The 71,861-nt window shown below is 44.2% G+C and overlaps 2 protein-coding genes and 1 pseudogene across 2 annotated transcripts; all 3 read right to left on the bottom strand.

Annotated features, from left to right (window-relative positions):
• Nucleotides 1-14,999: 14,999 nt before the first annotated feature.
• On the bottom strand, nucleotides 15,000-27,973 carry LOC125113703 (carbonyl reductase [NADPH] 1-like). Its single transcript, XM_047756540.1, has 5 exons — nucleotides 27,654-27,973; nucleotides 26,675-26,782; nucleotides 25,660-25,666; nucleotides 21,534-21,550; nucleotides 15,000-15,316 (listed from the first exon to the last, which is right to left on the bottom strand). Exons 1-5 carry the CDS (start codon nucleotides 27,940-27,942, stop codon nucleotides 15,000-15,002), a joined length of 738 nt encoding a protein of 245 aa, XP_047612496.1. The 5' UTR covers nucleotides 27,943-27,973.
• Nucleotides 27,974-32,856: 4,883 nt separating this feature from the next.
• Nucleotides 32,857-54,949, bottom strand: LOC125111488 (carbonyl reductase [NADPH] 1-like; annotated as a pseudogene).
• A 2,648-nt stretch (nucleotides 54,950-57,597) lies between these two features.
• LOC125135757 (carbonyl reductase [NADPH] 1) lies at nucleotides 57,598-62,458 on the bottom strand. The gene is made up of 3 exons (XM_047796153.1): nucleotides 61,904-62,458; nucleotides 61,220-61,327; nucleotides 57,598-58,292 (listed from the first exon to the last, which is right to left on the bottom strand). The coding sequence occupies exons 1-3, from the start codon at nucleotides 62,190-62,192 to the stop codon at nucleotides 57,820-57,822; spliced, it is 870 nt and encodes a 289-aa protein (XP_047652109.1). The 5' UTR covers nucleotides 62,193-62,458; the 3' UTR covers nucleotides 57,598-57,819.
• Nucleotides 62,459-71,861: the final 9,403 nt, after the last annotated feature.

The raw sequence follows: 71,861 nt of genomic DNA, 5'->3' as shown, positions 1-71,861 counted from the left end.
CTGGAGGCTTAAAGTCTAAGAGCAAGGTGTTGATAGGGCCGTGGTATCTCTGAAGGCTCCAGGGAAGGGTCCCTCCTTGCCTCTTCCTAGCCTTTGGTGGTTGTTAGCAATTCCTGGCATTCCTTTAGCTTGTAGAAACATCACTCCTCTAATATGTCACTCTGTTGTTACATGGCATTCTTTTTTTCCCCACTTTTTAGGGCCACACCTGGAGCATGTGGAAGTTCCCAGGCTTGGGGTTGAATTGGAATTGCAGTTGCTGGCTTACACCACAGCCTCAGCGACGCTGGATCCTTAACCCACCTAGAGAGGCCAGGGATCGAACTTGGGTCCTCCTGGATAGTCGGGTTTGTTACTGCTGAGCCACGAAGGGAACTCCTCCATGGCATTCTTCGCTGTGAAGACATGTGCTCCTTGTCTTAACAGGGCCTTCTTATAACGACATCAGTCCTTCTGTGGCCCACGTTAATCCAATATGACCTCATGTTAACTGGATTAGCTTGATTAACTGGATCTGCAAAGACCCTGTTTCTAAATAAGATCGCATTCATCAGTTTGGAGTAGACATGAATTTTGGGGGAACGCTATTTAACTCGATATCCACATCAATCATAAGTTTGCACAGTTGTCCTTTATGTTTAGATAAATATTTCCATGTGAACTTAAAGGTACAGCAGGGAACAGTATGCTCATTTTTGTATTATGTTTGAGCATCTTAATTTTCTCTCTCTTTTTTTTCTGTAGCTAATACAGGATGGTTATTTTTGCCATTTCTATTTTGCTTGCAGTATTTGCAAGTGCTCTTACCTAGGTAGGACCCTCCCCATTTATGGATTCCAGCAATTATTTCGATGAGAGATACATCATTGTTTCACTTGGAGAATCGTAAGTTAATTAATTAATTAATTAATTAATTTTCCTGCACCCGCAGCAGGAGGACGTTCTGGGGACAGGGACTCAAGCCACTGCTGTGACAAGGCCAAATCCTTAACCCGCTATGCCACAAGAGAACGCCTTAAATCTATTCTGAGTGTTAGTCTGGGTTTGATTTCTTTCCCTGTAGAAATATTCTGCTCCGTGCTATAGTTAAGGAAGTTGTTTTCCATTCTAACTTGCCTTTGCAAATCCAATCTCCTATTAAGTTTTTAATCCACTGACGAATGACAAAACAGGTTTATAGTGAAATTGGCTCCAGGGTCTATGCAAGCAATGTAAAATAATCTGCCTCTGAATTGCCCAACTGTTTCATCTTTGTCTTGTTTACAAAACTGAATAAAAGTCCAAGAAGTCATTACAGGAAGTACTTTTTTGTTTTTGTTTTTTTCTTTTTAGGGCTGCACCTGCATCATGGAAGTTTCCAGGCTAGGGGTTGAGTTGGAGCTACAGCTGCTGTCCTACACCACAGACACAGCAACTCGGGATCACAGGGAGTACTTCTGATTTGACCCCTAAAATAGTGTGCCTGATTGTGACAGCCCATACACATGTTGGCCGTCCCATGGAACTCAGGGTCCATGAGGTTCTCTGTGGGATGATGCTAGTGAATCTTCCTTCCATTTCTCCTCTTATATCCTTCCCTTCCTTCCTTCCTTCCTATTTACATGCTAAGATTTTGATGGTCCCTCCTTCAGACTAGACTTACGGACTTCTTGTGGTTTTTGCTTTCGCGTTCTTGAATCTTTCTTTCTTTCTTTCTTTCTTCTTTTTTCTCATTAAGGTCTTTCTTTTCCTTCTTTCCTTCTTCCGTATCATCTTTCTTCCTTTTTCTTTCCTTCTTTCCTTCTTTCCTTCTTTCTTTCCTTCTTTCTTTCTTTCCTTTTTAGGGCTGCACCCTCGGCATATGAACGTTCTTGGGCTAGGGGTTCAAATCGGAGCTGCAGCTGCCAGCCTATGCCGCAGCCACAGCAACTCTGGATCTGAGCCTTGTATGAGACCTACACTGGAGCTCGCAGCAATGCCAGATCGTTAACCCACTGAGCTAGGTCAGGGATTGAACCCTCATCCTCATGGTAACTAGTTGGGTTTGTTACCACTGAGCCAATGTGGCAGCTCCCTAATGAGTCTTTTCTATCCAAGACTTAGCATCTGGGGAGCCCATCAATGTGTAACCTGGTTGATATAGGCCTGGCAGTCCAGGATTATCAGTTCACAAGGGTATTCTCAGTAAAATTTTAGGAGATATATTGATGGCTCTGAATTCTGACCCAAACCATGGTTTGAATTCTATTTTAAGGTTTCTAGTTGTCTGACTCCAAGGGATGATTCAGGTAGACCAGATGGACTGGAAGGGAGTCAGAGCCAGGTAGAGGGCAGATGCCAGAGAAGGCATGCAGGAAGGAAGAAGGGGTAGATCTTTACACAGGTGTTTGCTCGCAACCAACCTAAAGGATATACATTTTAAAGTTTTTCACCTTCTCATTAGCTTTGGCTAAGCTATATTTTAAGTGTGCAGTTTTGAATCTGAATTTCTTTTTGAAGTTTCCTCACACCAATAACAAGTATTGACCAAGAAAATTAGGAGGTTTACTTTGTTTCTGTTTTTAAGTATTCCTTGGATGGTCACTTTTTGTCATATGAAAAATTCCCCCACACCAAGACATGGAAACAACCTAAATGTCCATCAAAAGATGAAAAGATTGGAGTTCCCATCGTGGCACAGTGGTTAACGAATCCGAGTGGGAACCATGAGGTTGCGGGTTCGGTCCCTGCGCTTGCTCAGTGGGTTGATGATCCGGCGTTGCCGTGAGGTGTGGTGTAGGTTGCAGACGAGGCTCGGATCCCGCGTTGCTGTGGCTCTGGTGTAGGCCAGTGGCTACAGCTCCGATTGGACCCCTAGCCTGGGAACCTCCACATGCCGCGGGAGCGGCCCAAGAGATAGCAAAAAGACAAAAAAAAAAGATGAAAAGATTGAGTGTGGTACATATATACAATGGAATACTACTCAGCCATAAAAAAGAATGAAATGATGCCATTTGCAACAACATGGATGCAACTAGAGATTATTATTCTAAGTGAAGTCAGAAAGAGAAAGACAAATACCATGTGATGTCCCTTATATGTGGAATCTAAAATATGGAACAAATTAACCTATATATAAAACAGAAAGAGACTCAGATACATAGAGAACAGACTTGTGGTTGCCAAGGGGGCAGGGGAGGGAGTGGGATGGACTGGGAGTTTGGGGTTAGTAGATGCAAACTGCTACATTTAGAGTGGATAAACAATGAGGTTCTACTGCATAACATAGCTAACTATATCCAATCTCTTGCAATAGAACTGGAAGATAATATGAGAAAAAGAATGTATATATATATCTATGCATGACTGGGTCACATTGCTCTACAGCAGAAAGTGGCACAATATTGTAAATCAACTGTACTTTAATATAAATAAATTTAAAAAATTCCCCCAGGAGTTCCCTTGTGGCACAGTGGGTTAAGGATCCAGTGTTGTCACTGCAGTGGTTTGGTTGCTGCTGTGATGCAGGTTTGAACCCTGGCCCTAGAACTTCTGCATGCCTCAGGTGAAGCAAAAAAAAAAAAATTCCTCCAATGTGGCTATTGCAAACCTTATCCCTGGTGGAATTATGACATATAAAGGGATAATATCAGGTGTTAGGATTAAGTGAGAATACAAGTAAGAAGCCAGACTTCTGCCAAGAAGAGTTGTAGATTTGCTAGCAGGTATTATCCAGCAGTCAGGAGGAAGTACTACTTCTGTATCTCAGATCTTGGGCCCCTCAACATGAACTCAAACCATTTCTAGTCATTGAAATGAAAAATCCATGGCCTTTAAATATGGAGTGTGGTGAGAAAAGGTCTCCTCTAGAATCGACTTCTTACACAAAGACCAGACTAAATAAAGCTCTTATAAAATTTTGATGGGTCATCTAAGGCAAAGATGTCTAAGAAAGGAAGCCAGACTCACCAGGCCTTAAACTCCTTTATCCTCAAGGTCAGTTTAGAGGGAAACTTATTGGAGCTATGTACGCCTCCTACCCTAAGAGCTTCTTTTAGACAGAAAATATTTATGATGGATAGGCAAAAAAGACAGTGCAAAACAAATGCTTTGTCAGACTTCCAACAAGGAATGTAAATGAAAGTTTAGTGATTGGATTTTATTTATTTTTATTTTTTAAAATTATTTTTATTTTTTCTATTATAGTTGGTTAACAGTATTCTGTTAATTTTCTACTGTACAGCTAACTGACCCAGTCACACATATGTATACATTCTTTTTCTCACATTATCCTCCATCATGCTCCATCACAAATGACTAGATACAGTTCCCCATGCTATACAGCAGGATCTCATTGCTTATCCATTACAAATGCAATAGTTTGCAAGTGACTGGATTTTAAATAATCTCAAGTAGGGAGCTCAACAGAGATTCTCATATTAAGTGAAATAAGTCAGAAAGAGAAAGACAAATACCTTATGACTTATAACACTTACATGTGGAATCTAAAATATGGCACAAATGGGAGTTCCCAATGGGAGGCAGTGGTTAATGAATCCGACCAGGAACCATGAAGTTGTGGGTTCAATCCCTGGCCTTGCTCAGTGGGTCAAGGATCTGGCCTTGCTGTGAGCTGTGCTGTAGGTCACAGACACGGCTCAGATCCTGCATTGCTGTGGCTGTGGTGTAGGCCAGCGGCTACAGCTCCGATTAGACCCCTAGCCTGGGAACCTCCATATGCTGCTGGAAGTGGCCCTAGAAAAGGCAGAAAGACAAATAACAACAACAACAACAAAGACAAAACAAAAAAAAAAACAAAAACGTAAAGTGGCACAAATGATCTTATCTACAAGACAGAAACAGATCATGGACAGGGAGAGGAGGCTTGCGGTTGCCTGAAGGACGAGGAGGTGGGATGGTCGGGGAGTTCGGGGTTGGTAGATGCAAACTATTACATTTGAGTGGATAAGCACTGAGGTCCTGCTGTGTAGCACAGGGAGGTATATCCAGTCTATTGTTAAAGAACATGATGGAGGATAATATGAGAAGAAGAATGTTGTATATGTATGACTGGGTCACTTTGCTGTGCAGCAGCAATTGGCACAACCTTGTAAATCAACTATATTCTAATAAAAAGGAAGAAAGGAAAGGAAGGAGAGCCCAGATGTAATGGTGAAGACTTAGTGACCGTGACAGCTGAAGACTTCAGATCAGCATGGGCAACGGGCCTTAGGTTGTATATTGTTACTGATGTGGAGTCTTGGGCCAACCCCCATCAGGCGATTTTGGTTGGATATCACTGGGAAGTCCACATCTGTTCAAGCTCCCCATAAAGCCACCATAAAAATCTTTGTGATTAAAAAAACCCCACAATCTAAGCTTGCTAGAAACTTGCCAGGCAAGGGTGCCATTGAGCCGATGAATCCAATCAAATTGTCTCCCCAGATAGTTTGAACACCTGGGTTCTATAAAGTGTTTTTTCATTTGTTTTTGTTTTGTTTTGTTTTATTTTGGTGAGGAGTGAGTCAAAGGGAGATTTGAGGCCAGGAACTGCAAAGCCTGGGATATGGGCAGAGATGGATAAGAATTTGTAAATGAGAGGAGTTGCTGAAATAGTCTGTGCTTATACAGTTTATCTGTAGTCTTTTCTCTTGATCACAAAACTAAGCAAGCTGTTGCTGAGGCCAGTGGGAAGGAGCTTGGGCTCCATTGGCTGAACTCAAGCAGAAGCCAGAGATTCTGACTTTTCTGGGTTTTCCAGAACAAATTACAGAACGATTTTATAAATCATTTCTGTTATATCACCATGTTGTCTGGATCTACCTCCAACCTCTTTGCCCTGAGTTAATATATTGCCACTAAAGCATGTCTTTTGTTAACTCAACATGCAGAGCACAGAACCTCTCTCCTTCCCATCAATTCTTTCTCCTTGATCTCTTCACAGCTGATTGACCTTGTTGAGGTCCTGCATTTCAGAAACAACACAGGTTACTGACGGGTAAGAGAGGTCAACTCACCTGTTTCTTGCAGCTGCTTCAAAGTTACCTGCTCCTGGACTGAGGTCCACGTGGTAGCCTCTCATATTTTATTTTATTATTTTATTTTTTGCTTTTTAGGGCTGCAGGTGTGGCATATGGAAGTTCCCTGGCTAGGGGTTGAATAGGAACTACAGCTGCCGGCCTACACCATAGCCACAGCAACGTGGGATCCGAGCTATGTCTGTGACGTACACCATAGCTCACTGCAGTGCTGGATCCTTAACCTGCTGAGAAAGGCCAGGGATCAAACCTGCATCCTCATGGATACTAGTTGGATTTGTTACCACTGAGCCACAGCGGGAACTCCAGCCTTTCCTCTCTTGAACTGCCTGGAGTCAGCTGTGTATTACACCATTGGATGGCATGTTCTGTCTGTAGGGAGATGTGGGAACTCCACACACAGACCAAGAGCACACACACAAGAGAAGACATAATTCCTTGTTGTTTCTGTTCCCTTGGCTGAAGGCAAGAAAATTCCTGAGCATGCACACAGGAATTTTTTCTCTAAGAGCAATATATCGGTACAGCCAGTAATCGTAGGGATAGCTGCCACAACAAACAAACAAACAAACAAACAACAAACAAACAAAAGATGCCAGAGGTGTTTACATCAGGACTGTTTGGAGGGTGATCTTCCAAAGTTTACACTGAGTCACAAATGTAGCCAAACTGTTTGCTAACTATGCGAGGCGTATGGGTGTCTTTCTTTCCCGGGATATCTATAACAAATGATCATAAACTGGGCAGCTTATAACAATGGAACTCTATTCTCTCAAAGTTCTGGAGGCCAGAAGTCAGAAATCAAGGTGCTTGCAGCACGGTGCTCCCTCTGAAATTCCCAGGGTAGAACCCTTCCTTGCCTCTTCTCTCGTCTAGTGGCTACAGGTGTTTCCTTTCCTTCCTTGATGTTGGGGCTGCATCACTCCAGTCAGTGCCCCTGAGGTCCTGATGCTTCCAGATCTTTCTCAAGACTGGTTCACCTTCATCTTATAAGGATACATGTGATGGCACTTAGACTCCACTCAGATAATTCAGGATCAGCTCCTTTGCTCAAAACCCTAGCTTAATCACATCTTTTGCAATATAAAGTTAATAGTTATTCTTTTGCCATATACACTAGTAAATTAATCAGGATTCTCCAAGACAACAAACCAGTTTTGTGTGTGAGGGTGTGTGCATGCATATAAGGAGAGGAAGTAGGGGAGAGGGAGAAGAGAGAGATTTCTAAGGAATTTTAAGGAGTTGACGGTCACAATTAAGGAGACCAGCAAGTACAAAATAAGCAGGGTAGGCCAGCAGGTTCAAGTGTCATCAGTAAGATAACAGAAGAGAAAGTCCCAGGCCCTCATTTCCCCACAGAAAACCAATTTGACTGAGGGCCAGAATCTGGTTTCAGTACTCCAGATGGGCACAAAACTGAGAGACACTGCAGTGAAACAAGTCAAGAGAGCCATCTCATTGACTCATGTCAGCCCTCCCCTAAGCCAGCTTAGCTCAGGGTCATGGGAGATTGCCATGGCTCTTGAATTGTCCCTTGGGAGACAGGACAGAGTGGAGTAGACTCACATGTCCTTGTCTTTCAGCGCACTGCTCAAGGGGCTGATTTCTTTGTCTCTTCATATGGAGGGCTGATGGAACTGAGAGAGTGGACACCTGGGTAAAGTTAAGGACAAAGGAAATGGGACAGGGGCTTGCTCGGACTGTGAGATGGAGAGAAGGTACAGAACCTGCAGCTTCTCCATAGGGAAGAAGGAAGAGGTGCAAACCATGCCTCCCATGTCCTGGCCACAGTGCAGCAGTCAGACACCAAAGGGAGAAGAGATTGCAGGCTCCTGGGGCTGGAGTTGGGGTGGGGGAGAAACGAGTAAGTCCTTTAATTTGGAATCTACACACACAAGTCCTGAGAAGACACATCCATAGGAAAAGTCTGAGAGGCTTCTTGGATATCTAACCAGACTGCTTGGTGAAGGTCTTTCCCTTTCAAAGTCAGTCTGCTAAGACAAGGAGAGGTGGCTATTTCTTCTAATATAGATACCAAGGCAAAGTTACAAACACACAAAGATTCAAGGAAACATGACCTAATTGAATGAGCAAAGTAAACCACCAATAGCTGATCTGAAAGAAATGATCTACAAATAGCCTGACCAAGAACTCAAAATAATCATATTAAAGTAGCTCGATGAATTATGAGAGAATATAGATGAACAACTAAATCAAATCGGTAGAACAATACACGAACAAAATGAGAAGTTCAATGAAGGGAGATACTATTATATATGAAGAAACAGAAATTCTGGAACTGAAGAGTACAAATGGTTTGAAAATTTTACTATGGGGACTTGAGCCGCACACTTGATCAAGCAGAAACTTTGATGTGCTCAGAGAAAGTCATATGAAATTATGCAGTGAGAGGAGCAAAAAGAAAAGAGTGAAGAGAGAAAAGGACTTATGGCACCCCCCAAGTAAATCAATATATGGTAATCCCCAAAGGAACTGTGAGAAAAAGAGACAGAAAGCTTATTTAAAGAAATAATGGCCCCAAACTTCCTAAATCTGGGGAGGAAATGGACAGAGTGATTCATGTAACCCAAAAAAACTCAAATAGGATGAACCCAGGGTGGAATGAATCTATGTGGAAAGCCATTGTAGTCATATTGTCAAATTAAAAGACAGATTTTTGAAAGTAGCAAGAGAAAAGCAACTTGCCTCATACAAGGGCGCCCCATAAGACTTGAACAGATTTCTTAGCAGAAACCTTCCAAGCCCGAGGTAATGGAATGAAATATTTTAAACCTTGAAAGGGAAAAAAAGCTACCTTTCAAGAACACTATGTCTGGAAAAACTGTTCTTTAAAACTGAGGGAAAGGGAGTTCTTGCTGTGGTGCAATGAGATAAGTGGCATCTCTGTAGAACCAGAGCGCTGGTTCAATTCCTGGCCCCACACAGTGGGTTAAAGGATCTGGCATTGCTACAGCTGTGGCTCAGATCTAATCTTGGTCTGGGAACCCCATATGCCATGGGGGGACCAAAAAAGAAAAAGAAAATGGAGAGGAGTTCTCTTGTGGCTCAGCAGGTTAAGGATCCAGTATTGTCACTGCAGGGGCTTGGGTCACTGCTGTGGCTCAGGTTTGATCCCTGACCCAGGAACTTCCACATGCCATGGGAGTGCCCCCCCCCCAAAAAAAAAAGAAAAGAAAAAAAAATGAAGGAGAGAAATAGACTCCAGGATACACAGAAGCTGAAGGAGTTCATTACCTCTAGACCTGCTTTATAAGAAATGTCAAAGGGAGAAACAAAAGGGAGAAACTAAAGGGAGAAACAAAGCACTGAAACAAAAGAATGCTAAACAGCAACATGAAAGTAAGAAATTACAGGGTAGAAGCAAGTATGTAGACAAATACATTATACTGGAGTCCTGGAGTGGTGGTGTAGAAATAACAGTTCTGGTCTAAGAATTAAAAACACTAAAGAATTAAGAATACCTATAAGAAAAACTGGTTAATGGTTACATGATATAAAAAGATGTGAATTGTAGGAGTCCCTGTTGTGGTGCAGTGGAAACAAATCTGACTAGGGTCCATGAGGATGTGGGTTCGATACCTGGCCTTGCTCAGTGGATGGGGGATGCGGCGTTTGCCGTGAGCTGTGCTGTAGGTCACAGATGCGGCTCGGATCCCACCTTGCTGTGGCTGTGGCGTAGGCCGGCAGCTGTAGCTCCAATTCGACCCTTAGCCTGGGAATTTCCATATGTGGCGAGTGCGGCCCTAAAAAGCAATAAATAAATAAATATATTAATGCTGTCCCTGGACCTGGCTTTGCATCCCCAGCAGGAGATCCATGTTGTCACGGGACTGGAACAGAAGGTGCTGCACCGGTGTGGACTGAGACGTTTCCTCAGGCCAAGGAGCACTCTGTCATCCTCAGAGCGGTGGTTGGATACAGAATTAGGACAGGAAATGGAACTAGTTGTCTCAAACACGATGAGGTAAAGTATGAACATTGGCTTACACACATTTAGGAGCCTAAGCGCATACTCAACATACAGGGGGTTGGAAGAGTTCCCTCTGCTCCTCCTGGGCATCTGGGGAAGGCGGGGGAGGATGCTGGGGTGACTGTACTGTTTTCCCCACATCACTTCCACTTTCTTTTTTTCTACCTAATTCAGTAGTCCTGGCACCCGGGCTGCAACTATGGATAAGGAAGGCAGGAGAAAATCCCTATGCAAATAATTTAAGTCTAGATTTAACCTTTAGGTCAGAATTCCTGATGAAGGGGATCGTGCCTTCATCCCAAATCTGGAGTGAGGGCAAATGCAGGTGTGTTGACCTGTTAGTGGTGAAGAGAGCCCATGTGTTTTCAGCCTGGGGAACCCAATTATCTGAATGGGAGTGGATTAAAGAGAGGCCCTAGTTAGGCTAATAGAGAGCTGCGGGCAATCAGGATGAGCACAGTGGCCGAGCTTAACATCTTTTCAAAGGTAAGAACATTGTTGTTAGATGTTAATAATAGGATTTCCTCTCTTGGTGCAGCGGGTTGTGCATATGTCTGTAGGGGTGCAGGTTGCTGTGGAGGCAAGGATTAGACCCCCGCTGGGCACAGTGGGTTAAAGGATCCCGTGTTGCCCCAGCTAGGCCGGGGATTCAATTCCTGGCCAGGGAACTCCATAAGCCATAAAAAAAAAAATGTTAATAGCAAATGGTGAGCTGGAGGAATGGAAATAAGGGTAGGGCATAATTTTTCTTCTCCTTTTCCTTTGGTGAAAAATGACTGGTTGATGAAGAATTCAGTGTAGCGAAGTAGCAGCTGATTTCCATGCTGTAATTTAATTAAACAAATAGGTCATTAGACTGAGTGGCTCTAATACTCTTGTGTCCTATGGAAGCAAACCATAGCCTGAGCCCTTAAATGTCTCCAGGTGGTAAAATCGAAACCTAAGGAGCACCAGTCACCAACAACCACCTGGGCCAGAAGCAGCAGACAATCCAAAACCTCTTTATTTTGTTTCAACCTTTTCTCCATAATCACCTCTTTCTGAGAACCTATGTGTGAAACCATTCTCACGACTTCTGGTTTGGAGGTTCCGGATTCAAACAGGTTTTTTCCCTCAAGTAATTGTTAAAATTTTATATGCCTCAGTTTAGCCCTTAAAATACTAAATAGTTCTGCATAAATTGTTTTATACTTCAAAGAAAAGGCAGAAAAAGAAGTTGATTAAGGGGAGAATCAAATTAGCACAAAACATGAAAATGTAAGTAGTGGCTTTATAGGATGGATTGTCTACACCTTTAAAACTACCACTTCCCCAAGACGGCTCCTCCAAATATTAGGCATAGTTCACATTTCAGTTAAATAAATTTTGTACTAAATTTAGGTGCTTGACAATCCTTTTGGATGTAAGAGAGCCTTAGGAAAGCACCAGGGGCTGCTCTCTGTAAGGAAGGGCCTAAGCTTGTCCAACGATTGTTCAGCCCTTGGCCAGGGGAATTGGGAGGAAATGTTAAGCCCTTAGAACATCCTGCCTGAGAAGACTGGCCTTGCTCACTTGGTGTCTAGGGTCAGGCACCATAATCTATGTTAGCAGGTGACTATGCTGCGGCCTTGGGCTACCTGGTATGAGCTGGACCTTGGGAGGGTCTGGAGAGTCAGGTCATCCAAGAGGGCAGTGGGCCATGCCTATGTGACCCACCAGCACCAAGGCCATTGAAAACCAAGGCCAGGGTGAGCTTCCTGGTGGGCAAAGCTCCATGTGTGCTGTCTCTTGTTGATTCAGGGAGAAACATGTGCTTCCCCTAAGATGTGCTGGGTGAGGACATGTGGCAGCTCCATCCTGGTCTTTGCTAGACCCTGTGCCATGAGGCCTTGATCCCTTCTGACCTGAGCCAATCTCCACTTCCTAATTCACTGGCATTTGTACTTAACAGCTTTTTGGTGAGTTCTGTTTCTTTCTAGTGAATTCTTGAAACCGTGGGTGGTCTGGGGACCTCCGAACTTGTCATGACCAAGAAGTGTACAGTTGGCTTAGCATCTAGAAGCCAATACAGGTAATGCACTCTATTGGTAGGAGAAAAAGAAAAACCCAGGCGATTAGATGCAGTTATAAACTTCAGGGGGTCTAATGAATTGATGGTATTGTAGGCTCTGCAAATCTGAATCCAGTCACTGTGAGAGGGGGAGGAGGGGAGAGAAGGTCTGTAATAGAGTCCTAAGGGAAGCCACCGGGGATGGTCACAGAGCAAGTTACGGACCTCTTGGAGGAGATCTTTGAGAAGAAAGAGCCAGATGTATAAAGAGCAGCTGGACAGAGAGCACCATGACCTTGATAGGGTGAAGATACCTATGGCTACAGAGCACCTGTCCAGGTGGAGATAGAGTGTGTAGGCCAGTGAAACTGAGCAGGAAAGGGAGCTGGGCCTTCAGAGGAGGCCAGAGGCAGGCAGGGCTCGGATCTTGCCAGAAACGTTACAGCTTGGGCTTTGAACATACTCACCTTGGGTAGAGGTAGAAATTCTGTGCACACATCTCAGGTTCCCAATAAGTTTGTTTTCATAGTCACTTCCGATCTAATAGGAAATGGAGTGGGATCGGCTGCTTTTAGTGCAGAAGGAGAACAGAGTTAATATATACAAGCCTTATGTAAAAATCCATAAAATGATATTTTTCTTTCTCCTGTGTTTTCTAAACAATATCAGGGGTTAGTTAACAGTATCGTGCCAGTGTGATTATCTGGATTGATCATGCTCTACACTTTTGTATGATGGTACCATTAGAGCAGGCTAAGTGAAGGGAGCATGTATGGGATCTCTGTGTCCCATTCCTGCAATTTTCTTGTTTAATATAAGTTCAGAATTCTCTGCATGGCTTCAAAGGCCAATCAAAATCAAACTGTGAAAGTCTAGAGGAGCACCTAGTCTGATCAGAGCTATTGCAGGGCCTTCTGGCTGGAAAGGCTTGTCAGTCTGGAAGGACCTGCTCCCTGTGGCCACTAGTTTGCCCCCCTCTCTAGGCAGTGAGGTTTAGATCCCACATTGGAGGTTTAGGCAGTAGCCCTAAGCCACCCATGCTCGCCACCCTCACAAGGCTGTATCCTTTGAGCACTTATCCACTTATGCTGGAAGGTGATTCCCATGTGGTTGAGCAGCACGTCAAGCCCCACCCACCCTTGTACTCCTTGTGCAGGAAGTAGCATGGGGCCTTGAAGCTCTGCACGTGTTCAATGTCCAGCTGGGGGAAGTGCAGACCTAGGCCCTCGGCCTCAGCTGCTTCACCGCATCAGGGTCTCATGCTACACCCGTCTCAGTGAGGACAATTTGCCCTGAGCACTGCCTGCACCGGTCGCTCATGTTGGTGAAGCCAAGGCACTTGTTGGCACCTGTCACCAGTGCCGTGCGAGTGCTGGACGATGTGGCTGGGTTCAGGTCTTGCTGGGCCCTTTCCTGGATAGTGGCTCAGGCTGGGGGCCCCAGGTAATGGGCTGGCTGAGACGTGGACTCTGTCACAGTTGAGAACCCCAGATGTACCATATCTTAGGATCCAATGCTCTGATTCCTAAAGACTTCAGCCCTTCTCCTGCCCTCTTTCCAAGGAGGGGCCAAATGTTCTAGAATATCCCCAAAGGCTTCTTAGTGGATTTACCTCTTCCTTGGTGCTGCAACCTGAGCCATTCTTAGACACAACCGTCCTTGGATCCATCCTCTGAGATGCACAGTGCTTTCCTAGTGGACAAGAAAAACTGGTTATTCAAGAGCCACCAGGGGCTACGGATTCCTGGCAGACAAACAACAACAGCAATACAAGAATGACAACTCATTGGGAGGCCTCCCAAAGGAGAAAAGGGAGTGCAGATCAATTGGCTTGGGCTGGGCCCATCATCCCTTGAATAGGCTTTGCTACTTTTTCCTATGATGCAGTGAAATTACTCAGGGTACCTGCTTCTGGGGACACAGTCTTCTGAGGATATAGCTTCCCCTGATCTCCTAATAGAAACTCAGGACAGAGACTAGAGACAGTAGGGTTGTGATGAGGCTTTCAGAGTGGGCAGGTACCTGGCTCTGAGGGATTCAGTGCCCCCGCAAGGGAGGGAGATTTGTGAAGCTCTTAGGTGCTAAGCAAATGATTGGAATGTTTTCTTTGAAGGGGACCCACCCCTAGTTTTGCTGGAAGAGCTTAGTTTTTGATTTTTTTTCCTAGTAACAGTTAATAGGTGGGTTATCTAGTTATGTGTATTCTTCAGAATTTTAGATGAAATGATCTTTTGATTCAGTGTCCATTTCCAAGCTAGCAGTTGAGATGCTAAGGTGCCGATCTAGACACTGATGATCTTCTGTGGTGAGTTTGGGAGGATATTAACAGCATAGTTGAAGGACAACATTTGTAAAATAAAGTGACTTCAAATAAGGGCTCTCCCTTGCCTTCAGAGGCTGTCACTTTTCAGGTCCGCAAGCTTGAAAATCATACATGGAAAGTAACAAAGAAATAACCATGACAGTAGAGATGCTGGGAACTGTAAAGCTGAAAGATTTCCTGTCTGATCTGATCCATGATGGCCCTTGTCCCAAGTGATTCTGTCACTTCTCTTGACTTACATTATGCACTCAGATTTCTGAGTGGGTTCAGGATATGAATAGTGTGCACACATGGAACTTTGTAAAGAAGGATTTATTCATCTATTGATTTTTATTCATCATTTGGAATCCATTCCATTTTACCTCCCTGAGGTCACTGAGGAAATCACGACAGGCATCAAAAAATTCACATCTATCACCACGTGTGGACTTAATAGAGATAATTTGATTTTTGGGTGCTTTTTTTTTTTTTTGCATAGGGATTCCTTTGACACAGTAATTGGTGTTTTGGTTAAATCAGGACACGTAACATAAATTGACCTATGGGAAGCTCTGAGGGAGAACACCCCATTCTACAACTATTTTTGTCAGAAACAAACTGACCATGAAGCCCCTCAGCATCTGAGGGCAAAAGGGCTAAGTACATGGGAGTCTCTGCTCCTTATTCTGGGCTCTTGGGGGCTTTGGGTCCAGCCATGCCAGTTCTCACCCATGCTGGGCAGCAAGCATTCAGGAGGATCTTGTCCCCTCCTCTCTGCTCACCCAGTTTCCTGGCATAGATCTTGGACAGCAGGGTGACCCTGATTTTTGTCACTCCATAGATCAAATCACACCAGCCCTCCCTCCTGTGTATCCCATTCTTTGTGTCTTCCACAAACTTGTTCATGAGCCCCACCAGCTCCTGCTCTGTGATGGTCTCACTCTTGAACTTCTGCTGCAATTTGGGGCTGCAGTCATGAAGAACTCTGACACTCATAGCTGGAAACAGTCACCACTCTGCCTAAAGTACAACACAAATTGTTACATAGAGATGTGAGTGCCCGAAGAATGAATACCAAATTTGCTGGGATGTTGGATCCAAAATTTCCATTTGAGAATCTGTGACCAGTTTGCTAGAAATTGAATTAAGACTGCCTCTATTAGAGAAGGACATGAAACTGCCTTGGAACCTGTTCTAGCCATCATTTCCAGGATGATGTCAGAGAAAGAAATGCCCTAGTGTGCAGGGCAGCATCCAGATTTCCATATGAAAGTTAATTGGTGTATGGAAGAAAATGCTCAGAAAATAAGAGGAGTCCTCACTGCACTCAGGATAGTGGCCTCCTTTGGGACCACCTGAGGGTCTATGGTCCCTTGGTCAGTGCTCTAGAATAGGTCTCTGTTGACCAGCAAAGAGCCTGTGAGTTTATGACTGAGAGTTCCCAGGTGATCAGGCAGCATCAGGTTTGGAAGGTTCAGATGGAGGAAGGAAAAAATCAATCAGCTCAGGGGCTGAATTTTGTGAAGTTTTCTCTAGGTTTAGGATTTTCTCAGCTCAGGAATATTGACTCAAGTTCTGGTTATAAGATGACAGACAAGGTCAGTGTAAACTGACTATTTAAGAGATGCCCTCTAGTGGGATTAAGGTGGTGGCATAGTAGGAATGGGGCTCACCTTCTCTCATAAAAACAACAGAATTACAACCAAATCCTTAACAACATTCAACCATATGGACCGGAAACTTTGCAAAAGATATCCTACTCCAGAAGAGACCACATTAAGATAGTAGAAAGGGAGATTATGTGATATAAGCAACCCCATACAGACCAGGTGGGAATCCTACAGACTAGAAAATAACTGTATCACAGAGACTCACACACAGAGTGAGAGTTCTGAGCCCCACATCAGGTCCGCATGCCTGGGGATTTTGGATTGGGAGAAAGAGCCCCCAGAGCATCTGGCATTAAAGGCCAGTGGGGCTTGTGTGCAGCAACTACACAGGACTGGGGGAAACAGAGACCCCATTCTTGAAAGGCACACATGGGTTTTCATCTGCACTGGGTCCCAGTGAAGGGTGGAGACTCTGTGGAAGTCTGGGGCAGACCTGACTGCAGTTCTTGGAGGATCTCCTGGGAAAACAGGGGGTGATTGTGGCTTGTTGTGGGGGAAGGACATTGAAGGCAAGAGTCTCGGAAGTATTCATCAGTGTGTGTTCCTCTAGAGGTGGCCATTTTGGGAGAATCTGTCCCCACCCATCAGTGCTGAGAAGCCCCAGGCCAAACAATACTCCAGGTGGGATCACAGCTGCACCTATCAGTAAACAGGCTGCCTGTAGAGCCCCCAGGCACTCAGCAGCCTCTAATCTCATCCAGAGACAAAGTCCCACCCACCAGAGGATTAGGAATCAGCCCCACCTACCAGTGGGCAGGCACCAGTCCCTCCCATCAGGAAGCCTACAGCAAGCCCCTGTACCAACTTCAGCCATGAGGGGGGCAGACATCAGAAGTAAGAGAGGCTACAACTCTATTATCTGTAAAAAGATCACCTCACCAAAAATCTATAAAAATGAAAAGACAGAAAACTATAACTCTGGTGTGGGAGAAAGGAAAAAAACCCCAGAAAATCAGCTAAGTGGTCAGGAGAACCTCAGCCTCCAGGAAAAAGACTTTAGACTGTTGATGCTGAAGATGATGCAAGACATTGGAAATAAACTGGAGGCAAAGACTGATAATTTACAGCAAACATTGAGCAAAGAAATACAAGATTTAAAAATTAAGCAAGCAGAGATGCAAAATACAATAACTGAAATAAAAAATTCATTAGAAGCAGCTAATAGCAGAATACAGGAGGCAGAAGGGTGAATAAGTGAGGTGGAGGACAGACTAGTGGAAATCACTGAAGTGGAACAGAAAAGAGAAAAAAGATTGAAAAGAAATGAAGACAGTCTAAGAGAACTCTGGGAGAATGTTAAACACACCAACATCCATATTATAGTTGTGGAAGAAGGAGAAGAGAGAGAGAAAGGGACAGAAAAAATATTTGAAGAGATAATAGCTGAAAACTTCCCTAATATGGAAAATGAACTGCTCATTCAAATCCAGGAAGTGCAATGAGTACCATATAAAATAAACCCATGGAGGAACACCCTGAGACACATATTAATCAAACTAACCAAAATTAAAGACAAAGAGAAAATACTGAAAGCAGCTAGGAAAAAGTAACAACATACAAGGGAATCCTGATAAGATTATTGGCAGATTTTTCAGCAGAAACTCTGCAGGCCAGAAGAGAGTGGCATGATATGCTTAATGTGATGAAAGGAAAAAACCTCCAACCATGATTACTTTACCCAGCAAGGCTCTCATTCAGGTTTGAAGGAGAAATCAAAAGCTTCACAGATAAGCAAAAGCTAAGAGAATTTAGCAACACTAAACCAGCCTTACAACAAATACTAAAGGAACTTCTCTAGGCAGAAAAGAAAAGACAGCACCAGGAAACAAAAATTCCACAAATGACAAGGCTCACCAGGAAAGGTATCTATACAGTAAAGATATGAAATCATCCATGCACAATTATGCCACCAAAATCAGAAATCATGAGAAGAGGTGGGTACAAATGCAGGACACTGGAGATGTACTTGCAATTAAGAGAACAACAACTTAATCTCATATATATATATAGACTCTTACATCAAAACCTCAGAATAACTGCAAACCAAAAAATCTACAATTGATACACACACAATTAAGAAAAATCAACTTAAATACAACACTAAAGATTGTCATCAAGACATGATACTATACATAGAAAACCCTAAGGACTCAACCCCAAAACTACTTGAACTGATTCATAAATTCAGCAAAGTAGCAGGATATAAGATTAACATTCAGAAGTCATTTGCATTTCTGTATACCAGCAATGAACTATTAGAAAAGGAATACAAAAATACGATACCTTTTAAAGTTGCACCTCACAAAATCAAATACCTCAGAATACACCTGACCAAGGAGGTAAAGGACCTATATGCCGAGAAGTATAAAACTTTAATCAAAGAGATCAAAGAAGATGTAAAGAAATGGAAAGATATTCCATGTTCCTGGATTGGGAAAATCAATATTGTAAAAATGGCCATACTACCCAAAGCAATCTACAGATTCAATGCAATCCCTATCAAATGACCCAGGACATTTTTCACAGAACTAGAACAAACAATCCAAACATTTATATGGAACCACAAAAGACCCAGAATCGCCAAAGCAATCCTGAGAAACAAAAACCAAGCAGGAGGCATAACTTTCCCAGACTTAAAAAAATACTACAAAGCCACAGTCATCAAAACAGTGTGGTACTGGTATCAAAACAGACAGACAGACCAATGGAACAGAATAGAGAACCCGGAAATAAACCCTGACACCTATGGTCAATTAATCTTTGACAAGGGAGGCAAGAACATCAAATGGGAAAAAGAAAGTCTATTCAGCAAGCATTGCTGGGAAACCTGGACAGCTGCATGCAAAGCAATGAAACTAGAACACACCCTCACACCATGCACAAAAATAAACTCAAATGGCTGAAAGACTTAAATATACGACAGGACACCATCAAACTCCTAGAAGAAAACATAGGCAAAACACTCTCTGACATCAACATCATGAATATTTTCTCAGGTCAGTCTCCCAAAGCCATAGAAATTAGAGCAAAAATAAACCCATGGGACCTCATCCAACTGAAAAGCTTTTGCACAGCAAAGGAAACCCAAAAGAAAACAAAAAGACAACTTACAGAATGGGAGAAAACAGTTTCAAATGATGCAACTGACAAGGGCTTAATCTCTAGAGTATATAAACAACTTATACAACCCAACAGCAAAAAAACCAATCAATCAATGGAAAAATGGGCAAAAGACCTGAATAGACATTTCTCCAAAGAAGATATACAGATGGCCAACAAACACATGAAAAAATGCTCAACATCGTTGATAATAAGAGAAATGCAAATCAAAACTACCATGAGATACCACCTCACACCAGTCAGAATGGCCCTCATTAATAAATCCACAAATAACAAGTGCTGGAGGGGCTGTGGAGAAAAGGGAACCCTCCTGCACTGTTGGTGGGAATGTAAACTGGTACAGCCACTATGGAGAACAGTTTGGAGATACCTTAGAAATCTATACATAGAACTTCCATATGACCCCGTAATCCCACTTTTGGGCATCTATGTGGACAAAACTCTACTTAAAAGAGACACGTGCACCCGCATGTTCATTGCAGCACTATTCACAATAGTCAGGACATGGAAAAACCCAAATGTCCATCGACAGATGATTGGATTCGGAAGAGGTGGTATATATACACAATGGAATACTACTCAGCCATAAAAAAGAACCAAATAATGCCATTTGCAGCAACATGGATGGAACTAGAGAATCTCATACTGAGTGAAATGAGCCAGAAAGACAAAGACAAATACCATATGATATCACTTATAACTGGAATCTAATATGCAGCACAAATGAACATCTCCTTAGAAAAGAAAATCATGGACTTGGAGAAGAGACTTGTGGCTGCCTGATGGGAGGGGGAGGGAGTGGGAGGGATCGGGAGCTTGGGCTTATCAGACACAACTCAGAATAGATTTACAAGGAGATCCTGCTGAGTAGCATTGAGAACTTTGTCTAGATACTCATGTTGCAACAGAAGAAAGGGTGGGGGAAAAATGTGATTGTAATGTATACATGTAAGGATAACCTGACCCCCTTGCTGTACAGTGGGGAAAAAAAAAAGATTGTTATCAAACCAGAAGAGGAGAGAACAAGAGAAGAAGGGGGAAAAAAGGGCAAGAAAAACAAATCCAAAACAGTTAAAAATAGCAATAAGAACATACATATCAATAATTACCTTAAATGTGAATGGACTAAATGCCCCAACCAAAAGACATAGACTGGCTAATGGATACAAAAACAAAACCCATATATATGCTGTCTAAAAGAGACCCACTTCACTTCTAGGGACACATAAAAATTGAAAGGAGAGATTGGATGAAAACATTCCATACAAATGGGAATCAAAAGAAAGCTGGAGTAGCAATACTCATATTGACAAAATAGACCATAAAATAAAGAATATTATAAGATAAAGAAGGACATTACATAATGATCAAAGGATCAATCCAAGAAGAAGAAGATGTAACAGTTGTAAATATATATGCACCCAACATAGGATCACCTCAATATATAACACAACTGCAAACAACCTTAAAAAGAGAAATTGACAATAAGACAGTCATAGCAGGGGACTTTAACACCCCACTTACAGCAATGGATAGATCATCCAGATGGAAAATGAACAAGGAAACATAGGCCCTAAATGAAGGCATTAGACAAGATGGATGTAATAGAATTTATAGGACATTCCATCCAAAAGCAACAGAATACACACTCTTCTCAAGTGCCCATGGAACATTCTCTAGGACTGATCACATTCTAGGTCACAAGTCAAGCCTCAGTAACTTTAAGAAAATTGAAATCATATCAAGCATCTTTTCCGAACACTACTTTATATGACTGGAAATCAATAACAAGAAAAAAAATCTGCAAAAAACACAAACACTTGGAGACTAAACAATGTGCTACTAAACAACCAATTGATAACTAAAGAAATCAAAGAGGAAATTAAAAAAATACCTAGCAGCAAATGACAGCAAAGATATAACACTCCAAAACCTATGGGATGCAGCAAAAGCAGTTCTAAGAGGGAAGTTTATGGCAATACAAGCCTACCTCAGGACACAAGAAAAAGCTCAAATAAACAACCTAACTTTACATCTAAAGCAGTGAGAGAGAGAACAGACAAGATATAAAGTTAGTAGAAGGAAAGAAATCATAAAGATCAGAGCAGAAATCAATGAAATAGAAATGAGGAAAGCCATAGAAAAGATCAATGAAACTAAAATTTCGTTCTTTGAAAAGATCAACAAAATTTATAAACCCCAGCCAGACTCATCAAAAAAGAGAGAGGACCCAAATCGATAAAATTATAAAGGAAAAAGAAGTAACAACAGGCATCACAGAAATACAAAGGATCATAAGGGAATACTATATGCAACTACATGCCAATAAAACAGAAAACCTAGAAGAAATGGATGAATTCTTAGAAGAGTACAATCTACCAAGACTAAACCAAGATGAAATAGAAAAGATGAATGGACCCATCACAAGAACTGAAATTGACACTGTGATGAAAAAACTTCCAACAAACAAAAGTCCAGGACCAGATGGCTTCACAGGTGAATTCTATCAAACACTTAGAGAAGAGTTAACACCTGTCCTTCTGAAACTATTTCAAAAAAAAATTTCAGAGGAAGGGATACTCCCAAACTCATCCTATGAGGCCACCATCACCCTGATACCAAAACCAGACAAAGACAACACAAAAAAAGAAAACTACAGGCCGATTTCACTGATGCACATCAGTGCAAAAATCCTCAACAAAATACTAGCAAACCGCATCCAACAATACATTAAAAGGATTGTACATCATGATCAAGTGGGATTTATCCCAGGGATGCAAGGGTTCTTCAATATCCACAAATCCATCAGTGTGATACTCCACATTAACAAACTGAATAAAAACCATACGGTCCTCTCAATAGATGCAGAAAAAGCTTTTGACAAAATCCAACACCCATTTCTGATAAGAACCCTTCAGAAAGGGGGCATAGAGGGAACCCACCTCAACATAATAAAGGCCATATATGAACAAACCCAGAGCTAACATCATTCTCAATGGTGAAATGCTGAAAGAATTCCCACTGTGATCAGGAACGAGACAAGGATGTCCGCTCTCGCCACTGCTCTTCAACATAGTTTTGGAAGTCCTAGCCATGGCAATATCAGAGAAGTAAAAGAAATAAAAGGAATCCAAATTGGAAAGGAAGAAGTAAAACTATCGCTATTTGCAGATGACATGATACTATACCTAGAGAATCCTAAAGTTGCTACCAGAAAACTGTTAGAGCTCATCCATGAATTTGGCAAAGTCGCAGGATACAAAATTAATACACAGAAATCGATGGCATTTTGATATACTAACAAGGAAAGATCAGAAAGAGAAATTAGTGAAACAATCTCATTTACCATTTCATCAAAAAAAAAAAAATACCTAGGAGTAAACCTACCTAAAGAGACAAAAGACCTGTACTCTGAAAACTATAAGACACGGATGAAAGAAATCAAAGATGACACAAATAGATGGAAAGACATACCATGCTCTTGGATTGGAAGAATCAATATTGTCAAAATGACTATACCATCCAAGGCAATCTACAGGTTCAATGCAATCCCTATCAAATCACCAAGGACATTTTCCACAGAATGCGAACAAAATATTTTAAAGTGTGTTTAGAAGCACAAAAGACCCAGAATAGCCAAAGACATCCTGAGAAGGAAAAATGGAGCTGGAGGAATCAGGATCCCGGACTTCAGGCTATACTACAAAGCAGCTGTCATCAAAACCATGTGGTACTGGCACAAAGATAGAAATATAGATCACTGGAACAGGATAGAAAGCCTAGAATTAAACCCATGCACCTACACCCAACACATCTATGTCAAAGGAGGCAAGAATAGACAATGGAGAAAGGACAGCCCCTTGAATAAGCGGTCCTGGGAAAACTGGACAGCCACACGGAAAAGAATGAAATGAGAACACTCCCTAACACCATACACAAAAAGAAACTCACAATGGATGAAAGACCTAGATAGAAGGCCAGACACTATCAAACTCTTAGAGGAAACCAGAGGCCAAACACTCTCTGACATAAACCACAGCAACATCTTCTCAGATCCACCTCTTTGAATAATGACAATAAAAACAAAAATAAACAAATGGGACTTAATTAAACTTAAATGTTTCTGCACAGCAAAGGAAACCCTAAACAAAACGAAAAGACAACCCACAGAATGGGAGTAAATCTTTGCAAATGAATCAATGGACAAGTGATTAATCTCCAAAATTTATAAATACCTCCTATAGCTCCATACCAAAAAAAGAAATAACCCCTTCAAAAAATTCACAGAAGATCTAAACAGACAGATCTCCAAAGAAGACATACGGATGGCCAAGAAACACATGAAAAGATGTTCAACATCAGTCATTATTAGAGAAATGCAAATCAAAACCTCTTATGAGGTACCACCTTACACCAGCCAGAAGTGCCATCATCCAAAAGTCTACAAACAATAAGTGTTGGAGAGGGTGTGGAGAAAAAGAAACCCTTTTACACTTTTGGTAGGATTGTAAATTGGTGTAATCACTGTGGAAAACCGTATGGAGATTCCTCAGAAAACTCAAAATAGAACTACCCTTTGATCTAGCAATCCCACTCCTGGGCATCTACCCAGAGAAAACCATGACTCGCAAAGACACATGTACTCCGATGTTCATCGAAGCACCATTTACAATAGCCAAGACATGGAAACAACCTAAATGTCCATCAACAGAGGAGTGGATCAAGAAGAGGTGGTACATATACACAATGGAATGTTACTAGGCCATTAAAAGGAATGAAATACTGGCATGTTTAGCAACATGGATGGTCCTAGAAATTATCATGCTAAGTGAAATCAGACAGTGGGACACCAACATCATATGCTATCACTTACATGTGGAATCTAAAAAAAGGACATACTGAACTTCTTTGCAGAACAGATACTGACTCACAGACTTTGAAATACTTTTTTTTTCCAAATGAGACCAGATGTGGGATGGGGGATGAGCTGGGGGTTTTGAAAAAAAAAAATTGCAGAGTATGTACATTTCCCCCTCCATCCTGCCACGCCTGGCTTCTTTTGCTCCACATGGTATTTTTGAGATTTAGTTATATGGTTGCATGCCAATAGTTGATTTTTTTTATTGTTGAGTAGTATTCTATTGCATGAATATGCCACATCTTGTTGATCCATCATTCTTTTTTAGGATCTTTGGGATGTTTTCCACTTTTGGGTGTTACAAATAAAGCTTATTTGAATACTTTTGTACCAAAAAAAAAATATGCCCACTAAGCATGTCACTCTGAGAGTCAAAGGGACCTTAAGATGGAATGAGAGTAGGACATTTTAATTTCCATCAGAAGAACTATTTCCCAGGTGGGGAGGTTTCGATATTGTTGATGGGTTGTACTCAGGTGTGGTTATTTGTCATGGCTCTTTGGGTCCATGAGGGGAGTAGAAATGGTTGCCGTTTTAAGGCAGGGATGGGATTTTTGTTAATAAGACTAGCATCTTCTCAGGCACAAAGATAGAGAGTGTTTCATCTGCAAGCACGTCAGAAAGAGGGGAGATGGGTAGGAGACAGACTTGAGGCCACGTCCTGACACAAAGCTGGGAAGTGGGGCTGCAGGTGGGAGCCCTAAGAAGTTACATTGTGTCCTGCTGAGATGAGATACTGTCTCTGGACCTGGCTTTTCCACCCTGGCAGGAGAACCCCGGTCTAAGGCATCAAGGAAGATACTGACGTTGAGGGTCAAGTGTCCTGGGAGACTGAGTGACAGTCTCTTCTGGTTGTCATGCCGATGGAAAATGAGTGTTGATGACGAAAATTGGGGGGAGTTGAGCAGCAGCAACTTTCCATGTTGTAAATCGATTTAACAAGGAGGCCATTTGATTGAGTGGCTTTAGTCCCCTGGTGGGTTATGGTAGCAGTCCAGAATCCGAGCCTGTAAGTGCCTCATGGTGACATAATGAAACCTAAGGCCCACCAGGCACAAATAGCCACCAGGTGCCAGATGCTCCAGACATTCCATAATCTCCTTACTTTCTTTCAGTGTTCTCTCCACAATCATGTCTTCCTTACTCCCTGTGGGCAGAAACAGCCTCACCACTTCCGGATTGGTGCTTTTTGATTCAAATAGTAGATTTTTTCCTTAAAAAAGCTTTAAAATTTTATATGCTTTGTTTTATTGCTTAACATATACTGAACAGTTGAACAAAGGGTTGTATGCCAATAAAGGCACAGAACAGAAGTGGTTGATTAAAAGGAGAATACCATTAGTACCAACACATGAAAATGTAAGTGGTGGCTTGATAAGTCAGATCATCTGCCCTTCCAAAACTACCCTTCCCCCAAGCCGGCTCCTCTAAATACCAGGCCTATTTCCGATAATATTGCTCTATTCACTAAATAAGTTCTGTACTAAATTTAGTTGCTCCACGATCCTTTGGACATAAGAGAGCCTTAGGAAAGCACCAGGGGCTGCTCTCTGTAAGGAAGGGCCTAAGCTTGGCCAACGATTGTTCAGCTCTTCGCCAGAGAACCTGGGCGGACGTGCGAAACCCTTAGCACATCCTGCCTGAGAAGACTGGCTTTGCTCACTTGGTGTCTAGGGTCAGGCACCATACTCTATGTTAGCAGGTGACTATGCTGCGGCCTTGGGCTACCTGGTATGAACTGGACCTTGGGAGGGTCTGGAGAGTCAGGTCATCCAAGAGGGCAGTGGGCCATGCCTATATGACCCACCAGCACCAAGGCCACTGAACACCAAGGCCAGGGTGAGCTCCCAGGTGGGCAATGTTCCACGTGTGTGGTCTCCTATTGTTTCAGGGAGAAACACGTGCTTCCTCCAAGATGTGCTGGGTGAGGACATGTGGCAGCTCCATCCTGGTCTTTGCTAGACACTGTGCCATGAGACCTTGATCCCTGCTGACCTGAGCTAGTCTCCACTTCCTAATTCACTGGCATTTGTACTTAACAGCTTTTTGGTGAGTTCTGTTTCTTTCTAGTGAATTCTTGAAACTGTGGGTGGTCTAGGGACCCCCTGAACTTGTCAGGACCAAGAAGAGTACATTTAGCTCAGCTTCTACCAACCAATAAATAAATATATAATGTACCCTGTTGGTAGGAGACAAAAGAAAAACCCAGGTGAAGAGATGTAGAAAAAGCTTTAGGGGGAATGATGATTTGATGGTATGGTAGCTACCCAAACCTGAGTCAGCAAAAGCCAACCAGCAAAGCGAAACAGTGAACCAGATCACTGTGAGAGTGAGAGGTGGGGAGAGAAGGTCTGGAGCTGACTCCTAAGTAAACTCCACGTGTGAGTGGCACAGAGGAAGGTAAATGCCTTTCGTAGGAGCATTGTGACTGAAATAGAAGAGATGAAACAGCCAGAGGAATGAAGAGCAGCTGGACCTTGATAGTGTAAAGAGACCTATGGCCCCAGGACACCTGCCCAGGTGGAGACACAGCCTCGAGGCCAGTGACGCTGAGCAGGAGAGGGAGCTGGGCCTGCAGAGAAGGCCAGAGGCAGGCAAGGCTCAGATCTTGCGAGGAACACTAGAGCTTGGGATCCAATCAGACTCACCTTGAGGTTTTATTAGAGGCAGAAGCTCTGTGCACACATCTCGGGTTCCCAAGAAGTTGGTTTTCATAGTCAGTTCTGCCTGAATACGAAACAGTGTGGGATCCTCCACTTTTAGGGCAGAAAGAGAAAGGAGCTAATTAATAGTAGCCTTATGTAAAAATGCACATATCGATAGTTTCTGTACCCTGTATTCTGATGCATATTAAGTAACGTCTGGGGCTAGTTAACAGCATTGTGCCAGTGAGTGTTTCAGAAAGTGAACATGCTGTACAGTTTTGTGAGATGGTACCATTGTGGGAGAATAAGCGAAGGGAGCATGTATGGGATCTATGTGTCTCCTTCTTTGCAGTATTTTGTTTATTTCAAAGGAAGTTAATAATTAAGGAAATATATATATATATATATATATATATATATATATATATATATTATTTTTTGCTTTTTAGGGCCGTACATTTGGCATGTAGAGGTTCTCAGGCTAGGGGTGGACTTGGAGCTACAGCTGCTGACCTACAGCACAGCCACAGCAACGCAGGATCCGAGCCATGTCTGTGACCTACACCAGAGCTCATGGCAACACCAGATCCTTCACCCACTGAATGAAGCCAGGGACAGAAGCCACAACTTCATGGTTCCTAGTTGGATTTGTTTCTGCTCTGCCATGATGGAAACACCCAAGGGAACATAACTAAAAAAAAAAAAATCAAAAAACAAACAAACACCCAAAGCTCCACAGTTCAGAGTGATCCTGTGAAAACCTGGACTCAGTTCCTACCAATCTGATCAAAAGTATTGGAGGGGTGTTATGGCTGGGAAATTTTGTCAGTCTGGAGGAATTCTGCTCCTTGTGGACATCAGTCCATCCCCCTCTCCAGGGAACAGGTTCGAGGTCCCACGGTGGACATTCAGGCAGTAGCCCCGACCCAGCCAGGCTGGCCCCCCTCAGAAGGCTGTATCCTTTGAGCTCACATCCACTTACACTGGAAGGCGATGGCCGCGTTGTTGACCAGCACATCCAGCCCGCCATACTCCTTCCGCAGGAAGTCACACAAGGCACGGATGCTCTGCAGGTCTATGATGTCCAGCTGGTGGAAGCGTGGGCTCAGGCCCTCGGCTTGCAGTTGCTTCACGGCTGCCTGGCCTCGTGCCACATCCCTCGCTGTGAGTACCACGTCCCCAGAGAACTGCCGGCACAGGTCCCGCACGATGGCGAAGCCAATACCCTTGTTTGCCCCCGTCACCAGAGCCACTCGAGTGTTGGAAGACATGGCTAGTGTGGTGTGTGGGGGGCTCTGGTGTGGAGAGTGGAGGGTGGTGTGAGTCTAGGGCAGGAGGTGCAGGTTTTCAACAGGCAGGAATTGGTAACAGAGAGGCCAGTTAGGCAGGAGTTGGGATAGCGTGTCTGGCAGCAGGGCTGTGACTCCTAGGGGACTAATCCCTGCCTTCTTCCCTCCCTCCAAGGAGGGCCAAATGTTGGAGTAGGGTCCTAATAACTGAGACCTGAGTCCACCCCCTCCTTGGTTCTGCCTCCAGAGCCAAACCTGCAAAGCTCTGTCTTTTGATCTTACCTCTGAGTTGCACACGGATTGGAAGGGTGGAGATGGGTGGGTGAAGGGTCAGTAGGGGGCTAGGGATTCCTGGTGGTTGACCGGAAAAAATTTGGTGGGCAGATCTCCAAAAGGAGGAAAGGGAGTGCAGATTCATTGTCTTGGGCTGGGACCATCACTCCCTTGAGAATGGCAGGGATTGCTTTTCTTTAATGCAAAGATTGAAAACATTACTAAGGATGCTTGCTTCTGAGGAGAGAGTTTCTGGAGCTTCCTTAGGAGGAATTCAGGACTGTGAATGAGAGAAAATGGTCCAGTGATGCGACTTTGTGTGGGCAGGGTATACACTCTGTGGGATTCCCAGTGTTGCCCCAGGAGTGGGGGTGTTTGTGAAGCTCCTCCCGTGCCAAGCCCCTGATGAGAATGTTTATTTAATGTTTTCCTAAATCTTCGGGTTGCTGGAAGTACCTACCTTTTGGCTTGGTTTATTGCAGGTTAATACATGATATATTTAATTACATGTTATTTTTGTGGACTTGGATATGGAGTGCTTCTGTGAATGGAGGGGATGTGGTGAACAATTCCTGGGGCCCCGGGGAGGCGAGGCTTGGTGTTGGGCAGGAAAAAGCTTCATTTTGCTGCCCCGGGTGGTGTTGGCACCCTCGTACAGGGCCTTGTGACAGAGGGCACTTGGCACGTCCCCTGAGTTTTGAACACTGTCACTTATATCCTGACACGGATCTTCCCAGCAGTCCTATAACTGTGACCCCCACTTTACAATTGAGGGGATCCAGTAGACACAGCATTTGACCGAGGTCAGGCAGGAAGGTGGCACAGCCAGGACCCTTTGGTTCCAGATGCTTAAATAGCAGTTTGAGGGAATTCTACTCACCCGAATGTCCTCCACACTAGATTCAATCCGTATGAACAAGTGAGCTGCTTTAGCATTTCAGAGTCTGCATGAGTGGACGTGTATAAAGAACTGTTTACTCATTAGCGATGTTGCAGGCTTCCTGAGCCTTTGGTCTTGTACAAACAACACACCCTTCCTGCATAGACTGGACCACAATCTCTCCTATCCACCAACACACCTGCACACTCCCTCTTCCCAGCCGGCTCTGATTCTCTTAGGTCCGCATCTTTCATAAAAGTACCCCCTCACACTTCAACTATACAGTTGCTGTTGTCCCATTGAATTTGGGGTTTAAAGACACCAGAGCAAATATCCTCCCTCTGTGATGCTGCCCGTGTTACACTGCTGGCTGCTGAGCTAAAGCCCACGGTCTCAATGTCACCATGCTCCTCGGTTTATGAACCCTCTCTGGCGACTTTCCTGCTGCAAAGGCAGATCTCTGTAGCTGCAACAGAGACCGCTTGGACCCGCAAAGCTCAATGGATTTCCTGTCTGACCGGATCCATAATGGCGGTTGTCCCAAGTTATGCTCTCGCTTCTCTTGACCTACCTTTTGGTCTCTTCCACGTCTGAGCCTTTTTAGCATAGGAGCAGTCGGCACACGTGGACCTTTATGAAGAGCCATTTATTCATCTCTTGATTGGTTTACATTATTTGTCATCTACTCCATGTTTCCCTTCCTTGGGATCAGAGAGGTAATGACATAAGCCTTCACAGAATGAGCAGCCTTCTCCAAGTGGGGACTCAATTGAGATATTTTGGTTCTTTATTTTCTTTTTCATTTTTGCATAGGGCTATTTTTGACAGTATAAGTATCTTTTGGGGAAATCAGGACACAAATTATGCATTGACCCATGGGTAGCTCTCAGGGGGAACACCCCATTCTACAACTTTTTTGTCAGAAACAAACTGACCGTGAGACCCCTCAGCATCGGAGGGCAAAAGGGCCAGGTATATAGCGGTCTCTGCTCCTTCTTCTGGGCTCTTGGGGGTTTTGGGTCCCCCCATGTCAGTTCGCACCCACCTTCTGCAGCAGTTATTCAGGAGGATCTTGTCCCCTGCTCTCTGCTCGCTCAGTTTCCTGGCATAGATCCTGGACAGCACGGTGACCCCAATTTTCATCACTCCATAGATAAGATCTCCCCAGCCCTCCTTCTTGTGTACCCTGTTCTTTGTGTCTTACACATTCAAATCTGGAACAAGACAAGGATGCCCACTCTCACCACTTTTATTCAACTTAGTATTTCGGAAGTCGGAGACGCAGCCATTAGAAAAACAGAAGCAATAAAGAGTATGTAAATGGGAAGAGAAGAGGTAAAATTGTCACTGTGTGCAGATGACACGATACTATATAGAGAAAACCCTAAGGGCTTAACCCCAAAACTACTCAAACTGATCAAAAAAATCAGCAAAGTAGCAGGATACAAGATTAACATTCAGAAATCAGTCACATGTCTGTAGACTCCCAATGGAATTCTAGAAAAGGAATACAAAAATACAATACCTTTTCAAGTTACACCCCCCAAAATCAAATACCCAGGAATTGACCTGACCAAGGAGGTGAGAGACTTATATGCTGAGAAGTATAAAACATTAATGAGGGAAATTAAAGAGGATGCAAAGAAAGGGAAAGACTTTCCACGCTCCTGGGTCGGACACATTAACCTTGTAAAAATGGCCATGCTACGCAATGCAGCCTACAGATTCCATGCAATCCCCATCACGCTCCCCATGACATTTTTCACAGAAGTGGAACAAAGAATCCAAAAATTTATGTGGAACCATGAGAGACCCAGAATTGCCAAAGCAATCCCGAGGAACAAAAACCAAGCAGGAGGCATAACTCTCCCAGACTTCAGGCAGTATTGCAAAGCTACAGTAAGCAAGAGAGTGTGGTCCTGGTTCCAAAACAGACATACAGACCAATGGAACAGAATAGAGAATCCAGAAATGAGCCCAGACAACTATGGTCAATTCATCTTCAACAAAAGAGGCAAGAATATGGATAGGAAAAAGACAGTGGTGCTGGGAAAACTGGACAGTTGCACATAAATCCATGCAACTGGAACACACTCTCACACCATGCACAAAAAATAAATTCAAAATGGGGGCTTAATGACTTAAACGTAAGGCAAGACACCATAAAACACCATGAAGAGAACATAGGCAAAATACTCTCTGCTATCAACCATACAAAATTTTCTTAGGTCAGTCTCCCACGGCAACAGAAATAAAGGCAAAAATAAACCAGTGGGACTAATCAAACTGACAATCTTTGGCACAGCAGAGGATACCACGAAAAATCCCAAAAGACACCTTGCAGAATGGCAGAAAATAGTTTCCAACGATGCAACTGACAAGGGCTTCATCACTAAAAGATACAATCACCTTAAAAAACTCAACAGCAAAAAGCAAACCAACCAACCAACAAACAACCCAACGACCCAATTGAAAATTGGGGAAAAGACCCGAATATACCTTTTTCCAAAGAAGACATGTGGATGGCCAAGAAGCACATGAAAAACATGCTCAGCATCTCTAATTATTAGGGAAATGCAAATCAAAACAACTATGAGGTACCACTGTGCCCCTGTCAGAATGCCCATCATTATCAAGTCAAGCATTATAAATGCTGGAGAGAGTGTGGAGAAAAGGGTACCCCCCTACACTGTTGGTGAGAATGTAAATTTGTACTATATGGAAAACAGTATGGGGGTACCTCAGAAAACTAAATGGAGAAGTACCATATGACCCAGCAACACTACTCTTGGGCACACATCTGGAGAAAACTTTCCTTGAAAAACACACCGGTACCCCTGTGTTCACTGGAGCACTATTCACAATAGCCCCGACGTGGAGACAACCTAAATGTCCATCGACAGATGAATGGATTAAGAAGATGTGATCGATCTGTGTGTGTGTGTGTGTGTGTGTGTGTGTGTATGCCATGGAATACTCACCCGTAAAAAAGAACAGAAGAATGCCATTTGCAGCCACATGGATGGAACCAGAGACTCTCATACTAAGTGAAGTAAGTCAGAAAGAGAAAGACAAATACCATACGGTATCACTCATATCTGGATCTAATATACCGCACAAATGAAACTTTCCATAGGAAAGAAACTCATGGACTTGGAGAACACACTGTGCTTGCCAACGATGACGGGGAGGGGGAGGTGGAGGGAGTGGGATGGACTGGGAATGTGGAGTTAATAGGTGTGAACTATTGCCTTTTCCCTCTGTGATGCTGCCATGTCATCCTTGTGGCTGCTGAGCTAAAGACCATGGTCTCTATGTAACCATGCTCCTTGATTTATGGCCCCTCTCTGGTGACTTTCCTGCTCAAAGGCAGATCTGAGTAGCTACAACAGAGACCACTTGGACCCGCAAAGCTCAATGGATTTCCTGTCTGACCGGATCCATAATGGCGGTTGTCCCAATTATCCCATCACTTCTCTTGACCTACCTTTTGGTCTCTTCGATGTCTGCGCATTTTTGCATAGGAACAGTCGGCCCACATGGACCTTTATGAAGAACCATTTATTCGTCTTTTGGTGTTTCACTTTATTTGACATCCATTCTTTTTATCCCTTCCTTGGGATCAGAAGTAATGACATCAGTCCTCTCCAAGTGGGAACTTAATAGAGATATTTTGATTCTTTATTTTCTTTTTCATTTTTGCATAGGGCTATTTTTGACAGTATAAGTATCTTTTGGGGAAATCAGGGCACAGAGTATGCAGTGACCCATGGGAAGCACTGTGGGAGAACACCCCACTCTACAACTTTTTTCTCAGAAACAAACTGACCGTGAGGCTCCTCAGCATCAGAGGGCAAAAGGGCCAGGTACACGGGGGTCTCTGCTCCTTCCTCTGGGCTCTTGGGGGCTTTGGGTTCCCCCATGTCAGTTCTCACCCACCCTGGGCAGCAGGCATTCAGGAGGATCTTGTCCCCTCCTCTCTGCTCACTCAGTTTCCTGGCATAGATCCTGGACAACACAGAGACCCCAATTTTTGTCACTCCATAGGTTGAATCACACCATCCCTCCTTCCTGTGCACCCTGTTCTTTGTGTCTTCCACAAACTTGTTCATGAGCCCCACCAGCTCCTGCTCTGTGATGGTCTCACTATTGAACTTCTGCTGCAATTCAGGGCTGCACTCGGTAAGAACTCTGATGCCCCAAGTGCTAGACACATTCACCACTCTGCCTACAATAGAACACAGATTTTTACCTAGAGAAGTGAACACCAGAAGGACAAATACCCAGTTTCCTAGGATGCTGGACTCAAAATGTCCAACTCAGAATCGGTGTGCAGTCTGATGGTAGATGAAGTAAGGCTGCCTCTATGAGAGAAGGACATAAACCGACTTGGAACTTGTTCTGGAGTCATGTCCAGGAAAGAAAGGCTCAAGTGGGGAGGGCAGTGCCCAGATTCCCATATGAAAGGGAAACTGGTGTATGGAGGAAAATGCTCAGAAAATAAGAGGAGTCCTTGCTGCACTCAGGAGATTGGTCTCCTTTGGGGCCACCTGAGGGTCTATGGTCACTTGGCCAGTGCTCTAGGAAGGGTGTGTCTTGACCTGCCAAGGACATGTGGGCTTATGAATGGCAGTTCCTAGGGGATCAGAGAGCATCAGGCTTGGGAGGCTCAGATGGATGAAGCTAAAAGCCTTCATTTCAGGGGCTGAATTTCATGCATTTTTTTCTGGGTTTGGGTTTTCCTCAGCTCACGAGTAATGCCTCCAGTCCTGGCTATTGGAGGACAGAGAGGGGCAGTGGAATTTGATTATTTCAGAGATGCCCAGTGAGTATGCAACTGAGAGATTCAAAGGGAGCATAAGAGGGAATGAGAGTAGGACATGTTAGGGGCCATCAGAAGCAGCTCTTCCTGGGTGAGGAGGTGCAGATACTATGGAGGGTCTGTCCTCAGGTGTGGTTGTTTGCAGTGTCTCTTTGGGTGCGGGAGGGGAGTGGAAATGGGTGCAGCCCTAAGGTAGGAGTTGGCTCATTGTTCCTAAGACTCTAGCATCTTCTGAGACTCCAAGGCCCCTGAATGTTTCCTCTGCCAGCCAATCAGAAGGAGGGGAGATGTGTAGGAGACAGACTTGTTGGGGCCATGTCTGGACACAGAGCTGGGAAGTGGGGCTGGAGGTGGCAGGCGTAGGAAGTTATATTGTGCCCTGCTGAGATGAGATGCTGTCTCTGGACCTGGCTTTTCCACCCTGGCAGGAGAACCCCTGTCTAAGGCGTCAAGGCAGGTACTGATGTTGAGGGTCAAGTGTCCTGGGAGACTGAGTGACAGTCTCCTCTGGTTGTCACACTGATGGAAAATGGGTAGTTGATGAAAATCGGGGGGAGCTGAGGAGCAGCAGCTTTCTATGTTGTAAATCGATTTAACAAGGTGGCCATTTGTTTAAGTGGCTTTAGTTCCCTGGTGGGTTATGGTAGCAGTCCAGAATCTGAGCCTGTAAATGTCTCAAGGGGACACATTTGAAACCTTAGGACCACCATTGACAAAGAGCCACCAAGTTTCTGAAGCTGCACACAATCCATAACCTCCTTACTTTCTTTCAGTCTTCTCTCCATAATCATGTCTCCCTCTCTACCTGTGGGCAGAAGCATCCTCACCACTTCTGGTTTGGTGATTTCAGATTCAAATAGTAGATGTTTTTTTTTTTTTTTCCAAAAAATCTTTAAAATTTTGTATGCCTTGGTTTATTGCTCCATATGTACCAAATAGTTGAAGAAACAGTTGTATGCTAATAAAGGCACAAATAGCAGTTGATTAAGGGGAGAATCCAATGAGCAGAAACACATGAAATGGAAGTAGTGGCTTTATAGGATGGATTATCTGCACCTTTAAAACTACCCCGCCCCCAAGCGGGCTCCTGCACATGTTAGGTATATTTGTGATATTGTTGGTCTATTTGTTTAATAAAGTTTGTACTAAATGTGGTTGCCTGATGATCCTTTGGATGCAAGACTTCCTTAGGAAAGTTCCATGGGGTGCCCTCTCTAAGGAAAGGCCTAAGCTTGGCCACAGGAAGCCTCAGCCCTTGGCCAGGGAAATGGGGAAGAAGTGTTCAACCCTTAGCAGGTCCTGCCTGGGAAGACTGGCCTTGCTCATTTGGTGTCTAGGGTCAGGCTCCATAATGTATGTTAGCAGATGAGTATGCTGGGGCCTTGGGGTACTTGGTATGAGCTGGACCTCGGGAGGGTCTGGAGAGTCAAGTCAGCCAAGAGGGCAGTGGGCCATGCCTAGGTGACCCACCAGCAGCAAGGCCACTGGACCCTGACGCCTGGGTGAGCTCCCAGGTGGGCAATGCTCCACAGGTGCTGTCTCCTATTGTTTCAGGGAGAAACTCGTGCTTCCCCCAGGATCTGCTGGGAGAGGACATGTGGCAACTCCATCCTGGTCTTTCTTGACCCTGTGCCATGAGACCTTGACCACTGCTGACCTGAGCTAATCTCTATTTCCTAATTCACTCTCGTGTGTGTTTAACAGACTTTTGCTGAGTTCTGTGTACTTTTAGTAAATTATTGACCCTGAGGGTGGTATGGGATGTCCTGAATTTGCCAAGACGCCAAAGTGTGGGTTTCACGTAGCATCTTTTAACCAATATATGTATAATATATTCTATCAGGTGGAGTCAAAAGAAAACGTGAAATGAAGAAATGAAGGGAAAGCCTTAGGGGGCATAATGAATTGATGGTAGTCTGGGCTCCCGAAACCCGAATCAGAAAAAGCCAACAAGCAACGACAAAAGGTGAATCAGGTCACTGTGAGCAGGGAGGAGGGGGAGAAGGTCTGGGTGGAGTCCTAAGGCAAGCCCAGCTGTGACGGGCACGGAGCAAGTTAAAGGGCTCTCAGAGGAGACCTTTGAGTTAAGGTGGGAAGAGAAGAAAGGGCCAGATGTGCAAAGAGCAGCTGGACCGAGGCAAGACTCAGTTGGACTGTGTAGAAGGACCTGTGGCCTCAGGCACCTGGAAAGGTGGGGACACAGCCTTGCTGCCAGTGAAGTGGAAGAGGAGAGGGAGCTGGGACCTCAGAGGAGGCCAGAGGCAGGCAGAGCCCAGATCTTGCCTGAAACACCTTATCTTGGGCTCCATTCATACTCACCTTTGGGTTTTATTAGCGGCAGAAGCTCGGTGCACACATCTCGGGTTCCCACGAAGTTGGTTTTCATAATCAGTTCTGCCCGAATATGAGACAGTGTGGGATCGTCAGCTTTTAGGGCAGAAAGAGTAGAGTATTAATAATTTCTTGTCTCATGTATATCTATAGAAAGTTCAAGTTTTTTGTCTTATGTATTCATTTTCTTCTTCTTTTTGGCTTTTTCCATTTCTTTAGGGCTGCACCCGAGGCATATGGATTTCCCAGGTTAGGGGTTGAGTTGGAGCTGTAGCTGCCATTCTACCTCACAGCCAGAGCTAGGCAGGATCTGATTCGTGACAGAGACCTACACCACGTCTCATGGCAAAGCTGGATCCTTCATCTACTGAGTGAAGTCACGGAGTGAAACCATGTCTCCATGCCAAGTTTTTGGGTTCACTACACTTGAGTCAAGAAGGGAAGTCCTGTGCGATGTATTCTGATGAATATGAATGTCTGCCTACAACAGAACACGAATTGTTACATAGAGATGTGAGCGCAGAAGGATGAATCCCCAATTTGCTGCGATGTTGGACACCAAATTTCCAACTGAGAATCAAGGGCCAGTTTGCTAGGAGATGAATTAAGACTGCCTCCATGAGAGAAGGCCATGAAACTGTTTGGAACCTGAACCATGTCCAGGATGATGTCAGAGAAAGAAAGGCTCAAGTGGGGAGGGCAGTGCCCCGATTCCCATATGAACAGGAAACTGGTGTATGGAGGAAAATGCTCAGAAAATAAGAGGAGTCCTCACTGCACTCAGGAGAGTGGTCTCCTTGGGGCCACCTGAGGGTCTATGGTCACTTGGCCAGTGCTCTAGGAAGGGTGTGTCTTGACCTGCCAAGGGCCTGTGGGTTTATGAATGGCCGTTCCTAGGGGATCAGACAGCATTGGGCTTGGGAGGCTCAGATGGACGAAGCTAAAAGCCTTCATTTCAGGGGCTGAATTTCATGCATTTTTTTCTGGGTTTGGGTTTTCCTCAGCTCACGAGTAATGCCTCCAGTCCTGGCTATTGGAGGACAGAGAGGGGCAGTGGAATCTGATTATTTCAGAGATGCCCAGTGAGCATGACCCTCTGAGATTCAAAGGGAGCATAAGAGGGAATGAGAGTAGGACATGTTAGGGGCCATCAGAAGCAGCTCTTCCTGGGTGAGGAGGTGCAGATACTATGGAGGGTCTGTCCTCAGGTGTGGTTGTTTGCAGTGTCTCTTTGGGTGCGGGAGGGGAGTGGAAATGGGTGCAGCCCTAAGGTAGGAGTTGGCTCATTGTTCCTAAGACTCTAGCATCTTCTGAGACTCCAAGGCCCCTGAATGTTTCCTCTGCCAGCCAATCAGAAGGAGGGGAGATGTGTAGGAGACAGACTTGTTGGGGCCATGTCTGGACACAGAGCTGGGAAGTGGGGCTGGAGGTGGCAGGCGTAGGAAGTTATATTGTGCCCTGCTGAGATGAGATGCTGTCTCTGGACCTGGCTTTTCCACCCTGGCAGGAGAACCCCTGTCTAAGGCGTCAAGGCAGGTACTGATGTTGAGGGTCAAGTGTCCTGGGAGACTGAGTGACAGTCTCCTCTGGTTGTCACACTGATGGAAAATGGGTAGTTGATGAAAATCGGGGGGAGCTGAGGAGCAGCAGCTTTCTATGTTGTAAATCGATTTAACAAGGTGGCCATTTGTTTAAGTGGCTTTAGTTCCCTGGTGGGTTATGGTAGCAGTCCAGAATCTGAGCCTGTAAATGTCTCAAGGGGACACATTTGAAACCTTAGGACCACCATTGACAAAGAGCCACCAAGTTTCTGAAGCTGCACACAATCCATAACCTCCTCACTTTCTTTCAGTCTTCTCTCCATAATCATGTCTCCCTCTCTACCTGTGGGCAGAAGCATCCTCACCACTTCTGGTTTGGTGATTTCAGATTCAAATAGTAGATGTTTTTTTTTTTTTTTTCCAAAAAATCTTTAAAATTTTGTATGCCTTGGTTTATTGCTCCATATGTACCAAATAGTTGAAGAAACAGTTGTATGCTAATAAAGGCACAAATAGCAGTTGATTAAGGGGAGAATCCAATGAGCAGAAACACATGAAATGGAAGTAGTGGCTTTATAGGATGGATTATCTGCACCTTTAAAACTACCCCGCCCCCAAGCGGGCTCCTGCACATGTTAGGTATATTTGTGATATTGTTGGTCTATTTGTTTAATAAAGTTTGTACTAAATGTGGTTGCCTGATGATCCTTTGGATGCAAGACTTCCTTAGGAAAGTTCCATGGGGTGCCCTCTCTAAGGAAAGGCCTAAGCTTGGCCACAGGAAGCCTCAGCCCTTGGCCAGGGAAATGGGGAAGAAGTGTTCAACCCTTAGCAGGTCCTGCCTGGGAAGACTGGCCTTGCTCATTTGGTGTCTAGGGTCAGGCTCCATAATGTATGTTAGCAGATGAGTATGCTGGGGCCTTGGGGTACTTGGTATGAGCTGGACCTCGGGAGGGTCTGGAGAGTCAAGTCAGCCAAGAGGGCAGTGGGCCATGCCTAGGTGACCCACCAGCAGCAAGGCCACTGGACCCTGACGCCTGGGTGAGCTCCCAGGTGGGCAATGCTCCACAGGTGCTGTCTCCTATTGTTTCAGGGAGAAACTCGTGCTTCCCCCAGGATCTGCTGGGAGAGGACATGTGGCAACTCCATCCTGGTCTTTCTTGACCCTGTGCCATGAGACCTTGACCACTGCTGACCTGAGCTAATCTCTATTTCCTAATTCACTCTCGTGTGTGTTTAACAGACTTTTGCTGAGTTCTGTGTACTTTTAGTAAATTATTGACCCTGAGGGTGGTATGGGATGTCCTGAATTTGCCAAGACGCCAAAGTGTGGGTTTCACGTAGCATCTTTTAACCAATATATGTATAATATATTCTATCAGGTGGAGTCAAAAGAAACGTGAAATGAAGAAATGAAGGGAAAGCCTTAGGGGGCATAATGAATTGATGGTAGTCTGGGCTCCCGAAACCCGAATCAGAAAAAGCCAACAAGCAACGACAAAAGGTGAATCAGGTCACTGTGAGCAGGGGAGGAGGGGGAGAAGGTCTGGGTGGAGTCCTAAGGCAAGCCCAGCTGTGACGGGCACGGAGCAAGTTAAAGGGCTCTCAGAGGAGACCTTTGAGTTAAGGTGGGAAGAGAAGAAAGGGCCAGATGTGCAAAGAGCAGCTGGACCGAGGCAAGACTCAGTTGGACTGTGTAGAAGGACCTGTGGCCTCAGGCACCTGGAAAGGTGGGGACACAGCCTTGCTGCCAGTGAAGTGGAAGAGGAGAGGGAGCTGGGACCTCAGAGGAGGCCAGAGGCAGGCAGAGCCCAGATCTTGCCTGAAACACCTTATCTTGGGCTCCATTCATACTCACCTTTGGGTTTTATTAGCGGCAGAAGCTCGGTGCACACATCTCGGGTTCCCACGAAGTTGGTTTTCATAATCAGTTCTGCCCGAATATGAGACAGTGTGGGATCGTCAGCTTTTAGGGCAGAAAGAGTAGAGTATTAATAATTTCTTGTCTCATGTATATCTATAGAAAGTTCAAGTTTTTTGTCCTATGTATTCATTTTCTTCTTCTTTTTGGCTTTTTCCATTTCTTTAGGGCTGCACCCGAGGCACATGGATTTCCCAGGTTAGGGGTTGAGTTGGAGCTGTAGCTGCCATTCTACCTCACAGCCAGAGCTAGGCAGGATCTGATTCGTGACAGAGACCTACACCACGTCTCATGGCAAAGCTGGATCCTTCATCTACTGAGTGAAGTCACGGAGTGAAACCATGTCTCCATGCCAAGTTTTTGGGTTCACTACACTTGAGTCAAGAAGGGAAGTCCTGTGCGATGTATTCTGATGAATATGAATGTCTGCCTACAACAGAACACGAATTGTTACATAGAGATGTGAGTGCAGAAGGATGAATCCCCAATTTGCTGCGATGTTGGACACCAAATTTCCAACTGAGAATCAAGGGCCAGTTTGCTAGGAGATGAATTAAGACTGCCTCCATGAGAGAAGGCCATGAAACTGTTTGGAACCTGAACCATGTCCAGGATGATGTCAGAGAAAGAAAGGCTCAAGTGGGGAGGGCAGTGCCCCGATTCCCATATGAACAGGAAACTGGTGTATGGAGGAAAATGCTCAGAAAATAAGAGGAGTCCTCACTGCACTCAGGAGAGTGGTCTCCTTGGGGCCACCTGAGGGTCTATGGTCACTTGGCCAGTGCTCTAGGAAGGGTGTGTCTTGACCTGCCAAGGGCCTGTGGGTTTATGAATGGCCGTTCCTAGGGGATCAGACAGCATTGGGCTTGGGAGGCTCAGATGGACGAAGCTAAAAGCCTTCATTTCAGGGGCTGAATTTCATGCATTTTTTTCTGGGTTTGGGTTTTCCTCAGCTCACGAGTAATGCCTCCAGTCCTGGCTATTGGAGGACAGAGAGGGGCAGTGGAATCTGATTATTTCAGAGATGCCCAGTGAGCATGACCCTCTGAGATTCAAAGGGAGCATAAGAGGGAATGAGAGTAGGACATGTTAGGGGCCATCAGAAGCAGCTCTTCCTGGGTGAGGAGGTGCAGATACTATGGAGGGTCTGTCCTCAGGTGTGGTTGTTTGCAGTGTCTCTTTGGGTGCGGGAGGGGAGTGGAAATGGGTGCAGCCCTAAGGTAGGAGTTGGCTCATTGTTCCTAAGACTCTAGCATCTTCTGAGACTCCAAGGCCCCTGAATGTTTCCTCTGCCAGCCAATCAGAAGGAGGGGAGATGTGTAGGAGACAGACTTGTTGAGGCCATGTCTGGACACAGAGCTGGGAAGTGGGGCTGGAGGTGGCAGGCGTAGGAAGTTATATTGTGCCCTGCTGAGATGAGATGCTGTCTCTGGACCTGGCTTTTCCACCCTGGCAGGAGAACCCCTGTCTAAGGCGTCAAGGCAGGTACTGATGTTGAGGGTCAAGTGTCCTGGGAGACTGAGTGACAGTCTCCTCTGGTTGTCACACTGATGGAAAATGGGTAGTTGATGAAAATCGGGGGGAGCTGAGGAGCAGCAGCTTTCTATGTTGTAAATCGATTTAACAAGGTGGCCATTTGTTTAAGTGGCTTTAGTTCCCTGGTGGGTTATGGTAGCAGTCCAGAATCTGAGCCTGTAAATGTCTCAAGGGGACACATTTGAAACCTTAGGACCACCATTGACAAAGAGCCACCAAGTTTCTGAAGCTGCACACAATCCATAACCTCCTTACTTTCTTTCAGTCTTCTCTCCATAATCATGTCTCCCTCTCTACCTGTGGGCAGAAGCATCCTCACCACTTCTGGTTTGGTGATTTCAGATTCAAATAGTAGATGTTTTTTTTTTTTTTTCCAAAAAATCTTTAAAATTTTGTATGCCTTGGTTTATTGCTCAATATGTACCAAATAGTTGAAGAAACAGTTGTATGCTAATAAAGGCACAAATAGCAGTTGATTAAGGGGAGAATCCAATGAGCAGAAACACATGAAATGGAAGTAGTGGCTTTATAGGATGGATTATCTGCACCTTTAAAACTACCCCGCCCCCAAGCGGGCTCCTGCACATGTTAGGTATATTTGTGATATTGTTGGTCTATTTGTTTAATAAAGTTTGTACTAAATGTGGTTGCCTGATGATCCTTTGGATGCAAGACTTCCTTAGGAAAGTTCCATGGGGTGCCCTCTCTAAGGAAAGGCCTAAGCTTGGCCACAGGAAGCCTCAGCCCTTGGCCAGGGAAATGGGGAAGAAGTGTTCAACCCTTAGCAGGTCCTGCCTGGGAAGACTGGCCTTGCTCATTTGGTGTCTAGGGTCAGGCTCCATAATGTATGTTAGCAGATGAGTATGCTGGGCCTTGGGGTACTTGGTATGAGCTGGACCTCGGGAGGGTCTGGAGAGTCAAGTCAGCCAAGAGGGCAGTGGGCCATGCCTAGGTGACCCACCAGCAGCAAGGCCACTGGACCCTGACGCCTGGGTGAGCTCCCAGGTGGGCAATGCTCCACAGGTGCTGTCTCCTATTGTTTCAGGGAGAAACTCGTGCTTCCCCCAGGATCTGCTGGGAGAGGACATGTGGCAACTCCATCCTGGTCTTTCTTGACCCTGTGCCATGAGACCTTGACCACTGCTGACCTGAGCTAATCTCTATTTCCTAATTCACTCTCGTGTGTGTTTAACAGACTTTTGCTGAGTTCTGTGTACTTTTAGTAAATTATTGACCCTGAGGGTGGTATGGGATGTCCTGAATTTGCCAAGACGCCAAAGTGTGGGTTTCACGTAGCATCTTTTAACCAATATATGTATAATATATTCTATCAGGTGGAGTCAAAAGAAAACGTGAAATGAAGAAATGAAGGGAAAGCCTTAGGGGGCATAATGAATTGATGGTAGTCTGGGCTCCCGAAACCCGAATCAGAAAAAGCCAACAAGCAACGACAAAAGGTGAATCAGGTCACTGTGAGCAGGGAGGAGGGGGAGAAGGTCTGGGTGGAGTCCTAAGGCAAGCCCAGCTGTGACGGGCACGGAGCAAGTTAAAGGGCTCTCAGAGGAGACCTTTGAGTTAAGGTGGGAAGAGAAGAAAGGGCCAGATGTGCAAAGAGCAGCTGGACCGAGGCAAGACTCAGTTGGACTGTGTAGAAGGACCTGTGGCCTCAGGCACCTGGAAAGGTGGGGACACAGCCTTGCTGCCAGTGAAGTGGAAGAGGAGAGGGAGCTGGGACCTCAGAGGAGGCCAGAGGCAGGCAGAGCCCAGATCTTGCCTGAAACACCTTATCTTGGGCTCCATTCATACTCACCTTTGGGTTTTATTAGCGGCAGAAGCTCGGTGCACACATCTCGGGTTCCCACGAAGTTGGTTTTCATAATCAGTTCTGCCCGAATATGAGACAGTGTGGGATCGTCAGCTTTTAGGGCAGAAAGAGTAGAGTATTAATAATTTCTTGTCTCATGTATATCTATAGAAAGTTCAAGTTTTTTGTCCTATGTATTCATTTTCTTCTTCTTTTTGGCTTTTTCCATTTCTTTAGGGCTGCACCCGAGGCATATGGATTTCCCAGGTTAGGGGTTGAGTTGGAGCTGTAGCTGCCATTCTACCTCACAGCCAGAGCTAGGCAGGATCTGATTCGTGACAGAGACCTACACCACGTCTCATGGCAAAGCTGGATCCTTCATCTACTGAGTGAAGTCACGGAGTGAAACCATGTCTCCATGCCAAGTTTTTGGGTTCACTACACTTGAGTCAAGAAGGGAAGTCCTGTGCGATGTATTCTGATGAATATGAATGTCTGCCTACAACAGAACACGAATTGTTACATAGAGATGTGAGTGCAGAAGGATGAATCCCCAATTTGCTGCGATGTTGGACACCAAATTTCCAACTGAGAATCAAGGGCCAGTTTGCTAGGAGATGAATTAAGACTGCCTCCATGAGAGAAGGCCATGAAACTGTTTGGAACCTGAACCATGTCCAGGATGATGTCAGAGAAAGAAAGGCTCAAGTGGGGAGGGCAGTGCCCCGATTCCCATATGAACAGGAAACTGGTGTATGGAGGAAAATGCTCAGAAAATAAGAGGAGTCCTCACTGCACTCAGGAGAGTGGTCTCCTTGGGGCCACCTGAGGGTCTATGGTCACTTGGCCAGTGCTCTAGGAAGGGTGTGTCTTGACCTGCCAAGGGCCTGTGGGTTTATGAATGGCCGTTCCTAGGGGATCAGACAGCATTGGGCTTGGGAGGCTCAGATGGACGAAGCTAAAAGCCTTCATTTCAGGGGCTGAATTTCATGCATTTTTTTCTGGGTTTGGGTTTTCCTCAGCTCACGAGTAATGCCTCCAGTCCTGGCTATTGGAGGACAGAGAGGGGCAGTGGAATCTGATTATTTCAGAGATGCCCAGTGAGCATGACCCTCTGAGATTCAAAGGGAGCATAAGAGGGAATGAGAGTAGGACATGTTAGGGGCCATCAGAAGCAGCTCTTCCTGGGTGAGGAGGTGCAGATACTATGGAGGGTCTGTCCTCAGGTGTGGTTGTTTGCAGTGTCTCTTTGGGTGCAGGAGGGGAGTGGAAATGGGTGCAGCCCCAATGTAGGTGTTGGCTCATTGTTCCTAAGACTCTAGCATCTTCTGAGACTCCAAGGCCCCTGAATGTTTCCTCTGCCATCAAGTCAGAAGGAGGGGAGATGTGTAGGAGACAGACTTGTTGGGGCCATGTCTGGACACAGAGCTGGGAAGTGGGGCTGGAGGTGGCAGGCGTAGGAAGTTATATTGTGCCCTGCTGAGATGAGATGCTGTCTCTGGACCTGGCTTTTCCACCCTGGCAGGAGAACCCCTGTCTAAGGCGTCAAGGCAGGTACTGATGTTGAGGGTCAAGTGTCCTGGGAGACTGAGTGACAGTCTCCTCTGGTTGTCACACTGATGGAAAATGAGTAGTGGATGAAAATTGGGGGCAGTAGTTCCCGTCGTGGCTCAGTGGTTAACGAATCCGACTAAGAATCATGAGTTTGTGTGTTCAATCCCTGGCTTTGCTCTGTGGGTTAAGTGTCCAGCATTGCCATGAGATGCGGTGTAGGTCAAAGATGCGGCTCAGATCCCGCTTTGTGGTGGCTGTGGTATAGGCTGGCGGCTATAACTCTGATAAGACCCCTAGCCTGGGAACATCCATATGCTGCGGGTGGGGCCCTATAAAAGACAAAAAAAAAGAAAAAGTCGGGGGGCAGAGATGAGTAGCAGCTAATTTTCATGTTGTAATTTGATGAAACAAGGAGGCCATTAGATTGAGTGGCTTTAGTTCCCTGGTGGGTTATGGTAGCAATCCAGATTTTGAGCCTGTAAATGCCTCAAGGTGACATAATCAAAACCTTAGGACCACCAGCGACAAAGAGCCACCTGAAGCTCCTGATGCTGCACACAATCGGTAACCTCCTTCCTTTCTTTCAGTATTCGCTCCATTATCATGTCTCCCTCTGTACTGTGACAGAATAATCCTCACCACTTTTGGTTTGGTGATTTCTGATTCAAATAGTAGATATTTTTTCCAAAAACATCTTTAAAATTTTATATGCCTTGGAGTTCCCATCTTGGGGCAGTGGAAACTAATCCAACTAGGAAACATGAGGTTGCACCTTTCATCCCTAGACTTGCTCAGTGAGATATGGATCTAGCATTGCCTTAAGTTGTGGTATTTTACAGACATGGCTCTCATCCTACATTGCTGTAGCTGTGGCTTAGGTCAGTAGCTGTAGCTCTGGTAGGACTCCTAGCCTGGGAACCTTCATATACTTCTGGTACAGCCCTAAAAAGCAATAAACAAACAGACAAAGAAGCAAATAAATAAAAGTTTCTGTATCTTGATTTATTGCTTAATCTATATTAAACATTGGAACAAACATAAAAATAAAGGCATAAATAGCAGTTGATTTTGGGCAGAATGCAATTAGCAGAAACACAGGAAACCTTAGTAGGTTTATCTGCTCTTCTAAAACTACATGTCCCCCAAGAGGACTCCTGCAAATATTAGCCGTATTTCTGATGCTGTTGCTCTAGTTGTTAAACAAATTTTGTCCTAAATTTAGGTGCTCGATGATCCTTTGGATGTAAGAGAGCCTTAGGAAAGCACCAGGGGCTGCTCTCTGTAAGGAAGGGCCTAAGCTTGGCCAACGATTGTTCAGCCTTTGGCCAGACAAACAGAGAGGAAATGTTAAACCCTTAGAACATCCTGCCGGAGAAGACTGGCCTTGCTCACTTGGTGTCTAGACTGGCCTTGCTCACCTATGCTAACAGGTGATTATGAAGGGGTCTTGGGCTACCTGGTATGAGCTGGATCTTGGGAATGGCTGGACAGGCAGCTCATGTGACCAACAAGCACCAAGGACACTGGACACTGAGGCCAGAGTGAGCTCCCAGCTGGGCAATGCTCCACATGTGCTTTCTCCTGTTGTTTCAGGGAGAAAGACTTGCTTCCCCCAAGATGTGCTGGGAGAGGACCTGTGGCAGCTCTATCCTGGTCTTTGCTAGACCTGTGCCATGAGACCTTGATCCCTGCTGACCTGAGCCAGTCTCCACTTCCTAGTTCACTCTCATTTGAATGTAAGAGATTTTTGGTGAGCTCTGAGTACTTGAATGAAGTGTTGACCCTGAGAGTGGTCTGGGATTTCCTGAACTTGTCAAGATTCAGAAGTGTACATTTGGCTCAGCATCTACCACCCAATATGTGTAATATATTCTGTTAGTTGGAGACAAAAGAAAAAGTCAAATGAAGAGACTTAGTGAAAGCTTTAGGGGCAATAATGAATTGATGGTAGTCTGGGCTCCTGAAACCTGAATCAGAGAAAGCCAACCAGCAATAAAAAAGGTGAATCAGGTCACTGTGAGGGGGGAGGAGGGGTGAGAAGGTCTGGGTTGAGTCCTAAGGGAAGCCCAGCTGTGACGGGCATGGTTACAGGCCTCTCAGAGGAGAACTTTGAGTTAAGGTGGGAAGAGAAGAAAGGGCCAGATGTGCAAAGAGCAGCTGGACCAAGCAAGCTTCAGTTGGACAGTTTAGAAGGACCTGTGGCCACAGAACCTGGCTAGGTAAAGACACAGCTATGAGGCCAGTGACGCTGAGCTGGAAAAGGAACAGGGCCTATAGCAGAGGTCAGAGGCAGTCAGAGCTCAGATATTGCCAGAAACACTACAGCTTGGGCTCCAATCAGACTCACCTTGTAGTTTTATTAGAGGCAGAAGCTCTGTGCACACACCTTGGGTTCCCAAGACATTGGTTTTCAAAATCAGTTCTGTTCTAATATGAAACGGTGTGGGAATGCCAGCTTTTAGGGCTGAAAGAGAACTCTGTTAAAAAAACACTAGCCTTATGTGAAAATGCAGAAAATGGCAGCTATTTGTAATACGTATTCATTGATCTTTCTTTCTTTCTTTCTTTCTTTCTTTCTTTCTTTTCTTTCTTTCTTTCTTTCTTTCTTTCTTTCTTTCTTTAGCGCTGCTCATAGGCATATCGATTTCCCAGGTTAAGGGTTGAATTGGCACCATAGCTGCCATTCTACACCACAGCCGAGCAACATAGGAGCTAAGTTGTGTCTGCTACCTATACCATAACTCATGACAAAGCTGGATACTTCACTGAGTGAGGCCAGGGATTGAAACTGCATCCTCATGCATAGTAGTTGGGTTTGTTACCCTTGAGCCAGGGTGGGAATTCCTGTGATGTGTGTTGTGGTGAATATTAATGAATGTCTGAGTTTACTTCACAGCATTTGCCAGTGAGCATTTCAGGGATTGATCATGCTGTAGAGTCTTTTACGATGGCACAATCAGGGGAGGCTAAGTAAAGGGAGCTACATATTTGATCTCTGTGTCCCATGCTTTGCAATATTTTGTTTATGTCAAAATAAGTTAAAAATTCACTGATCTGCTCCAAAGTTCAATGAGAGAGATTCTGTGAAAATCTGGACTCTGTCCTTAACCGTCTGACCAAAGGTATTGCAGGGACCCTCCAACTGGAAAGACTTGTCAGTCTGGCAGCATTATGCTACCTTTGGCCACCAGTCAGTCCCCCTCTCTTAGATCCCAAAGCCGAGTTTCAGCCAGCAGCCCTGACAGAGCCATGTTGGCCAACAATGAAGCAAGGGACTGTGGGAGCAGTGTACATTGCACATCTAGCTAAAGGAGCTGGGAGGGGCATGTTGCTCACATTTTACGTTGCAGTGGCAGCAGGGAGCACTCTTCCTTCAGTCTGGTAGGGGGATAGACCCCCCAAAAGTTGCCAGGCCTCCAGCAACAGAGAGAGCCGTCTCACAACAGATAGTGAGCAGCCCATGCCCTTGGGACTATAGAGAATGCTATCTAGACTGGCCATACAGAGGAGTGGCTTCAGAAATGCACTCACCCATGCAGCTACAAGAGCAGCATTTATAGCCTTCCCAACAAATGGACGGATGGCAGAAGTGTCTGCTCCTTTTGCCAAGTGCAGGAAATCACCCTGAGAGCTACCTGGAAGCAGGAGGGTTTGCAGAAGCCAGTGCTGCCCCACCCCACCACTACCAAAGCAAGCCTATGAACCATGTACCCCTGCCAAATCAGGCACCCATGTCCTAGCAACCACCTGGCTCCAGGGGAGGTAGCATAACACCACAGCTCCCATCATGAGCTCTGGGCATGTGTGAGCTACGGCCAACCCCAAGAACTCCAAGACTTGGCACCAGATGTGACATCTACATCCCCTCTGTCAAGGGGACAATAAACATAGAAATTTAGACATTATGGGATGACAAAGAAATAGCTATCAGACAAAAGAACAAGACAAAAGCACACAAAAACAGCTTTGTGAAGAGGAGATAGGTCATGTACCAAATAAAGATTTCAGAGTGATGACAGTAAAGATGATCCAAGATCTTGGAAAAATGGAGGCACAGACAGAGAAGTGACGAGAAATGCCTAACAAAGTATACGAAGATGTAAAGCACAAGCTAACTCAGGTGGATAGCACAGTATCTGAAATGAAAAACACACTAGAAGGAATCAACAGCAGGATAATGGAGGCAGAGGAACAAAGATGTGATGCGGAAGACAGAGTGGTAGAAATCCCTGCCACAGGAAAAAATAAAGAAAAAAGAATGATTGGACTGAGGAGAGGCTAAGGGTCCTCTGGGGCAATATTTCACATTCCAACACTGGCATTATAGGGGCCCCAGAAGGAGAGGAGAGAGAAAGGGCCAGAGGAGATATTGAAAGAGATTATAAGCAGAAACTTCCCTAATATGGGAAAGGAGACACTCACTCAAGTTGAGGAAGCACAGAGAAGCCTCCGTAGGATAAGCCCAGGGTGCACACAGCAGTATACAAACAACACAAACTGACAAAAATTAAATACAAAGAAACAATATCAAAAGAAGCTACAAGAGAAAAACAACACATAACATACAAGGGAACCCCCATAAGGACAACAGCTGATTTTTCAGCACAATCTCTGCAAGGTGGAACTGAATGGCAAGACATATTTAAGGTGATGAAGGGGCAGAATCTAGAAGCAAGAACACTATAACCAGTAAGGCTCTCATTCATAGTTGATCAAAAGCTTTTCAGGGAAACAAGGCTAAGAGATTTCAGCCCCTCTAAACCAGATGTACAACAAGTATCAAGGGAATTTTTCTGGGCAGAGAAGAAAAAAGCCAAAAGTAGGAAGAAGAACATTTCAAAAAAAGGAAACACACTAGTAGAGACAAAGATAATATAAAGATAGATTATCACCCATTGAAAAATATGCTACCCAAACCAGGAAACATAGGAAGATAACACTAATGCAGAACACTGAAAACATATCCAAAAATAAGAGAAGCGCAACCCAAACAATTCTGTACACACAGAGTTGGTTATCTCCAGACCTAATGGAAACCTCAAACCAAAGACTATATGGACACACACATTACAAAAAGAAAAAGCGATCCAAACACAATACTCTATGTAGTCAGCAAATCACATGTGAGTGCAACAAAAGAGGAAGGGAAGAAAACAAGTCCCAAAGTGGAATTCCCAAAGCATGAGCAAGATGACAATAAACCCATACTTATCCATAACTACACTGAACGTAAATGGCTTAAAGGCTCCAACTAAAAGACACAGACTGGCTGGATGGATACAAAAGCAAGACATGCATATATGCTGTTGACAAGAGACACCCTTTATACCTAAAGACACAAACAGACTGAAAATGAGGAGATGGAAGCAGCTATTCCATGCAAACGGAACTCAAAGGAAAGCAGGAAGAGCAAAACGCACATCAGACAAAATCAACTTTCAAATAAAGAATGCCCCAAGAGCCAAAGGACACTACATAATGATCCAAGGATCTACGCAAGAAGAGGATATAACATTTGTAAAGACACATGCACCTAACATCGGAGTACCTCAATATACAAGGCAACTGCTGACAGCCATAAAGGGAGAAATAAACAGCAACCCAATAATACTGGAGGACTCTAACACCCACTTACATCAAGGACAGGTCATCCACACTGAAAACCAACAGGGAAACAGAGGCTTTAAATGACACCCTAGACCAGATAGATTTATCTGGTTTTTATAGAACATTGCATCCCCAAACAGAAGAATACATATTCTTCTCAAGTGCACATGGAGTATTCTCTAGGATAGATGACATCTCGGGCTACAAAGCAAGCCTTGGTAAAGGGTAAAAGTTGAAATTTCGTTCAAGCATTTTCTGCAACCACAATGCTCAGAGACTAGAAGTCAACCACAAGGAAAAAATGGCAAAAAAACCCACACTCTTGGCAGCTAAATAGTATGCTCCTGAACAACCAATGGATCATTGAAGAAATCGAAGAAGAAACCTAAAGATATTTAGAGGCACTTGACAGTGAAGATTCAACAATCCAAACCTGTGGGCCAGAGCAAAAGCAGATCTGAGAGGAAGTTTACAGCAATACAATTCTATCTCAGGTAAAAAGAAAAAACTCAAATAAAAAACCTAACTTTACACCTAAAATGACTAAAACTTGAGGAAAAAACAAAGCCCAAAATTAGAAGAAGGAATGACGTCATAAATATCAGACCAATAATAAATGAAATGGAGACAAAATAATAGAGAAGATCAATGAAACCAAAAGTTTGTTCTTTGATAAGGTCAACAAGACTGATAAACATTTAGCCAGACTCATCAAGAAAAAAATAGGAGGGGACTCAAATCAATGAAATTAGAAATAAAAAGGTGAAATTTTAACTGACTCCTCAGAAATACAAAAAATCCTCAGAGACTCCTATAAGCAGCTATACGCCAAGAAAATGGGTAACCTAGAAGAAATGAACAGACTCTTACAAAGGTACAGACTAGCATGTCTGAGCCAAGAAGCAATTGAATATACGAATAGACCAATCACAAGTACTGAAATTGAAAATGTGATTGAAAAACTTCCCCAAAACAACAGTCCAGGACCAGAGGGCTGTACAGGCGACTTCTACTGAACATTCAGAGAAGAGTTAACACCTATTCTTTTGAAACTCTTCCAAAAAGTTTGCTCATTCTATGAGGCCACCGTCACCCTGAAACTAAGAACAGAGAAAGATACCACACACACCCAAAATATTACAGGCCAATATCTTTGATGAATATAGACCCCCTAAATCCTCACAAAATTTTAGCCAACCGAATCTAAGAACACATAAAAATGATCATACCACCATGACCTGGTTTCACCCCAGGTTCACACGGATGTTTCAGCCTCCACAAATCAATGAACGTCATGCACCACATGAACAAAAGAAAAGTCAAGAACCACATGATCATCTCAATGGATGCAGAAAAGGCATTTGACAACGTCCAACATCCATTCATGGTAAAACCTCTTACCAAGGTGTGTACAGAAAGAACCTACCTTAACATAATAAAAGCCATTCATAACAAACCCACAGCCAGTATACTGCTCAATGGAAAAAAGCTGAAAGTCTTCCTGATAAAATCTGGAACAAGACAAGGATGTCCACTGTCAGCACTTTTATTCAAGTCAGTATTGGAAGTCGTAGACACAGCCATTAGACAAACAGAAGAAGTAAAGTTATCTAAATGGGAAGAGCAGAGGTAAAATTGTCACTGTATGCAGATGACATGATACTATATATATAGAAAAGCCTAAAGACTCCACACAAAAACTGCTTGAGCTGATCAAAAAAGTCAGCAAAGTAGCAGCATATAAGGTTAACATTCAGAAATCAGTAACATTTTTGTATACTAATGATGAAATATTAGAAATGGAATATAAAAATACAATACCCTTTAAAGTTGCAGCCCCCAAAATTAAATCCCTAGGAATACGCCTGACCAAAAAGGTGAAAGACACATATGCTGAGAACGATAAAACATTAATCAAGAAACTTAAAGAGGATTCCTGGAGTTCCCATCAAGGCTCAGTGGTTAACAAATCTGACAAGGAACTATAAGTTTATGCTCAGTGGGTTAAGAATCCGGCCTTGAGCTATGGTGTAGGTTGCAGACGCAGCTTGGATCCTGAATTGCTGTAGCTCTGGCATAGGCCGGTGGCTACAGCTCCAGTTGGACCCCTAGCCTAGAAACCTCCATATGCTGTGGGTGCGGCCCTAGAAAAGACAAAATGACAAAAAAGAAAAAGAAAATTAAAGAGGATTCAAAGAAATTGAAAGAATTTCCATGCTCCAGGTTTGGAAGAATTCATATCATAAAACTGGCCATACTACCCAAAGCAATCTACAGATTCAATGCAATCCCCATCACATTACCCATGACATTTTTCACAAAACTGCAACAAAACAAAATTATATGGAACTGTAAAAGACCAAGAATTGCCAAAGCGATCCTGAGGAATAAAACCCAAGCAGGAGGCATAACTCTCCCCAACTTTAGGCAATATTGCAAAGCTACAGTAAGCAAGAGAGTGTGGCACTTTTACCAAAACACACATATAGAGCAATGGAACCAAATAGAGAACCCAGAAATGAACCCAGACACCTACAGCTATCTAATCCTTAACAAAAGAGGCAAGAATATAAACTAGGAAAAAGACAGGCCTTTAGGAATTGGTGCTGGGAAAACTGGACAGCCACATGTAAATCCATGCAACTGGAACACATCCTTACCCCATGCATAAAAATAAACTCAAAATGCCTTAATGACTTAAATGTAAGACAAGACACCATAGAACTCCAAGAAGAGAACAAAGGCAAAATATTCTCTGACATTAACCTTGCAAATTTTCTCAGGTCAATCTCTCAAGGCAACATAAAGAAAAGTAAAAGTAAACCAATGGGACCTAATCAAACTGACAAGCTTTTGCACAGCAAAGGAAACCATAGCAAAACCAAAAAGACAACATGTGGAATGGGAGAAAATAATTTCCAATGATGTAACTAACAAGGGCTTAATTGCTAAAATACCTCAACAACTTAAAAAATTCAAGAGCAAAAAACCCAACCACCCAATTGAAAAATGGGGGAGAGACCTGAATAGACATTTCTCCAAACAAGATGTACAGATGGCCAAGAAGCACAGGAAAAAAATGCTCAATATCACTAAGTATCAGAGAAATGCAAATCAAAACTTCTATGAGGTATCCTCTCACACCTGTCAGAATGGCCATTATTAACAAGTCAACAAATAACAAATGGTGGAGAGGGTGTGGAGAAAAGAGTACCCTCCTACACTGTTGGTGGGAACGTAAATTGGAGGATAATGAGAGAAAAAAGAATATATGACTGGGTCACTTTGCTGTACATTAGAAATTGACAGAACAGTGACAGTCAATCATAATAAAATTTTCTTAAATAAAAATAAAATAAAACATGGAAACAGCAACAACAAAAACACTACAGTGAGATACCACGGCACACTGGTGAGAATGGCTGTCATTAGTAAGTCTAGTGAGGATAAAAGAGAATCCGCCTACACTGTTGGTGGGAATGTAAATTGGTAAAACCACTGTGGAAAACAGTATGGAGGTACACCAGAAAACTAAACATCAAACTTCCATATGATCCATCATCTCACTCCTGGGCATATAGCCAGACAACACTCCATTAAAAGATACACGCACCCCTGTGTTCATTGCGGCACTATCTGCAATAGCCAAGCCATGAAAACAACATAAATGTCCATTGAGAGATCAACGGATTAAGAAGAGGTGGTACCTATACACAGGGAATACTACTCAGCCAAAAAAAGAACAAAATAATGCCATTCGTAACAACATGGATGGAAAAAAAGATCCTCATACTAGGTGAAGTAAGTCAAAAAGAGAAAGACAACTATCATGTGATTTCACTATGTAAGAGGAATCTGAAATATGGCACAAATGAACCTATCTACAGAAATGGAACAAACTCAAGGACATGGGGAAGAGACTTGTGGTTGCTAAGGGGGAGGGTGATGGAGAGGGATGGCCTGGGAGTTTGGGGATAGCATGTGCAAAGTACTGCATTTGGAGTGGATAAGCAATGAGGTCCTTCTGTGTGGCACAGGATGGAAGATAATAAGAGAATAAGTGACCCAGTTAATAGTGAATGAGAGAAAATGGCCCTGTGATTCAATTTTCCTGTACAGCAGAAATGGACAGAATGTTCCAAATAAACTGTAAATAAAAATTGGCTGACAGCTCCAAATCTCAATCAGAGTGATACTGTGAAAATCTGGACTCAGTCCTTCAGGGTTTGATGAAAGGTATTGCAGGGGCCTTTATGGCTGGCAAGGCTTGTAAAAATCTGGAAGAATTCTGCTCCTTGTGACCCTCAGTCTGTCTGCCTCCCTAGGCAAGAGGTCCTAGATTCCACAGCAGAGGTTCAGGCAGTAGACCCTACGCACCCATGCTGGTCACCCTTACAGGCTGTATCCTTTGAGGTCACATCCACTTACCCTGGAGGATAATGGCCCTGTTGTTGACCAGCATGTACAGCCCTCAGGTACTCCTTGCACGGAAAGTCCTTCAAGATGCAGATGCTCTGCTGGTCATCAATGTCCAGCTGGTAGAAGCGTGGGCTCAGGTCCTCCACCTGCATTTTTGTTTCACTGCTGCCTGGCCTTACACCATGTCCTGCCCCATGAGCACGATGTCACCAGAGAATTGCCTGCACAGGTCTTGCACTATGGCGAAGCCAATACCCTTGTTGGAGCCAGTCACCAACACCACAAAGCTGTTGAATAACATGGCCGCATGTGGTGTGTGTGGGGCCCTGGTGTGGAGAGTGGAGGGTGGCAGCTGTGCAAAGGGCAGGACTTGGTAACAGAGAAGCCAGTTAGGCTAGAGCTGGGATCTAGTATGTCTGGGATCCAGGACTGTGACTCTTAGGGGTCTAAGTCCTGGTTCTGCCCTCTCTCCAAGGACCAACCAATGTTGCAGTAGGTTCCTAATAACTGAGTCCTGACTCTATTCTACCCCACCCCCCCCACCCCGTGCGACATTCAGAGTCAAACCTGGAAACAGCTGTTTTTTGATCCCACCTCTGAGTTGCACGTGGGTTGGATGGGTGGGGATTGGTTGGTGAAGGGTCGGTAGGAGCCTAGGGATTCCTGGCAGTTGGCCAGAAAATATTTTGGAGGGAGATCTCCAAAAAGAGAAAAAGGAGTGCCAATTCATCATTCCCTCCAGAATGGCAATGATTGCTTTATTTTTAATGCCATAATTTTATAGCATTACCAAGAGTGATTGCTTCTGAGGACAGAGTTTCTGGAACTTGCTTAAGAGGAATTCAAGACAGTGAATGAGAGAAAACAGTCCTGTGATTCAATTTTCCTGTGGGCAGGGCACCTGGCTCTGTGGGAGTCCCAGCGTTGCTCCAGGTGTGAGGTGTGGGTGAGGTATGTTTTTGAAACTCATACTGTGCCTAACCACTGATTGGACTATTTACTCAATGCTTACATAATTCATAGGATTGCTAAAGGTGCTTACGTATTGGTTTTGTTTATACCAAAACCAATTAGTGGGATATTGAATTCTTTGTTATTTGCTCTGCAGGTCTTCAATGTCCAGCTGGTGGAAGCATAGATATAAGCTCTCAGCCTCCAGCTGCCTGTACCATAGCCCAGCCCTGTGCCACATCCCTTACAGAGAGCACTGTGTCCCTTGAGAACTGCTGCACTGATCACTATTGAGGGTGAAGCCGATGCCCCTGTTGGCATCTGTCACCAGTGCCATATGAGTGTTTGATGATATGGCCAGGTTTATGTCTTGCTGGGCTCCATCCTGGATAGTGGACCAGACTGTGGGTCCTGGGCACTGAGCTGGCTGAGATGTGGTCTCTGTTAAAGTTGAGAACCCCAGAAGCACTATGTCTTAGGATCCAGTGCTCTGACACCTACAGACCTCAGCCCTGCTTCTGCCCTCCCTCTAGGGAGGGGCCAAATATTCCAGAGTATTCCCAAAAGCTACTTCCTGGCACCACATCCTCCTTAGTGCTACAACCTGAGCCATCCTGGACACAACCCTCCTTGGATCTGTCCTCTGAGATGCAGTGGTTTCCTAGTGGACAAATTTGCCTCCTCCAAGAAAAACTGGTTGGGCAAGAGCCTCCAGGGGCTACAGATTCCTGGCAGACAAACATCAGTAACAACGAGAATAACAACTCACTGGGAGACCTCCCAAAGGAGAAAAGGGAGTGCAGATCAATTGGCTTGGGCTGGGCCCATCATCCCCTTCAGAATAGGCTTTGCTGCTTTTTCCTATGATGCAGTGAAATCACTCAGGGTACCTTCTTCTGGAGACACAGTCTTCTGAGGATATAGCTTCCCCTGCTCTCCTAATGGAAACTCAAGAGAGAGACTAGAGACAGTAGGGCTGTGATGAGGCTTTCAAAGTGGGCAGGTACCTGGCTCTGTGGGATTCAGTGTCCCCACAAAGGAGGGGTGTTTGTTATGCAGTGGGGAGGAGACAGGGCCCTCCAAGATCAAAGGGAAGGCAACATGCAATGCCAGCATCTGTGTGCATGTGCAGTTCTGCAGTAAAGTAGCATAAGCTATATCCATGAGTGCAAACGTATCTATAGCTGTCTGCCTAAAATTTGTAGTATACCTAATAAGTGGGACAAAGAAACTTAGATGTAGTGGGAAAACAAGAGGGGTGTATAAGGTGGCACGCAGCTGTGTTCGGGGCTCAGCCTCTGGATACTAATCTGCTGAGCCAGTGCAGGCATGAATGAACACTGCTTCCTGGTAAAAAGCCTTGGGGTCTCATTTCTCTGTGCATAAGTCCAGCAACAGTTAAGCTCTTACTGGGTGCCAAGCCAATGATCGGAATGTTTCCTTTAAAGGGGACAAACCCCTAGTTTTGCTGGAAGGGTTTACTTTTTGATTTTTTTCCTAGTAACAGTTAACAAGTGGGTTATCTTGATACGTAGTCTTCTTCAGAACTGGGGGGTGCAATGATCTTGTGATACAGTGTCCATTTCCACCCCAGTTTTTGAGATGCTAAGGGGTTGATCTAGACATTGATGATCTTCTGTGGTGAGTTTGGATACATTTTTTAAAGATTGGGAGGAAACAAACAACATGGTTTTAGGGAAAGGTTGGTAAAATAAAGTGACTCTTCAAATAAGGGCTGTCCCTTGCCTTCGGGGGCTGTCACTTTTCACATCCACAAGTCTGAAGATCAGACATGGAAATTAACAAAGAAATAACCATGACAGTAGAGATTCTGGGACCTGTAAAGCTGAAAGATTTCCTGTCAGACCCAATCCATAATGGCCCTTGTTCTAAGTTATGCTGTCACTTCTCTTGACTAACCTGTTGGTCTCTTTGATTTCTGAGCGGTTTCAGCAAATGAATAATCTGCTCACACAGAATTTTAAAAAGAAACATTTATTCCTCTCTTGATTTTTATTCATCATTTGGAATCCATTCCATTTTCCCTCCCTGGGATTGCAGAGGAAATCACAAAAGCCTTCACAGAATGAGCAGCCGTCTCCCAGTGGGGACTTAATAGAGAGAGATTTGGATTCTTTCACAAAGTTTTTTTTTTTTTTTTTTTTGCACAGAAATATTTTTGATAGTGTAAGTATCCTTTTGGTGAAATCAGGACACAAATTACGCCTTGACCCAGGGGTAGCTCTCAGGGGGAACACCCCATTCTACAACTTTTTTGTCAGTAACAAACTGACCATGAGGCCCCTCTGCATCAGAGGGCAAAAGGGCCAGGTACACGGGGGTCTCTGCTCCTTCCTCTGGGCTCTTGTGTGCCTCAGGTCCAGTCATGTCAGTTCTCACCCACCCTGGGCAGCAGGCATTCAGGAGGATCTTGTCCCCTGCTCTCTGCTCACTCAGTTTCCTGGCATAGATCCTGGACAGCACGGTGACCCCAATTTTTGTCACTCCATAGATCAGATCACACCAGCCCTCCTTCCTGTGCACCCCGTTCTTTGTGTCTTCCACAAACTTGTTCATGAGCCTCACCAGCTCCTCCTCTGTGATGGTCTCACTCTTGAACTTCTGCTGCAATTCAGGGCTGCACTGGTTAAGAGCTCTGACACCTTCAGTGCTAGACACAGTCACCACTCTGCCTACAATAGAACACGAATTGTTACATAGAGATGTGAGTGCAGAAGGATGAATCCCCAATTTGCTGCGATGTTGGACACCAAATTTCCAACTGAGAATCAAGGGCCAGTTTGCTAGGAGATGAATTAAGACTGCCTCCATGAGAGAAGGCCATGAAACTGTTTGGAACCTGAACCATGTCCAGGATGATGTCAGAGAAAGAAAGGCTCAAGTGGGGAGGGCAGTGCCCAGATTCCCATGTGAACAGGAAACTGGTGTATGGAGGAAAATGCTCAGAAAATAAGAGGAGTCCTCCCCACACTTGGGAGAGTGGCCTCCTTGGGGACCACCTGAGGGCCTATGATCCTTTGGTCAGTGGTCTAGGACAGGTCTCTGTTGACCCACAATGAACGTGTGGGTTTCTTGCTGGAAGTTCCCAAGTGACCAGATAGCATTAGATTTGGAAGGCTTGGATGGAGGAACGAAAAAGCCTTCATTTCAGGGGCTGAATTTCATGCATTTTTTTCTGGGTTTGGGTTTTTCTCAGCTCACGAGTAATGCCTCCAGTCCTGGCTATTGGAGGACAGAGAGGGGCAGTGGAAACTGACTATTTCAGAGATGCCCACTGAGTATGAACTCAGAGATTCAAAGGGACCTCAAGAGGGAATGAGAGTAGGACATGTTAGGGGCCATCAGAAGCAGCTCTTCCTGGGTTGGAAATGGGTTTGATATTGTGGATGGATTATATTTAGGTTTGGTTATTTGCAGTGGTTCTTTAGGTCCATGAGGGGAGTGGAAATGGGTGCTGTACCAAGGCAGGGATGGGATAATTGTTATATGGGACTCTAGCATCTTCTGAGGCACAAAAGGACCGGGAGTGTTTCCTCTGCCGGCAAGTCAGACAGAGGACCGATGGGTAGGAGACAAACCTGTTGAGGCCAAGACCGGACACAGAGCTGAGAAGTGGGCTGCAGGTGGCAGCCCTAGGAAGTTACAATGTGTCCTGACGAGGTGGGATGCTGTCTCTGGACCTGGCTTTTCAGCCCTGGCAGGAGATCCCCTGTCTAAGGGGTCAAAGAAGATACTGTCAAGTTTCCTGGAGACTGAGTGACAGTCTCCTCTGGTTGTCATACTGATGGAAAATGAGTAGTTGATAAAAAACGAAGGGAGCTAAGTAGCAGCTAATTTCCATGTTGTAAATATTTAAACAAAGGAGGCCATTAGACTGTGTGTCTCTAATTTTCTGTTCACTTCTGGTAGCAAACCAAAGTGTGAGCCTGAAAATGCCAAAAGTGTAACATGGAAACCTAAGGACCACCAGTCACAAACAGCAACCTGGGCCAAAAGTTTCAAACATTCCATAATCTTATTCCTTACTTCATTTAAACCTTTTTTCCATAACCATCTGTCCCCAAGTACCTGTGGGTGGAACCATCCTCACTGTTCTAGTTTGGTACTTTCTGATTCAAACAGTAGATTTTTTTTTTTTTGTAAAAAACAAATCTTTTAATTTTATATGCCTAGATTTTTAATTAACCTATACTAAATACTTATGGACAAATAGTTTCATGTTAATAAGGGCACGAATAGCAGATGATTAAGGGAAGAATCAAATTAGTACAAACACATGAAAATGTATGTAGTGGCTTTATAGGATGGATTACCTGCTCCCCTAAAACTACCCCTCCCCCAAGCTGGCTCCTTAAAATATTAGGAATATTTCTGATACTATTGCTCTATCTCTTAAATAATTTTTGTACTAAATTTAGCTGCTCAATGATCCTTTGTATATAAGGGATCCTTAGGAAAGCTCCAGGGGCTGCTCTCTGTAAGGAAAGGCCTAAGCTTGGCCAATGATTGTTCAGCCCTTGGCCAGGGCATCTGGGAGGAAATGATAAACCCTTAGAATGTCCTGCCTGAGAAGACTGGCCTTGCTCACTTGGTGTCTAGGGTCAGGCTGCGTAATCTATGTTAACACATGACTATGCTGGGGCATTGGACTTCCTGGTACGAACTGGACCTTGGGAGGGTCTGGAGAGTCAGGTCAGCCAAGAGGGAAGTGAGCCATGCCTATGTGACCAACCAGCACCAAGGCCACTGAACACCAAGGCCAGGGTGAGCTCCCAGGTGGGCAAAGCTCCATGTGTGCTGTCTCTTGTTGCTTCAGGGAGAAACACGTGCTTTGTCCAAGATGTGCTGGGAGAGGACCTGTGGCAGCTCCATCCTGGTCTTTGCTGGACCCTGTGCCATGAGACCTTGATCCCTGCTGACCTGAGCCAGTCTCCACTTCCTAATTCCCTGGCATTTGTACTTAACAGCTTTTTGGTGAGTTCTAAGTCCTTCTAGTGAATTATTGAACCTGAGGGTATTGTGGGGACCTCCTGAAACTTTCGGGACTCAGAAGTGTACATTTGACTTAGTATCTAGCTTAGTATCTAGCATTACATGTAATATATCCTATCACAGGAGAAAAAAAGCAAAATCCAGATGAAGAGATGAGGAAAAAGCTTCAGGGGGAATGATGAATTGATGGTAGTGTAGGCTACCCAAACCTGAATCAGAAAAGGCAAATGAGCAAAGAAAAAAGGTGAAATAGGTTACTGTGTGAGAGAGAGACAGGTGGGGATAGAAGGTCTGGGGTGGACTCTCAAGAGAACTCTACCTGTGATGGGGCTGGAGAGAGTTAAAGACCTTGTGTAAAAGACCTTTGAACTAAAAATAGGAAAGAGAGCAAAGAGCCAGAGGCATGAAGAGCAGCTGAACAGAGACCACCATGACCGTGACAGCATTAAGAAACCTATGGTCACAGGGCACCTGGCCGGGTGAAGACACATCCTGGAGGCCAGGGAAGGTAAGCAAGAGAGGTAGCCTAGCATGCAGAGGAGGACAGAGGCAGGCAGGGCTCTGATCTTGCTAGAAATACTACCGCTTGGGCTCCAATCGGACTCACCTTGAGGTTTTATTAGAGGCAGAAGCTCTGTGCACACATTTCGGGTTCCCATGAAGTTTGTTTTCATAGTCAGTTCTGCCTGAATATGAAACGGTGTGGGATTGTCCACTTTTAGGGCAAAAAGAAAAAAGAACTAGTTAATAGTAGCCTTATGTAAAAATGCATGAAATGATAGGTGCTTTTGCCCTGTATTCTGATGAATACTATGTAATGTCTGGGATTAGTTAAAAGCGTTGTGCCAGTGAGCATTTCAGAAACTTATCCTGCCGTACAGTTTTGTAAGACAGCACCATCGGGGGAGGCTAAGGGGGTATATAAAGGGTCTCTGTGTCCCATTTTTGCAGTATTTTGTTTATTTCAAAATAAATTAAAAATTCATCCAACTTAATTAAAAAAATTTTTTTAAAATCACCCATCTGCTCCAACGTTCAATCAGAGTGAAATGTGAAAACTTGGAGTCCGTTCCTAACAGTTTGATCAAAGTTATTGCAGGAGACTTATGGCTGGAAAGATGTCAATTTGGAAGGTTCAGCACCCTCTGAACATCAGCCTCAGAGTCTCTGAACATCGACTTCTCTAGGGAACAGGTTCGAGGTCCCACGGTGGACATTCAGGCAGCAGCCCCCACCCACCCAGGCTGGCCCCCCTCAGAAGGCTGTATCCTTTGAGCTCACATCCACTTACACTGGAAGGCGATGGCTGCGTTGTTGACCAGCACATCCAGCCCGCCATACTCCTTCCGCAGGAAGTCACACAAGGCACGGATGCTCTGCAGGTCTGTGATGTCCAGCTGGTGGAAGCGTGGGCTCAGGCCCTCGGCTTGCAGTTGCTTCACGGCTGCCTGGCCTCGTGCCACGTCCCTCGCTGTGAGCACCACGTCCCCAGAGAACTGCCGGCACAGGTCCCGCACGATGGCGAAGCCAATACCCTTGTTTGCCCCCGTCACCAGAGCCACTCGAGTGTTGGAAGACATGGCTGGTGTGGTGTGTATGTGGCTCTGGCGTGGAGAGGGGAGGGTGGTGTGAGTCTAGGGCAGAAGGTGCAGCCAGGCAAGGAGCAATTTGGTAACAGAGAAGCCAGGTAGACCAGAGCTAGGATTCAGTGTGTCTGGTAGCAGGGCTGTGATTCCCAGGGGACTAAGCCCTGCCTTCTGCCCTCCCTGCAAGGAGGGCCCAGTGTTGCAGTAGGTTCCTAATAACTGAGTCCCGACTCCTCCCTCTCCCTGGTGCTGCCTCCAGAGCCAAACCTGGAAATAGCTGTCTTTTGATTCCACCTCTGAGTTGCACATGGGTTGGAAAGGTGGAGATGGGTTGGTGAAGGTCCAGCGCTGGAATAGGGATTCCTGGAAGCTGACAAAAAAGAATTTGGGAGGGAGATCTCCAAAGGGAGAAAAAGGAGTGCAGATTCATTGTCTTGGACTGGGCCCATCACTCCCCCCAGTATGGCAATAATTGCTTTTTCTTCAATGCAAAAAAAAAAAAAAAAAATTACCAAGGCGCTTGCTTCTGAGGAACATAGATTCTGGAGCTACCTTAAGAGGAATTCAAGTCAGTGCATGAGAGAAAATGGTTCTGTGCTTCAACATTCCTGTGGGCAGGGTACCTGACTCTGTGAGATTCCCAGTGTTGCCCCAGGTGTGGTATGTGTTTATGAAAGTCTTACTGCATACCTAGCCACTGATTGGAATGTTCATTTAATGGCTATAGAAGTCTCAGGATTGCTGAAAATACCTATATTTGGGGTTAATTTTTTGCCAAGTTAATAAGTGGTGTATTGAACTAGGTGTTATTTTACGGCATTTGACAAGGAGTGCTTCCGTGAATGGAAGGAATATGGCCGACAATCCCTGGCGCCCTGGGGAGGTCATACATGCTGTTGGGAAGGAAGAAGCTTCTTGTTGCCTTAGGTGGTGTTGGGAGCCTCACACAGGGACTCAAGACAGAGGATCTTGGCACTTCCCATGTGTTTTCAACAATGTCACCTATGTCCAGACACTAATCTTCATAGCCGACCTATGACTGTGGGTCCCAGTTTACTGTTGAGGGTAAACAGTAGCTTCAGCATTTGGCTCATGGTCATGCAGGTTGGTGGTGTAGCCAGGACATCTTGCTTGTAGATGTTCATCTTGAAAGCTTACAAAGAGAAAACTTAAAGGAATTCTAGGCGTGCATCAGTCCTCCAAACCAGATTCAAAACTCATGAACAATTGAGCTGGTTTGGTATTTAATAGTCTGCACAAATGGACATGTATGAAGAACTATGTATTCATCAATAAAATTGCAGTCCTCCTGCCCCCTCTTTCCCACACAAATAACGCATTCACAATGCCGAGACTGAACAACAAACTCTCTCATCCACTAACAACCCTGCACACTCAACTTTCCCTGCTGTACTGCGGGGAGCCAAGAAAATGCAGGGATTCAAAACCAGGACCTTGTCTGATGGCAAAAAAGAAAAAAAAAAACCCTCAAGGCAGGTTCCTAACCAAGGAAGGGAGCTCACCTGAACGGTACAAGCCGAAGGTGGGCCTCTGGTCAGGATGAAAGCCTGCCTGCATGGTACAAGCCAAGGGCAGGCCTCAGGTTACACAGCTCTCATTCTGATGTTTATGGGGAAGAATTGGGGCTTTCCCTGGAAAGCAATTTCCATGTTTGCGCTAGAGAACATGGATTGCTTCTCAGGTGACCTAGTCTTTCCTATTTTATTTGTTATTTAGTTTTCCTCAGTCTTTCCGGATTATTTACTTATTATTCCTATTTTCCATTCTTATTTTCCTGTGGTAATTTGTGATTTAACAAAGTTACAACAATAATATAATAAAAATTTCATCCTGAAGGACTTCTTCCTACTAGCTAGTTATACAGCTAGCTACTAACTAGTTATAGAGTAAACTTTAGAGTTTTTCTACTAACTAGTTATACAGTAAACTTTAGAGTTAGGACTTTAATGAGGTTCATAAAAGTTAGACACATATTATTCTTGACCAAAAGACACCTAGCTATGAGTTATAAAAGCTTTTAAGTGATAGCTAGTTAAGTTGGTTTATATTTTCTTACACTGTCTCCTTGCCATAACACTTTAAAGATAAGCAGCAGTCTAAAAACAAGATTTGTAAAGGCCAAATTCTTGTGGAGACTGGCTGGCCATGGGATGATTTGCACTGAGTCTCCTCCTTTCCACATAATGTATTGTACCTAACTGCCCTTCGACTGTACTCACTACATTTAGTTAAGACAAAGATGTTAGGACGTGGTGTATAGCTGCTGTACCATGTAGCAGTTAACCAATGTCCTTTTAACACTGTGATGCAATCTGTAGTGAAAAACTGTCTATATAATCAACCACTGTTGCCAATAAAATTTGAGCAGTCCAGCGCCCCGAAAGAAGGGACAAAGAGGCTGTCCCTGTGTTGTATATTCGCCAACGCCGTGTCCCTCTCCTATCGGGAAAAAGTGTACACTCCCTGGCGGCCAGAGCTGGCCTCCGGCACTGTACGTGATTCTTTTATGGGTGTTTCTTTCATACGAATGTCCACTCACAGTTCAAAATAACAATTGTTTTTTTTTCCTAGTGATTTTGGGGTTAAAAAAACCAGAGGAAATGTCTTCCTTTCCTGGTCTTGCCCTTGTTATACTGCCAGCTGTTGAGCTAAAGAACACAGGCTAAATGCCACCACACTCCTCGTCTTATGTACCCTCTCTGGCTACTTTCCTGCTGCAAAGGCAGATCTGAGTAGCTCCAACAGAGACCATTTGGACCTGCAAACCTGAAAAGATTTCCATTCTGACCCTATCCATAAAGGCTGTTTTCCCAAGTTATGCTGTCCTGTTTCTTGACCTAATTTTGACCTCTTAGATTTCTGAGTGTGTTTGGCAAGTGACCAGTCTGCACAAATGGAGCTTTATGAAGAGCCATGTATTCATATATTGATTTTTATTCATCTTTTGACATCCATTCCACTTTCCCTCCCTGGGATTACAGAGGAAATCACAAAAGTATTCATAGAGAGCCATGGTTGTCTACATGGGGAAAAAATAGGATTGTTATCAAAGAGACAGCCTGAAGGACCAGAGTCTGGGGTGACTACAGTTGATCTATAAGCTGAGAAAAGCCGGTCAGGTTTGGAGGCTAGGCACCATTGCTGGGGGTGCTGAAGGGAAGGGGCAGGTTCCACCGTTATAGCCTCATCCTCTGCACTTGTTCTTAGGTTGCAAGGCACCAACTGCTCCAGCTACAGGATCTACCCTTGGGCAGCGGCTGCTTAGCATCAGTTTGGGGAGCACCCCATTGCCCTTAAGCATATAGAAAAACTGGAGCAGGTGGAGGAATCCTTAGAGCAAGCACAGGAATAGGAATAGTATAGGCCTGGTGACCCCAGCCAGCACTAGGCAAGGGAAATATTGAAGCAATTGCTTAAGCAGCATAAATGATCCTGGGAGTTGGAAGGGGCCTGCTGGGCAGGCAGAAAGCTGAAATTTGTCTAGGGAGTAAAGGTGAATTTGGAAACTGTGTGGGCAGTCCAGGAGACCACTCAGAGGGGGAATTCCAGGTGTGTAGAAAGCCTCAATTTACCTATGGGGCTGAAAAAGTTATTTTTTGAAACAGGAAGAATGATCCTTAGGCATAGCACAAGCTCTGTGATCACAGCCAACAATGAAGCAGGGGACCATGAAAGCAGTGTATATTGCACAACTAGCCAAAGCAGTTTATAGGGGCCAGCTGGCACATCTTTTAGATTGCAGTGACCACAGGAAACACTCTGCCACTGGCCTGGTAGGGGGATGGGCCACCAGAAATGTGCTCGGCTTACAGCAACAGAGAGAGCCTTTTAAGAAGAGATAGTGAGTATCCCTTGACTTGGGGCTACAGAGAATGCTCTCTAGACTCGCCAAACAAAGGAGTGGCTACAGAAAAGCACCTGCCCCTGAAGCTGCCTCCCAACCAAGGGAGGGACAGCAGGAGCAGCTGCTTATGTTGCCAACTGCAAGAAGTCACACTGAGAGCTGCCTGGAAGCAGGAGGGGTCTCAGGAGACAGTTCTTCTCTCCCACCACTGGCCACAAGAGCAATCCTGTGAACCATGTACCACTGGCAACTCACAGACCCCATCACTCAGCTCCAGGGTAGGTTGCATAATACCACAGCTCCCATCACGAGCTCTGGGTCCATGTAAGCTGTTACCAACCCTGAGTAATCTAAGACTAGCCACCAGCTGCTGCATCTACATTCCCACTATCAAGGGGACAAGAAACACAGCAAGTTAGACATCATGAGATGACAAAGAAATAGCTATCAGAGAAAAGAACAAGACAAGAGTTCCCATTGTGGCTCAGCGTTTAACAAGCCTGACTAGTATTCATGGGTTCAATCCCTGGCCTAACTCAGTGGGTTAAGGATCCAGCATTGCTGTGAGCTGTGGTGTACATCACAGATGCAGCTGGCATCCTTGTGTTGCTGTGGCTGTGGCATAGGCTGGCAGCTACAGCTCAGATTCGATCCCTAGCCTGGGAATCTCCATATGCCACAAGTGCAGCCCTAAAAATACCCAAAAAAAGGAAAGAAAAGAAAAGAAAAGAAAAAAAAAAGAAACCTAAAGGAAAAGCAAACTAAGATGAATAGCATAATATCTGAAATAAAAAATACGCTAGAAGGAATAAACAGCAGAATAACAGAGGAAGAAGAATAGATAGGTGATGTGTTAGATAGAGTGGTGAAAAATCACTGCCACAGGAGAAAAAATTAAAAAAAAAATAATGAAGAGTTCCCATTGTGGTACAGTGGAAATGAATCTAACTAGGAACCATCAGGTTGAGGGTTTGATCCCTGGCCTCACTCAGTGGGTTGAGGATCTGGCATTGCTGAGAACTGTGGTGTAGGTTGCAGATGTGACTTGGATCTGATGTTGCTGTGGCTGCGGTGTAGGCCAGCAGTTGAAGCTCCAGTTGGACTCCTAGCCCATGAACCTCCACATACTGCAAGTGTGGCCCTAGAAAAGTGGAAAAGAAAAAAGAATGAAAAGAACTGAGGAGAGTCTGAGAGTCCTCTGGAACAACATTAAATGTACCAACATGTGCATCATAAGAGCCCCAGAAAGAGAGTAGATAAAGGGCTAGAGAAAATATTCAGAGTTTATAGACAGAAACTGCCCTAATATGGGAAAGGAAACACTCACTCAAGTTGAGGAAGCAAAGCGAAACCCACCCAGAATAAACCCAGCAAGATACAAACTAATCAAACTGACAAAAATTAAATACAAAGAAAAAAATATTAAAAGAAGCCATGTGGGAAAAGCAACACAGCATAAAGGGGGACCCCTATAAGGATAACATCTGATCTTTCAGCAGAAACTCTGCAAACTAGAAGGAAGTGGAAAGACATATTTAAGGAGCTTAAAATAAGGAATCTAGAACCAAGAATAGTATAACCACAAGGCTTTCATTCAGATCTGATGGAGAGATCAAAAGGTTTTCAGCCAGGCAGAAGCTAAGAGAATGCAGCACCTCTAAACCAGATCTGCAACAACTGCTAATGGAAATTCTCTAGGGAAAAAAGAAAAAGCCACAATTAGAAAGAAGAAAATTTCAAATCAGATACTTAGAGGCACTGGTAAAGACAAAGATAAAGGTAGGAAATCACCCATTGACAATTGAATGGCAAAACTAGCAAACACAGGAAGAGAAAACCGATGCAAAACATTGAAAATACATCTGAGGATAAGATGTCTGCAAGCACAAACCATTCTATACACATATAGCTGGTTATATCCAAATCTAATGGCAACCAAAACCCAAAGAATTATAGTGGAGGAACACATAAGAAACGAAGCAGCAATCCAAACACAACACTAAAGAGAGCATATCACGAGAGAAAGCAACAGAAGAGGAAGGGAAGTAAAAAAGACCCAAAGTAGTATTCCCAAACAATGAGGAAAATGGCAATAAACCCATTTTAATCCCATTTAATCACACTGAATTTAAATGGATTAAATGCTCCAACCAAAAGACACAGACTGGTTGAATGCATTCAAACCAAGACCCATATATGCTGTTTACAAGAGACCCACTTCCGTCCTAAAGACACAGACTGAAAGTGAGGGGATGGAAGAAGCTATTACAGGCAATGGAGATCAAAGGAAAGTGGGGGGTAGCAATACTCATATCAGACAAAATAGACTTTAAAGTAAAGAACGTCACAAGAGCTGAAGAAGGACACTACATAATGATCAAAGGATCTACTCAAGAAAAGGATATAACAATTGTAAATACATAAGCACCTAATATTGGAGCACCACAATATAGAAGGCAACTGCTGACAGCCATAAAAGGAGAAATAAACAGCAACCCAATAATACTGGGGGACTTTAACATCCCACTTGCATCAAGGACAGATCATCCACACAGAAAACCAACAAGGAAACACGGGCCTTAAATGAGACTCTAGAACATATAGATTTATCTGATATTTATAGAACACTGTGTCCCCAAGTAGCAGAATATATATTCTTACGAAGTGCACATGGAACATTCTCCAGGATAAATGACATCTTGGGCCAGAGATCAAGCCTTGGTAAATGTTAAAAAGTTGAAATTTCTTTCAAGTATTTTCTCCAACCATAATGCTGTGAGACTAGAAATCAACTACAAGGGAAAAACAGCAAAAACCTCAAACTTCTGGAAGCTAAACAATATGTTTCTGAACAACCAACGGATCTTTGAAGAAACTGAAGGGGAGACCAAAAGATACTTAGAGGAAGATACAACAATCCCAAACCTCTGGGACATAGCAAATGCAGATATGAGAGGGAAGTTTATAGCAATACAAAGCCTATCTCAGGAAACAAGAAAAACCTCAAATAAACAACCTACCTCACACATAAAACAGCTAAAGGAGGATGAACAAACAAAGCCCAAAAAATAGTAGAAGGAAAGAAATCATAAAGATTAGAGCAGTAAAAAATGAAATAGAGACAAAAAAACAAGCGAGAAGATCAATGAAACCAAAAGTTGGTTCTTTGATAAGATCAAAAAGTTTATAAACCTTTAGCCAGACTCATCACAAAAAAAAATGAGAGGACTCAAATCAATAAAATTAGAAATAAAATGAGAAATTATAACTGACTACACAGCAATCCAAAGAATCCTATGGTATTACTTTAAACAACTGCATGGCAATAAAATGGACAACCTGTAAGAAATGGACAAATTCTTCCAAAATTACAACCTACTAAGACTGAGCCAGGAAGCAGTTGAAAATATGGCTAGACCAATCACTAGTACTAAAATTGAAAATATGATTTTAAAAAACCTCTAAAAAACAACAGTCCTGCACAAGATGGCTGTACAGGCAAATTCTCTCAAACATTCAGAGAATAGTTAACACCTATTCTTCTGAAACTCTTCCAAAATATTGCAAAAGGAATAACATGTCCAAGCTCATTCTATGAGGCCACCATCACCAAGAAACCAAGAGCAGACAAGGATACCACACACACACACACACACATGCACACACACGCACGCACATACACACGCAATTACAGGCCAATAATGCTGAAGAACGTAGATTCAAAAAACCTTAACAAAAATATTAGCAAACCGAATAGAAACATACTTTACAAGGATCATACACCATGAACAAGTGGGATTTATCCAAGGGATGCAAGGATTCTTCAATTTTTGATTTGCAAGGTAATCAAAAATATGCAGGAAAATCTTTTTGACAAAATTCAACACCTGTTTCTGATAAAAACTCTCCAGAAGTGTTGTATTTTAATACTATTCTCTTTGAATATTTCGTTCTTAGTATACACAGTGCAACCAATTTTTGAATGTTCGTCTCATATCCTGCTATTTGCCTAATTCATTGATCAGTGTGAGTAGTTTTTGTGTGTGTGGCATCCTTAGGGTTTTCTATATGTGGTATCATGTCATGTGCATAGAGGGCCATTGTGTTTCTTCTCTCACAATTTGGAGAGATTTTATTTATTTTGTTTGTCTGATTGCTGTGGCTAGGACTTTCAACAATTTGTCGAACAAAAGTGGTGAGAGTGGTCATCCTTGTCTTGTTCTAAATTTTAGCGGGAAGGCTTTCAGCTTTTCTCCATTGAGTATTATATTTGTTTTGGGTTTGTCATAAGTGGCTTTTATTATGTTAAGGTATGTTCCCTCCATACTCACTTTGGTAAGTGTTTTCATCATGAATGGATGTTGGATTTAGTCAAATGCTTTTTCTGCATCTATTGAGAATGATTGTGTGTTTTTTTGACTTTTATTTTGTTAATGTGGAGCATGATGTTGATTGATTTGCATATGTTGGACTGTCCTTGTGTACTTGGGATGAATCCTGCTAGGTCATGGTGTACGATGTGTTTTATATGTCGTTGGATTCGGTTGGCTAAAATTTTGGTGAGTATTTTTGTGTATATATTCATCCAAGATATTGGCCTATAATTTTCCTTTTTGGTAGTATCTTTGTCTGGTTTTAGTATTAGGGTGATGTTGGCGTCAGAGAATGTCCTTGGGAGAGAAAAAATACAATATCTTTTAAAATTAGACCTCAAAAAAATTAAATATCTATAGCAATAAACATGACCAAGGAGGTGAAAGACTTATCTGCTGAGAACTATAAAATATTAATCAGGGAAATTAAAGAGGAATCAAAGGAATGGAGAGGTATTCCATACTCCTTGAATAGAAGAATTAATAATTAAAATGGTCATTGGTGTACATATATTTGGCTCACTTTGCTGTAGAGCAGAATTTGACAGAAAGTTCTAAATCAACTATGAAAAAAAAAATCAGCCAACGGTGCCAAAGGTCAATCAGAGTGATACTGTGAAAATCTGGACTCAGTCCTTAAGAATTGATGAAAAGTATTGCAGGGGTGTTATGGCTCTAAAGCCTTGTCAATCTGGAAAATTTCTGCTCCTTGTGGACATCAGTACATCTGCCTTTCTAAGGAAGAGGTTTTAGATCCCAAAGCAGAGACTTGGGCAGGAGCTCACCCATGCTGGCTACCCTCACAGTCTGTATCCTTTGAGCTTACATCCACTTATACTGGAAAGCGACGGCCCTGTTGTTGACCAGAGTGTGCAGCCCCTAGGTACTCTTTGCACAAGCAGTTGAGCAGGGCGCAAGTCCTCTACAGGTCATCAGTGTCTGGCTGGTGGAAGCACAGGCTCAGGCCCTCTGCCTGGTGCTGCTTCTTGGCTGCTTGCCCTTGTGCCCACCCGGGGAGATCCACATTCCCAGAGAACTTCCACCATAACTCCGGCATGATGGCCAATCCAATACCTGTTTGTCTTAGTCAAGAGGGCCATGTGGGTGTTGGACAACATAGCCAATGCTGTTGGGGGGGCCCTGGTGTGGCGAGTGGAGGGTGGTGGGAGTCTAAGGCTAGAAGCTCAGCTGTGCAAGGGGCAGCCCTTGGTAACACAGAAGCCAGCTAGACTAGTGCTGGGATTCAGTGTGTCTGGGATCCAGGACTGTGACTCTGCCTTCTGCCCCCCATTCCAAGGACCACCCAAAGTTGCAGTAGGTTCCTAACAACTGAGTCCTGACCCTCCCCTCTCTCTGGTGCTGCCTCCAGAGCAGAACCTGGAAACAGCTGTCTATTGATCTCACCTCTGAGCTGCACACGGGTTG

This window comes from Phacochoerus africanus, chromosome 1 (assembly GCF_016906955.1).
Source record: "Phacochoerus africanus isolate WHEZ1 chromosome 1, ROS_Pafr_v1, whole genome shotgun sequence".
Classification (NCBI taxonomy): domain Eukaryota; kingdom Metazoa; phylum Chordata; class Mammalia; order Artiodactyla; family Suidae; genus Phacochoerus; species Phacochoerus africanus.
This window is presented reverse-complemented; position numbering and strand designations above follow the sequence as displayed.

Excerpts from the sequence above, each read along its gene's own strand:
- LOC125113703 (XM_047756540.1), bottom strand. The coding sequence starts at position 27,942 with ATGTCTTCCAACACTCGAGTGGCTCTGGTGACGGGGGCAAACAAGGGT. Across the intron at positions 26,783-27,653 it reads CGCGGCCATCGCCTTCCAGT|TGGAGGATCCCACACTGTTT; the intron begins GTAAGTGGATGT and ends CTGCCCTAAAAG.
- LOC125135757 (XM_047796153.1), bottom strand. The coding sequence starts at position 62,192 with ATGTCTTCCAACACTCGAGTGGCTCTGGTGACGGGGGCAAACAAGGGT. Across the intron at positions 61,328-61,903 it reads CGCAGCCATCGCCTTCCAGT|TGGACAATCCCACACCGTTT; the intron begins GTAAGTGGATGT and ends TTGCCCTAAAAG. Across the intron at positions 58,293-61,219 it reads GCCTCTAATAAAACCTCAAG|GCAGAGTGGTGACTGTGTCT; the intron begins GTGAGTCCGATT and ends GTTCTATTGTAG.